Source organism: Magnolia sinica, chromosome 2, assembly GCF_029962835.1.
Source record: "Magnolia sinica isolate HGM2019 chromosome 2, MsV1, whole genome shotgun sequence".
Taxonomy (NCBI): Eukaryota; Viridiplantae; Streptophyta; class Magnoliopsida; order Magnoliales; family Magnoliaceae; genus Magnolia; species Magnolia sinica.
The window spans coordinates 119,907,745-119,979,833 of NC_080574.1; the positions used below are offsets into that span (position 1 = coordinate 119,907,745).

Genomic DNA, 72,089 nt, shown 5'->3' on the forward strand with positions numbered 1-72,089 from the left:
AATGTCCAACCACAACACTTTCAATGGTGTGGATCTAATTTCACAACTAAGTGGGACCCACATATTTCACCAACTAAAAACAACACACAATCTCAAACATAAAGGATAACATGTTAACATCTTTCATGTCATATATCATATTGGGCCTATTAGCCATATACACAAAAAATGTGAAAAAACCCAATTATCCAGTTTATGCATTGTAAAATAGGTCTCTCTAAGCATGGTCCACTTGACTAGACGTAGTATGAAAGACACGCTGCCCAGTAGGCAATGGGGCTGCCAACGGGCTTAAGGAAGGCTACCATTATAGGCTTCTCACTCCCCAATGATTTATCTTAGTGTTAGGCCCGCTTGGGCCTTAGCATTGCATCATTTAGATAGGCCTAAGGCCACCTATGTCTTAAGAGAACATTTGGACAGTAAGATCTGTCCACTAAATATTTTACAAGTTATACAACACCTATTTACAAAACATGCCAGGTGGACCTCATTATATGAAAGGTAAGGCCCATATAAGATAACCCATATTAAATGGCCCACTTAAGGTTTTTAAGCCCAACAATATCTAAGAGTTATTTTTCAGAGTTTAGATGCTATATTAAATGCTTTGGAAAGGTGATGGACCCCACTGACGTGGCCTTACATAAATTTTACATCAAACAGATTTTTGTATAATGTTGGTTTCTAGCCAAATTCAATTTAGATTAATGATCATGTGGGATGCACATCTAGTGAAAGGAATGATCCATCTGGTAGCTCTATGTGTCACGCCCCGAACTCGGAAACCGGGCTCACAAAATTCCCGATCGCCGAATTCGGCGCCGACAGCCTCCGTAGAACCCCATTCTCGGACCCCGGCACCCATTCACCAGGTTCCGATCCTGGGAGACTACAAGGAGGGTTTCAAATCATCAGTCTGAATCATAATGAGCATAACAAAAAGCATAACCCTCAAACAATAACCACAAGAACACCACCACAAAATCCACTATGATCAAAAACTTTTTAGTACAATGCGACAGAAAGGGAAAAATACAATGTAACAAAAGATAGAAACTCCAAAGCTCGTCTGCACGGTCCAATTACGGTGAGATTATGACTGCGACTGCGTCCTGGCGTCACCTGCACGCATCAATCTTGCATAAGCCTATGGAAAGCTTAGAGGGTGGTGTAAGTGTGTGCGCAATATAAACATACTCAAAATGCAAGGTCAGAGTGATGCGGAATCATGGTGATGAGCACATGAATGCAATTAGCCGTACCAAGGCTATGCGGTGCAAGATATAAATGCTATCGGCCATAACACAGCCATGCGATGCGAGATGCAACTCAAGCATGCCAATCCTCATCATGTATCAGTACAGTTCTCATTCTGGATAGTCACCGGGGTTCAATACACTCCAAATGGCACTGTCGCTCTCCTAGCCGCACAGTCCAAGTGAGCGTAAGAAACCTCACTATCCGCCTGACCAATAGTCTGTCAATACCTATCCGGCATGTCGATAGCGGACCCATTCGCGAGCTGGTCAAACTCAGCCTAGTATTGCCCCCTACCGTCGGGCGAGTAAGGCCACACTCCTTTCCAACCGACCACGACACAGTGGGAGACGCGGCCTCCTGGTATTCGGCCCTCATGCGCTCGTATATCCACTCGGTCTCGACGTTGGAGTCATCCTCTGGTACCATCGGGTTTAGGAATTTTCACCGAGGGACGTCTATGGCGCCCGTATGCTAGAACCAAATATTTCCGGTATCCAACCCAGCCATCCACGATGTGTCTATGGAGGCTATGGCCCTGATGTCGCTAGGGCATACAGTAACTACAATCACACAAATGCAAGTGCATGAGTCGCACTATCAGTCATGCAACAGTCCTGTATATACCATGCACTTATATGAGGCAACTCCGCCTATCAGGGAGCCGAGTTTGTCCAAACTATGCAAAGGTATATGCTATGATCTATCACCCTCACATCAGGCATACATATGGTGCGAATGATCATGAATCATGGATCTATACTAAACATGTATAAAGAGATGGGCTCTAGATATAATGGAGATGGCCCTAGGCGGCCTTCTTACCATAATTTTGGGCCTATCAATGGGCCTTAGGGAGAGTTATAATGCGGACATTTAACCAACATTATCCATTCAATGTGGACATCAATCCAACATTGCTCCCAAGGAATGGCCTTCCATGGATCACATATTGTAATGGGCCTTTTGTACATCTAATTGGGCCTTGACCCAAGGACCCAAATACATCAAATGGGCTACATAACATGAGCCCCATATCTATATCAAGGTGGGCCTCAATGGACCTCATAATATGGGCCTAATACAATCAAGGTGGGCCTCAACAAGGACCACTAATACATGAAGATGGGCCTCCACCATGGGCCTTAAATTATTTCCAAAACAGTTGGACAGTTGGATGAAACACATATATTATGATGGAGCCCACACTAATAGAGGGTGTGGTTTATAATACTTACATAAGTGGGGCCCACCAAAATGCTCATTTTCTACCTAGCCTAAGGCCCAATATAATGTTTATTTTCCACCCAACTTAAGGCCCAACATAATGTTTATTTTCCACCCAACTATTCATAGGGTCATGTGGACCAAGGTAGAGCCCACTGTAGTTTTTATTTATCATCCAATCTATCTATAAGGTCACGTGGGCCTGGATAGGGCCCACTAATATTTATTTTTCATACAAAATGGGCCCACTGATATTTATTTTTTTCATACAAAATGGGCCCACTGTGATTTTTATTTGCAATCCAATCCATTCCTAAGGTCACGTGGACCTTGAGTAAGACCCACTGCTATGTTTGTTTGCCATCCAAACAGTTCACGTGGACCATAGGAGGGTAGGGCCCACAGTGATGTTTGTTGCCATCCAACCTGTCACAGGGTCACGCTGGAACCCTCTTTTTTTTTTTTTTTTTTTTAACCGTTCATCGGGTCATGATTTGGGGGCCCACTGTGATGTGGTCCACTGATCCAGACCACCCATTATGTGTCCCACTGGACTAACGGTCCAGACCAAATTTCAGGAACGTCTAAAACTCAGTGGGGTCCCACCAAAGGATTTTATGTGTCTTAGGCATGTCTTCTCACGTTTCTAGATGGTGTGGCCCGTCCGAGTCCCTTCTACAGCTGATTTTTGGGCTGGATGGCTGGTCTGTGGGGGCCTATCAATTGCACGGTACTGATGAATGAAACGCATCAAAGTGGGGCCCAGAGCTGAGCCGTGAGGGCCCTGCTCGGTCCGTCCGTCAGCAGCCTGCGCCTTCTGTGGTTGCCGCTGCTGCTTCTTTGTTTTTTTTTTTTTTGAAAAGTTATTTTTCTACGGTTTGTCCTAGGCGGGGCCCGCTTTAGTAAGATCCACACCAGCCATTAGTCCCTGTGGCTCGATACAAACCTATAGAGTCCAATATTGAGTAGTTTTCTGATATATAGAAGCATCGGGATAGATTTCAATGGTAAAAAACTTGTTCGCTATGCTATGGCCCACCAAAGTTCAGATCGAGATCATTTTTCGGCTCAACGCCTAAAATGATCTGGGAAATAGGATGGTCGGCTTGGATTACATAAAAACATCAAGGTGGGGCCTGCATGAGTGGCCCACCTCTCCCTTCTCTTTTTTTTTTTTTTTTAAATACACAAAGGGCTCGCCCGTCCAGCGTCCAGTGACGCTGGACGGTGTGGATAAACACGTACCTTGTGGTGGGTCCCACATGGACGTGGCCCACCAAATATATATATATATATACCTATAATATATATATATCATATTATATATATAATACACATTATGTTATATATATTATATAAAATATAACATATATATATATGTATATATATACAAAAAAAAATGCATTGGGCCCATCCAAACAGTGGATGGTGTGGATCATCACCTGTACCAAAGTGGGCCACACCGTCTGATGTAGATGGACGGGGCAGATGTAGCACATATTGGTGGGATCTACACCATTACAAAGGAAGAGAGAGAGAGATAAAGAGAGATATACGGTGAGATAGAGGAACCCCGCCACTATGGGTCCTCTTGATTAAATCACATACATCCAAATGGGTCCCACCAACAAGTGGGCCCTAAAATTTAAAATAATAAATTTCACCCACCTAGTGGGCCTCCTTCAATTTCCCTAGCTTCAAATGCAACACACCTACTCCTAGATAGAGGATGACGGTTAATTAATGGTGTGGATGAGAGATGGGAGGGTGTAGATGGATGATGGAAGGTGGACCACACTTGAGAGGGAGATGGGAGCTTGGATGTATGAGGCTTGGGGTTGAGTTGCTTGGAGATTTGAGAAATGAGAGAGAGAGAGAGAGAGAGAGAGAGAGAGAGAGAGAGAGGAGATATGGATGGGTGAGGTGTGATGGGTGATGGTTTCGGTTGAAAAGTTGAAAAAAGGGTATGATGGATGTTGAAAATGGGAAAAAGAGGAGTGGTGAGTGAAAATAGGGTAGATTTTTTTGAAAAAGGAGGGGATGGGTTAATGTACTTGATATATGGGATGCATTAAAGGTTGATTGATGAGACTTATAGTAGAGATTCCCTCGAAATCCGCAACACGCGGTGTTTCTTCGGAATAAACGCAGATCGGCATCTTCTTGGGCCCACTTAAGGTTTTTAAGCTCAACAATATCTAAGAGTTATTTTTCAGAGTTTAGATGCTATATTAAATGCTTTGGAAAGGTGATGGACCCCACTGACGTGGCCTTACATAAATTTTACATCAAACAGATTTTTGTATAATGTTGGTTTCTAGCCAAATTCAATTTAGATTAATGATCATGTGGGACGCACATCTAGTGAAAGGAATGATCCATCTGGTAGCTCTATGTATGGGCTTTAAAAGGTATAAAGTGATCCTCAATGGTTTTGTGTATACAATTTACGATGATGTCCCAAATATGGGTACTTGGAGGAAATGTGCAGGAAACATAGTGCAAAATTAGTTTTGGCCCAATCTTGAGTACGTCCCATGATCACAGGGGACCACCTTTCAGTGCCCATCAGGTGCCCTTGGTTGTACTATATATGTACTTCAAAAACTATAAGCTGGGACCAACTGGTTATGCACACGTAATATTTGGTATAGGGCTAAACATAGATACTTTGATTTTTTGCACATAATTTTTTACACAGCCATGCCTGACCACATTTTGGGATCCACTCCCTGATCATGTGGGGTCTGATTTAGCCCAAGTAAAATATTATTTATCTATTTATTGGTATAAGTTAAAGGTTCCAAGTGGTGGGCTACTCATATCTTCAGTGTGTGGTCTACTACAGAGGCCCAAAGTTGGTACAAAATACAAATAATCAGACAATTTTCAGCAATGGGGTCTATCACAACTTAGGGCCTAGTTTTCAAACACTTAGGGATCATTCTTGACAAAAAGGTGGGACATACCAGCTCACTTACATAAAGAGTAAACATCCCCTAAAGCGAAACCCTTAACTACAGAGTGTGGGGCTCACTATGAGGTGTCAAAGAGGCCTAAATGCAATACAATCAAGTACTTGAAAAATTTGTAGCAAACTGAAAGTGCAAAGGAAATGAAATAGATTTAATGACAAGTGGGACCCACATGTTAACAAAGCATATATAAGAGACACAAATAAATACACATGGCTCTCCAGATTAAATGAACTAATAAAGTACATAAATCAAAAGTGGTCTCACTACCAATGGGTCCATAATAAGAGGATGAATGTTGTGGTCGACATACATACAACAAACAAGTAACACATGAAATGTCTTGTTCAAATATCTATGATCAACCACTATGTTGGAAAATCCGAGCCAATGGATGGTTTGGGAGTATGTTATTCAGGCTATATATAGGTTTCCAACCATACAGAGCCTGGGATCCATCTGGATCATACAAAATAATTTAAGGTTTATCCTTACGGAAGTATCTATCAGTAAAGAATTTTTAAAATTTTATCATGAAAGAATCTGACATATGGACCATACATTTGATTGTTTACTATCTCAAGTAAGTTAAGAACAAATATCAAATACATCTGACTGTTGCAATCACGAATATGGCCCACATAAGAATGGTCATGACAAGCCCCTAAATACATCTTTCGTATAAGGCTAAGATCTCAGCCGTCCGAACTCCGATTGAGGCTTATTATATACCGTTGAAAAGATGGTTCGATTTTCTACGAATCTAATGGAATATATTTTTTTTTTTTATATTTATTAAAGGAGTCAAAAATGAGTCTGTTTTAGGCAAATCGAAATCCTGTATGTGCTACTTAACAGTAGCCAAGTAAACTTGATGTTACGGATGATTGGACTGTTGGATGGCTACAAAATTTGGTCCACAGTTAGTTTATAATGTGATTCATATTATTCCTAAGTTTCAACTCTGATCTTAGCATGGTCGATTTTATATGATTTTTAGAAAAACTTGCTGTCCATATACAAAAACAGGATTACATGTGAAGGGTGTGGATATGATGTTCATCATGGTGGACCATACATTAGGAAATTAGGTAAGAAATCTTATTCCCACCCCAAAACTAGGGCCTAGATGTCCTTAAACAAATAGAACATCAGTAAACATCATGATGGGGTCCATGGAGGACGGCCCTATCATGGATACATGTATGCAAGTCATGGTGGGCCATTGACCACACCTAGGGTCTAAGATGAGATCCTTACCTTTAATTGGTAGGTCCAACTTGTCCCATGCATGAAAATGAAGAAATCTACCCTAAAGAGCATACACGTCTATCTCCTTCTTGGCTTCTAGGGTTCCTTAGCTTCCAAGCTCCTTAAATGGTGGATGATGGGGTTTTAATGGTTGGATGGGTGAGATCAATGGTAGAGAATGGCTGAGTTTTTTTTTGGAGTTTTTCCTCTCTTTTCTTTCCTTGGACGATTTCACTCTCTTTGGGGTTGCAAGAGAAGATGGGATAGAGAAATGAGGGAGATGTCTAGTAATATGAGATGAGAAAGCATGCTTGTAGTGTAATCATGATGTGTAACACAATGATGGCTGGTGTGATGATGACATGTATGAGGTGTAAGAGGCATGGGGGCTAGAAAGTTAACTTTGGCTAGCATACTTGCTAGCCAATGATGAGAGAGAGGGGCATGTGTGGCCTAGGTCATGATGACCTATAGGATAGGCATGGTGGCTATGTGGACTAAGCAATGATGACTTGGTTAGGGATTTCTCCAAACTGGAATCTTTTCAGATTTCACAATGCGTAGTGTCCCTCAAAATACACGCGGGCCCACAGCTCCTAACCCAGGCATCACATTGGTGCGCAAGATGCAGCGTTGGAACCGCGATGACGGTATGATCGCATTGGTATAGGTTTCGGGTCGAGTCGACTCGGATCTATGGGATGTGACTTAAGGTCGCTCGCAATCACTGTCTATAGGTCGTGAGTCACCAGTATTCGACGGGGAGGATCGCGGTAATGAACAATATGATACTAGGGTACGGGCCTTACACCTTTCCATCACTACTCCCTTTCTTTTCGTTGCCTCATGTGCATTACATGCTTATATCTTTTACATTGAGGACAATGTAGATTTTAGGTTGGGGGTGTGGATTAGGTAAACTAATCAGTGTTTTATTAGTTTTTGAGTAAAAAAAATACATATATTTTTTAAAAATTGTGGAAATTTTTTGAAATTTCTATGAATTAAGTGATTTTAAAGATAATCCATAGAGTAGAATTATAAGATACTTAATGTTGATAAGTTATGACTCTTAGATTTAGTTACTTACCAAATTTCAAAGTTAAGTTCGAATTATTAATCCATGATTAGAAGTTTTAAACATTGATTGAGTCATGATTTCATATATAAATTCTAGCTTACACATTAAGGTTTTAGTTTGATATTGAATTGTTAACTTATTGATTACTAAGCATGAAAGGAACCAACCTGGGGAATTTGTCCATCATGTTCATAAGAAGAATTGAAAAGCAAGAAAAAGAACATACCCAACTAAAAAACAATTGTCATAGAAAAAGGCTATCTATTACAGATCATTGAAAAGATTGAACATAACGTGAAAGTCATCGATGGAAAAATCAAAAGTTGGAAGCATAGAATGCTGAACTGTAAGGCAAGTTTTGGTTTAGGTTTTAGTTATCTTGAGTGCTCTTTTGATTATTAATGTTATCATGAAAATTGAGAATTGAACCTTTGATTGTGATAAGCCTAGGCTTCACAATGCACCCATGGAACTCAATGTTTAGGATTGTTCTGATTGGAGGATTAATGCTTTGAACTTGACTATGAGATTTATTGTGTGCTAGATTTTAAGAGTAAATACTGCTTAATATTAATATATCCTAGATTTCTATGAAATGGATTGTCTTTAGAACCACTTGAGCTTATAGAAATTATCCTGTGATTCTTCAAAATATCTTTCATATGTTTTGCTCAGGACTAGCAAAATGCTGGTTAGGGTGCGTATTGAGACTCAAATATTGCATATTTTCCTCCATTTATATCTTGGTTTTATGAACATAATATTGCTTAATATTATATTTTATGCACGTTCGTGTTGCAAGGTGAATCTGAGAGCTTAAATCGAAAAGAATGCTAAAAGCATGGATTTAGTGCTCAAGAATCACTTAGGCAAATGAGGGATCTTAGAAGACCTAGAACCAAGAATTCTTATACCAAAGATCCAAGGAAATCAAGTACGAAGGATAGAGAAAAGATTGACAAAAGCATAATTTAAACAGCAGAAAAATAGGATAGTTCGGTGACACTTACTGCAATTTCGATGCCATCGAAAGTGCATAAAACAGTCCAGCAAGAAAACAGCTTAATTCGGTGCCACCTAAGCTTAATTCGGTCCACCCAATGCCATTTTGGTGCCACCTAAGTACTCTGCACTTTCAGATGTGATAAAATTCAGATATGATTTCGGTGCCATCGAAATCGCGTAGAGTTTTAACACGGGGCCGACGTGGATTGCGAAATTTGAGGCGCTTTGCGAAAATTCCAAGTCAGTGAGAAAGGTGGAGCTTCACAACTATAAATAGGAGTCCTAAGGACGTTCCTAGGCATCTTTTAGGGTTCAAGGAGTGAAACAAAAGGGTGGATCCGCCATTCAAGAGCTTTCTTCTTCTTCATTAGTTGGTTTTTTATGCTTTATTTGAGAGACTTTAGTTCGATAATGTCTATGATTGGCTAAACCTCTTAGCTAGGGCTAAGAGGTGAAGCTTGTAGTGTGATTGAGATGTTTGCTTTTCGTTGATTCATGTTTTTATTGAACCTTATGGATTCTAGTTCTTTATTAAGGAATATTTTTAGTTTTTAATGATTTGTTGTGACAAATTACAATAGATCTGTAATCGCTTTGAATATCTTCTTTTCCTGATTTGATATTGTAAAATTAGTGAGTCTCATTATTCACCATCGTCCCTTGGGCATGGTAGGATTATGAAATCCTTCCTAATCTTCACAATTCTCCTATGATGGGTTGTGGGATTGGTATATCCAATTGTTTGCCACTATCTCCTGGGCATGGTTGGGTGATGGAATCACTTCCTATCCTCACAACTCTCATCTGTTAAGACTAGATTCATGAGAAGTTCAAAAATTTGACCGTCTCTTCTTCCAACTGGATAAGGACTCTGATTTCAGTTGTGTCCTTGAATCAAGCATAATAGCATCCTTAGAAGCTACAAGTGGATCTATGGAACCCCTAGATCCCACTTTCAATTGATTGTTTAAACCTTATTCACATTTACTCCTTTAAATTTAGATTTCTGCTTTAGTTCTTCTAGTTCTAGTTCTAGTTAAATTCAGAAGGCACACAAGTTCAGTCCCTGTGGATTCGACCTCGGTCTCACCGAGATTATTATTACATCGAGACCCTACACTTGGGGATGTGAACAGTGGGTCACAAACACTTTCATGGATGAGATGGACTAGAGAAGGCCCGATCGGAGGCAGAAGTCATCAAGACCATCGGAACCTTAAAACAGGCATATCTCACAAACCGAAATGAGTTCCTTAATATACCATTTGTGATTTTGGGGTAGGATGAGCTACTTTAACAAACCGATTCCATCAGATCAACGGTCAAATTCCCTGTCTATTTTCACTTTTACTATTTTTAATAAGTTTTGGTTTGATTATAACTCTTCATCCGATGGGCTTTAGGAGTTGTGTCCAACATGAAAAGTGCTTAAAATAATTAGTAGAATAGTGTGGTAAAGTGTAATAACGAACTAGATCCAAGTTAATTAGACTGAGTGTAATTACGAACCCAAAAGGTATATACACCTAGCTTGAATAGATTTAGAAAAGCAATACATTACTAGTCCTTAATCTTAGCCCGAGATTGACCTTGATCATGTAACTCGTATACTAAGATAACCTAAATTGGAGAGACTTGTCAATTTTGCTAGACTTGGGACACGACAACATAAATCTAACAACATTTTGAAGAAACCAAGTTTCAAAGGTGAGGGAGTCCTTTAAGCTTATAATAAATTAAGTTAATATACTTTATCTTACCTTTTACATGTTATGCTTTTACGTTACTATGATGCTCTTCCTACAGTTGTTAATTTACTACCAACAATTATTTATCCTTTGGGAATTATGGTATGATGTTAATTACAAGTGATCTTTATTATTTTATATGGGGCGATGGATACAAGCCTTGCCCTTGCCAATTTTGTTAAGTTAGCCCTTGCTACTCTCTTTTTTGTTGAGTTGGCCATTGCTACTCTCCTCTTTATTTAGTTAACCATTGCCACTCTCCTCTTGTTAAGTTAAACATTGCTACTCTCCTCCTTATTTCATTAGCCTTGTGCTATCTACTTTTATGGCTTGGGTTTGTGTCTTGGAATTCCAAAGCTCACATGATTCAATTGATTTCCTCTTTAGTGCAAGTACTATGTTGGAAATCCCACTTATAGCGATTAAGTAAATATCGTGGACGTAATGCGGTCCAGGTAGCGGCCCCTAGGTCGACATATAATTCTATGAACTTTGGGTAGTAGTGCACAAATCGATGTAAGTAATTCATAATACGTGTTACATCACTTTCGAGATTGGATGTGGCAAATAGTCACTCCATAAACAAATCGTGTCATGTAATTCATCCAAGTCATGCGTTGTATCGTCTTGAGATAATCGCGTAAATCCACGTTAACATGGGATACGCCGACGAATCTCCGTAGAATGGGATGTGGGGCGAGCCTGATAACTTTAAATCATTTTCTACATTGTGGCGATCGATAAGTGTGATGAACCATATATACTTTACTAGGCATGCATCTTATGTAGTTTGCTTGTGCATATTGATACCTCTCGTAGTAGTGGAGTACATGACGTATCAGAACTCTTACATTACTTTTTTGAATCTCTTGAATTACCATTAATCTTAAATGATAACCATCACTATGAGTAGGGCATTGACACTCTCCAACCGTATAGATAATGTATGTTTATGTAGATTGCAGACCTAGAGGACCATCTCCCTATGGAAGATTATACTAAATGAATAAGAAGATAGCTTTATATTTAGTTTTATTTATTTTTGCTGTGAACTTTGATTATGTAATAAGCTCTCATTGAGAGGACATTTGATAATTAGTTGAATTCTTTTACTCTAATAGAATGAAAAATACAGTTGACTTTACTCTCATGAATGATTACCTTCATGAATATGTCTAGATGTGATCTAAAAATAAAATAAAATATAGGGTGCGATTCTAAAGCATCCAATTTATTCAATTATTAACACCCGTTTTTTCGGGCAAGAGTATAAACTCTAGCTATGAAATTTTGGGATGTTACAACTATCGACCAATTTAGGAGCAAAAGAGGTATTGGTTATGGTGATTCTTTATTAGTAATAAAGCAATTAATTAGCTTATTTAACTGTACAAGTATAGCTTTACAGTCATATCATCTTTTGACGATGTAGTTGCTAAGTAGATTTGATGAGGTCAACTTAAAACATATAACCCGAGGAAATAATATTGATGCAAATGAAATGCCACACTTAGCATCAGGGCTTCAAATTTCCTAAGGATTTGAAAAGAGAATGATGATCGTTTAAAGGAAGTCATTACCTTCAATTTTTCAAAGGGAGTTGACCGACAAGATTTGCCAAGTTAAGGTGAGCAATGGCGATTAGAGAACTCCAATCATAGAATATCTTCAGTCTTCATAGATAAAGGTTGGCCGAGACATTAGAAGAACAACTATAAACTATGTGTTGATCTATGAGGAGCTATATCGAAAAGGGGCCGATGGAGTGTTGTTATGATGTTTAAGTAAAAAGGAGCCTATGCTAGCTATAGGTGAAGTTCATTAAGGAATTTATAGAGTACACCATATTGGAAGAAAAATGAGACTCACACTTCGATGCTGTGGATGTTTTTAGCCGAACATGTTTATTGATTGTAACTAATATACTAAAGGGTGTGAAGCATGTTTCTTTTTTTTTATTTTTTTTTTGTTTTTTTGTTTTTGTTTTTTTTTTTTTTTTTTGTGAAGCATGTTAAAAAACATGGAAAAATACAACATGTGCCCACGATCGAATTACATCCCATTCTCAAACCTTGGCCATTTCGAGCATGAGCTAGGAAAAATTTATCATTTGTCATCTAAGGGTAATAGTTTTATTATTGTGACGACCTATTACTTCCCCGAATGGGTAGAAGCAAAGCCTATGTTGGGAATAGATCATCAAAAAATTATTGAATTCGTTGAGACTCATATAATTCATCGATTTGGAATTCCTAAATCAATTACGATGGACCAATGAGCAGCATTTTCATTTAAGTAGGCCGGGGCAATAGCAGATCAGTATAAAATCAAACTGATACATTCAACACCTTACCATGCTCAGTCCAACAGTTAGGTCGAGGTTAGTAACAAGGTTATCGAGAATGTTTTATGAAAAATGATTAATGGGAATCCTAGATAATGGCATGTTAAGTTATCAAAAGTTCTATAGGCTTATCGTAATTCATTTCGAACAAGTACAAGGATGAGTCCATTTAGACGGGTAGCCTATTGGGCTAACTTGACCACGACCGATTTCAGAGAGGCTATGTTGGTTGAACTCGATGACGTAGACAAAATTCAACTAATGGCCTTAAATTCCTCAAGACAAACAAGTTGAAAGTCGCTCGAGCATATAATAAAAAAGCAAAAAGAAAGCTTTTCGTGAAGGCGATATGGTTTAGAAAGTGATTTTAACCAATGCCGATGGTTGTGTAGTGCTTTCCTGGACGGCTTTTAGCCATTGGCGAATCATAATAAGCCGTCAGCAAAAGCAATCGGTTATTACACCTTAGTTGCGGGTGCACTATAAAAAAATGGTTTATGAGGCCCACCACAATGTGTTTTATATAAGCTGTCCATGAATTTTGACAGCTCAATTTAAGGCATGAGCCAAAAAAGAAGGCAGATCAAAGGCCCATGTGGACCACACCATAGGAAATAATTGAGATTATTCGTCTACCATTGATACGTGATGTGTTCCACTTGAAGCTTCGATCTACCTCCTTTTTGGTATCGTGCCCTAAAATGAGCCGTAGAAATGGATGGATGGAGTTGATGAACAACATACATCATGGTGGGCCGTATAAGCCCTTGACTAGACCGTCAGTCTCTTACTCATAGAGACACCGCCACGCGAACTCCATTGGCTGGTGTACCACACATCAGCAACACAGTTGTGTGTTGACATGACCTACTTTTGTGGATGCCATCATGAGGTATGAGTTATATCTAAACCATCCGTCCACTTACTGATTTGGTCGTAAGGCTTGAGCAGAAAAATAAGACAGATCAAAAAATCAACTGGACCACACTTTAAAAAGCAGTGGAGGATTGAACGCCTGCCATTGAAACCCTTTAAAGGGTTATAGAAATTTTGGATCAATATGACATTTGTTTTTTTTTCTTCATCCATGTCTTTGTGACCTTATGAACAGATTGGATGGACAGTAAATGTTACGGTGGGCCACTTAAGAGTCGGTTTACCGGTTTAACAGTGAGAATCATTGTCCCACTGCTAGTGTGGTCCACTTAATAACTGTAAATTACTTATGTTTGGGATTAAGATCTAAAATGATCTCTCCAAATTGATGAATGGTGCAGATATGATAAATACATCATTGTGAGGCCCATTTAACCTTGATCTCCTTTAAACTGTTCATACAACTCGGAGCTCGAGGAGCGTCAGCGCTCTCTCGCTTTTGGAAACTGATTGGCTACTCCCCCTGCCACCAGCCCTGTCGCTCGTGGTCGGTGCTCTATACACCCCACCATGATGTATGTGTTTCATCCATTCCAGTCATCCATTTTTACTGATCATTTTAGGGTTTGATTTAAAAAATGAGAGGAATATAAATCTCAGGTGGACCACACCACATGAAAACAATAGTGATTGGATATCCACCATTAAAATCATCCTAAGGGCCACTGTACTTTTTATTTGACATCCAATCTGTTGATTAGGTCATATAGGCTCAGATTAGGGCCTGTTTGGCCCGACAGGCTGGATTGGATTAGATTGTATTAGAAGGGATTGGAAGGAGTAATCCCGGGATTGGCCGGGCGTGCCAAACAAGCACGATGAAAATCTGGCTGGATTGGAGCAATCCCATGGGATTGCCAGCAATCCACTGACATCACCTTGATCCAAAACTTCTATGGCCCCCAAAATATTTTTAATGGTCGATGCTCAATAGTGTTTTATGATTGTGCGGTCCACCCAAGATTTATTCAGGTTCGTTTCTTGGGATCATACACAAAATGATGTCATGAAATGGATGGACAGCGTGGATGAAACAAATCGATCATGGTGGGGCCTATAGAGCGATACCAGGTCTAAAGGTCAAGTTAACGTTTTCAACCTATGATTTTTTCATTGTGAGTTTTGTATTTGATGTAAAATGGTGGTGACTCATCCATAACAATAGTGTGTAAGATGTAGAGTTATCCAGACCATCCAAATAATCAGTCTAGTGTAAATAGTAAATATTTATAATTTTATTATGTAAAAAATTCTTAACTATCCAGAAAATGGTCCCATGCATGTACGACCATTAATAGAGTTTCTGTTATAAATAATGTAAAACTCACAATATACGGATTTCAAAATATTATCTTATTTAAAAGAGGAAAATTCATCCAATGCCCGTTCCTTTTTTCCTCTTTTCCCACTTTCCTTCATTTTCCATCGAGAAATCCTCCTAGGGTCGTTTGCGCGCAATCTTCCATCGAGCGTCATCTTCAAATAGGTGAGCTTTTCTTTCTCCACACCACTATATATTATGTTTAGATCTCCACTTTCTATTGAATTAATGTCTGTCCACCATTGAAACAATCGGGGCCTGTGGATGTCTCTCTGATGTCTGAGGCTTTGGAAATGTGGTTTTGGATGGGTATATATATATATATGGAAGTGCAACCTATGGAGAGTAATAACGTGTGTGGAAGAAGGGCAGATTGGGTATAAAGGAAGGCATGAGGGTGCAATGGGCCCACGAGCTGGGACGATCTAGGGGCGAATGGGTTATCGTTCTACAAAGGAGATCAGAGCCGTCAGATATGAATGAGTGGATGGACGTGAGATTCATGTAACGTCTGTGGAATGTATGTAGAGAAGAAGTTGGTTTATTGTCTTTGCCTTTTATGGGTGTGCTTGAGGAGGTGCACTCCACTGGTACTGGGTCGATGTGGGGCCCATGTGGTGTATGCATCACTTCAAAACTGTCCATCGGATAACCCCTGGCTTGAAAATCAGCTTGATCTGAGACCCTCTTAGGCCACAGTACAGGGAGCATGGTGGGAGGGGACTCACACCCTTTGATTCTCACCGCGCCCTCTTGAGCTACAGAAAAGCCTGAATTTTACCGTGACCCTCTTCATCTAGGGCAGATGAGGGGTCTCGATGGTCTAGATTCAAATATACAATAAATGGTGGACCACTATAAAAATCAAGGGTAAGATCCCCACTAAACTTTTCCGTTGTGCTGTGGCCCACCTGAGTTTCTTTTGGGCCAATTTGTGAGCCCAATAAATAATATGAGACAAGCCATCTTATAGATAGATTGGATGTTGTGAATACATCACATGGGCTTCCTTATATGGAAATGCATCAGTGGGGATGACAATGGGCTTGCCGACCTAACACTGTAGACATGAGCTTGGGTCCCAAACGTGGCCCAGGGTCCGGCCTAGGCTTCAAATGAGGATGTCCAAACCACATCCTCATGGACCTATAAACGAACATGAAGGTTTCAATGCGTGGTTATCAGCTTTCATTTTTAGTGTAGCCCGCCTAGCCTGATTTTAGGCTCATGGCCTACCATGGAAGGGTACATTTGATCCATGGACTGGATGTCCAACATAGATCATGGTGGGACTCACAGAGCCTGATCTCATAGGAAGCACCCATAAGATCATCACCCATGGTATCTCGAATTCTTTTAATCCAAAAGGTCTCTAGGTGTGTGTTTGTTATGATTGATGCTTTATTATTATTATTATTATTATTATGACTGAAACAGATTTAGTTAGGAGCTTTTTTAAAAGTTTTTATATTATTAATTAAAAATGTTAAATAAGTTTGATGTGAAATATACCATGGAATGGATTTAACACTCACTTTAAATTACACCCACATATATGGAATGGAACGGATTTAACACCCACATTTATACATGGATATATTTGGTTAGCATGCGATCAGCTCCGACGATAAGTTTTTATGTAGTTCTGCTGTAAGTTCTTCCACGACTGCTGTTGGTTCTGCAGGTGTACAAAAATTACACCTCAAACAGAGTACATTCTGCTGTAAGTTCCTTCAAGGGTAAATGGTTTTACCCTGGCTGTCTGAAAATCATGTAAATAGCAAGATGCTGATGCCAGAGGTACTCTTATTTGCAGGATCTGGTTTTGGGTGTTGCAAATCTTCATACTCCAGAAGCTGTGGCAGGTGCTGAAGCTACACTGGCTGGTTCTCACCCTAGAGGTACTCTTACATTTCAATATGCTCTGACGATACATGCTCACCAAAGAAAATTCAGACTCTTTGAGTTCTTTTTTAGCCGAAAACACTCAAAAGTTTTCAAGTCCACATGGTCCTCTACTAAAAATCAGTCTGATTCAGCATGTTTGTGATGCCTTGATTGCTAAGTACACATTTGGGACTGATCTGGTTTCCGTTCTTGCAGGTTGGTGTAGGTGACACTTCAGGGGGAGTTAACCAGATATGTTTTTATTTTTCTTTCTGGTAGCATTTGGGTGTCTAATTACCTGCTTGCCCCCCCCCCCCCCCCCCCCTTTCTTTCTTTTAATTGTAATTCTCTTTGACTGTTTTAGATCAACAAGGGACGTCCCCATATTCAAGCAAGGCTACATTCCCGTATTCAATGGGCAATTTGTGGATTCAACATCAGGTCTGTCCTTCAAATCATGGAATTACTTGAGCTTAATCTAGATGTTCCTTTGTTATCTGCAACTATGAATCTAACCCATGCTCTAATCTCACCACTTTTAGCACACACATAAAATTGCAACTTTGGTACCTTACTTGACCTAATATTTGACAGATCAAGCATTGAGCCAAATTTTCATGAGCTGTACTTGAAGTTCTTGGAGAAAGTTAATTCAAGATTGCTGAATAAGGAGATTGTCAAAGCTACTTATGAGAATTGCAAGGTGCCTTGGCAAATTTTTTTTGTTACCCTTGGTTGTCATTGTCACCGTACACATTTTCCAATCTCCCATAGACATGGATGAATGAGGTCTAGCCAGAGATTCTACAAGGAACCTTCAAGTGCTTGGAATGCAGTTTTGTCATCAGGAACGTCGAACAACAATTCAAATACACTGAGGTGCGTTCGACTCCATTCCTCGAAAATTGCATTTTACTGATTTCTACCCTTCAATATGTTAGGATGAGATGTTTTATTGTGATTTGCGTTTTGTGCATTAGGACTGTTGTTCTTGCAAATTGCCATGTACATGGTCCACAGTTCTAAAGGTTTGATTTGAATTACTAGTACTATATTAATGTTCAAATGTTTGCCAAGCCCACAAACATGCATGAGGCATCCCACCTATTTGCACATGTATCAGTGGCCAGGTGTGATAGTCGATCTGTTCATCAGGTGGATCCCACTATGTAGGTACCCTGGCCTAAAAATAGGCTGCTCCACTCATCATGTGGGCTGCAATTTTAGAAACAAATGGAAAACTTTGAAAAACTTATACAAGTTATTTCTATTATGTCCATTTTTGCCTAACATTGTGTTCCTACCTGATCGATGTACCTGCTTGATTTTTGGGGGTAGATTATCTTCATAATGGGATCCATTTCTGAGTTGTCTTATCACAACCTTATATATATATATATATATATTGTTAAATAGAATTAATCATTAAGAACTAAAATCTACACTTGTGTCACTTGTAAATTGATGTAGGCAAATTTTGGAGTCCTATTCTATAAAAGAGTTAAGATATCTCTCTTATCAATGCCTTACTGTGGACAGTGAACAGCAACTGTTGCGGTTAAATCCTGCTAAAGTGTATGATGTTATAGCTGCAGTTTGCTCAGAGACCTCTTCACTACATGCGAATCTTATGACAATGTCATCCAGATTAACTAACCGCAGTGGAAAGCCTTTCGTGGATGTTGCAGTCAATGTCCTTATCAAGCTTGTAATTGACATGTATGTTGATCAGATTTATGGCTTATTAAGATTATCTTCTTCCATTAGTAATTACTTCCTAGAGTTCTCTCTGTTGCATAATCTTTCCCCATATATATGCTGGTTTGGCATAATGTATTTGTGTATAGAAGCCCTTTGTTTGTTTGTTTGGCTTTTTTTTTTTTTTTTTTTTTCAACTTGTGTTCATGCAGTGCAGTTTTATACTAAAATACATGTCATGTCAGAGTACAGAACTGACAAACATGTCCATGTCCAAGTCTCATTGGTCTGTTGCAACTCAAATTTGTTCCTGAAGCATCCACATTGTGTCTCTTACAGCTTGATTGGCAAAGCTATCTCTTGGATGCTTAATCATGGATTCTGCAGGTATTGATTTTGTGCAGGGACCTATACTCTAGTTATCTTCTCAAAAAATCTCAAAAGATGAAAGATCTCTCTCTCTCTCTCTCTCTCTCTCTCTCTCTCTCTCTCATTGCATATACACTCAATTTCATAACCCACATATGTAGTTGGTTTTGTTTAAATTTTTTCTCCCTTGTTCAAATCCCTACTATACTTATTTGTTCTTTTCTGTAATAGTTGCAACGGACAGTTAGGATGGTTGTAGCATATTTGTTGGTCCCTATGTAAGATGAATTTGTCTTTTGTAGCCTTGGCCCGGCCTTGATCGTGGTATAAAAAGATCCATATAGAGATTAAATCTGCCGGCCAAACCCAAGCACACGCTCTAAGGCATGACTATCCACTGCCAAACACCCAGGCCGTAAACACTTAATAAAAAGTTTTGTCTATTGTCAAACACCTAAGAATCTTTGTTCAGTCGTTAATTTATTTATTTTTGTATATTTGCATATGTCCTTATTCTGTCACGATTTGATTTGTTTTTACAACTAATTGATGACATTACCTTCTTAATTAGGCATAAATCTATGTTTGTGTGTAGGTCAATGGCATTGAGTACAAAGTATAACTCTCTCCCAAACGAATCTTCCCAACCATTTGAGACTATGATCGAGATGAATTTGTGTAAGCTATCACTCCTCATATCTCTCTCCCTTTGTTTCATTTAACATGATTTTTTGATTCATATGTAGTTTTTCTCATAGTATTCCTGAAATTAAAAGGTTTTTCTAGTGCTTTAGGTTGAATGATATTCCTCCTGAAATTAAAACTATTCCTCCAAAATTTTGGTACAATAATCATTTCATGGTGAATGAAACTTCATGAATAAGTAGACTGCTATCAATTGATCCAGATTTCCTTTTTCCAAAGGCTGCTTGGTGCAATGGTAGATTTTTTTCATCATTTCCAACATTTATTGTTGTTGTATACCCTCATAGCATTTGGCATTCCCATGGAAAGCCTATTCTAATTGCAAAGAGATGGCCTAATCAGGGAATCTATGATGTGGTGTCTTCTACTTGGATCTCCTTTTTGGTCCGGTCCATTTGAAAACACGAATATCTTTCAAACTTCTAATAAAGGATGTGTATTTCTGATAGTTGAAATTAAGAAAACCCAAACTAATTGGAATGTTTTATAAATTACTTTGCAGGGAATTGATTATTTGAAGTATGATAACTGCTGGAATGGTGGTACTAGGCCAACAATTCGGTAAGCTTACCATGCTCGCTAAATAAACTACTTTTGGATTTGTAAGAAGCCTGCTTGTTTTAGACTTTTACCTGGATACTTTGAATGGGTATTGTAGTGATGTTTGACACTAAATAATTTTAAGTGTTTTCTGTTTCTTTTTTCTTTCTTTCTTTCTTTCTTTTTTTGTCATAAAGGGAATGATCTGGGAGAAAGTGGTGTCCCACTTTGTTTGGTTTCAGGCGATTTCGATCAAGGTGACCCATTTATCATCACCTTGGTGTGATAATAACTTTCAACAGACGCCGACTCTTTTGGAAGTTCTGAAAATAGTAACAAGGACTATAGTTTGTGTTTTGCATTAAGTCTCCACTGCACATCAGACCCTTATCCAATCTTCATGGCTAACCCAGTTGTGATCACCTTCGATGGGTGACAGTGCAAAAATCACATGGATCAGAATCTGTCCCTTTTTTTTTTCCACAGCAGAGGGAAGCAAGTACAAGAAATAAAGAGAGCAAAGACACACATCTAAATGGGAGATGGATGTGCAGATGGTGGCATGGGAGAGCTCGAGCTATGGATCACACATATGCATCCAAGAACAATCATATTGCATGCTTCCTTGTATGTTATGCATTCCTTACATTCTATTAAATCTCACAAAGAATTGGATGGAGGGGGGAATAAATAAATATTAGTTTGATCCAAAACTTATTTGGCTTGCAATATGTTTTTAGCGGTTAATCACCACTGTTTTCTATGGTAAGATTTCAATCGGCTTCATTTTTGGGTTCACACACAAAATGAGCTGGTAAAACAAATGGGCAGCATGGATATACAATATACATATCAAGGTGGGCCCCATGATCAGGATTGCACCATGTTGGCCGAGGCAGGGGCTGCACCTAATCAACTTGGTCTCCCATTACCTTTAATTACCTCATGATGGTATATTGTATGGTACAACATTCCTACCATCCATTGTGCATTGGCCAGCTTTTTGTAGCTATCAGCTTGTTTTGCGCATTGTGGCCCACCTGATGAACTGACCACCCTGATTCTTGGGTTAGGACATCTACATGAGGGCCATCTGATGGATGGCTTGGATCTTACCAACATTGCCACATCGACACATGTGGAGGCGTGTGAGTTGAGTCAGCTGGCAGACAAATTCCCATTGCCTTCCTGGAGCAGGTTAAGGATGATTTCAACAAGAAGTATGGAGGAGGAAGAGCTGCCACTGCTGTTGCTAACAGCCTCAACAAGGAGTCTGGGTAATTCTTTTTGCTTTTGACCAACACAGAAAACATGAGATTTATGTTGATATCATTATTGCATTATGATATCACCCTTTAACATTTCAGGTCCAAACTGAAAGAGCACATGCAGTATTGTGTGGACCATCCAGAGGAGACCAGGTGAAAGCTCAGGTTTCAGAAAAAGGAGTTATGATGGAAAATTTCTCTTGTACTTGCCAAGATTAGTGTCCTCCATGCAGACCCGTCTTTTGAAGCCCCCGAATTATTTAAATCTTGTGATGTGCAGAACAACATAAACCCGTTGTAATCTCTCTTTGTACAGGTTCAGGCACTCTTATCAATTGATGATATAGCTGCCCTTCAGGTATATTTGTTTTCCTGTTCAAAGGTTCCATGATCCTAATGCATCACATAACTCTCCTGTGGAATGCCAGAACAAAGTTTCTCAGTTCTACTTCAGCGTTGTTAATAGCATGCTGGGTGCTAATATTATTGTTTCTGTGGTTGCTTATCTGCATTGGTTAATGACCAATTTTCTTTTGGTCTCCGTACTAGCTTTCTTTTGGTTATGTGATTCAGGTTACATTTCTTGTCATTTGGTTTTTAGTACTCTAGCGTTGTATTGTGGCTCTGCCAGTAAGCAATAAAAGATGTTTCCACTTACTGTTTAAAAGTTATTACATTATTACATTGGATTCTCTTAAAATGTGGATCATTCACTTTGAGAGAGTGGCAACCCACATTCTTATTATGTTAACTTTCTGCTCAAATGTATGGTGCAATTTGAAATCAATCGCCTTGGATTAAATTGCTTGTCTAGCTCCGGTAAAGGGAAATGTCGGTGGTTTTGGGAGCCTTCACAGGCGGTTTTGACTGCCGGTAAAAGGCCATTTTCTTGCAGTGTTATTGGCGCTACAAACAGGTCAGGTCAATCTTCTGCGGTCAATCTTCTGCTCTTGAGTTGCTACTACAATGTCATCTTCCCAGTATTTATATCAGCTCTTGGTATCCATGGGTAGACTGAAGTGATGGACCGTGTTGTCCTCCGACCAGGCAAATTTGGGAAGCTTCTATTTGTCCCTATACCCGATGACAATGGACGTGGATTGATTCTAAAAGCCCATGCTCGGAAGAAGCCTCTTGTTGCTGATGTGGATTTGGATGCCATTGGAAGGATCAAGGCATGTGAAAATCTAAGTGGGGCTGATCTTGCCGCTTTAATATGACTATATAAAATTTCTACAAGGCTTTCTAGATATCCAAAGCTTCTATATCTCTATCTTTTTTTTAATTTTTATTTTTATTTTTTAAGCATATATCCAAAATAATTGGAATTTGGATGATATATTTGATTTTGATTTCTTCCTTTTCTATTGTGTAGACTTGCCTTCTCAAATAGGTTGGTTTGTTTAGGGCTTTAGAGAAATGGATATATATAGTTTTGGATGTCTTGATTAATTAACGCACACATCCAAAACTAGATATACCCATTCTCCAAAGCCCTAAATGAATCAACTTATTTGAGAAGGCAAGTTTATATGATAGAAAAGGAAGAAATCAAATATATCATCTAAATTCAATTAATTTTCATTTTTTTTGTTTAAATTAATGAGAATCGCTGATGGCTAAAATTGTCGAAATCATTGACGGTTTTGATTGTCACAGACCGAAAACACTAAAGATTTTGACTGTCGCCCTTAACGTCGAAGTCCGTCGAAAACTTCAGCGATGTTAAGATCTTTATCAACGGACTTTGCGACGGCTAAAAGCCGTCGGGGAAGTCATTGCGGATAGTTCTTAGCCACGTTTCAAGACTAATGATGTTGAATTTCATAAATGGTCGACCACATGAGATGGGTCATATACAGTGATAAAGGTCCTACATGAAGGAGCTTATATCCTTCGTCATATCGATGGAAAGATAACATAAAATTAAGGCAGGAGATGGTTAAAATAACTACAAATGACATGCAAAAGACTAAATTTAGTTGATAAATGGAAGTAGAAATATAAATATTGTATTATAAGGTCAAGACTAGCAAAATGCAGCCGACAGACCAATTACATCTTTATAAAAAGAATGAGAAAAAAGAGATAATGGCTCTACTAGAGTGCCCACTAGGCATAAGTATCCTTCATCTCATCAAATTCTTTGGTAGCATGTTCCTTGATAAGTTGAGTTGTTTGCCTTGAGCCGTGAGCGATACGACTATAAATTGTAGAGGGAGACTGAAGGACTCCACAGGTATGTTATTACCTCCTCTTGAGCTTTACCTTCTGTTTGATTATCTGATCAACGGATGTTGCTAATGGTCTCTTCCGAGTTAGAAACTTCAAGTCTCTCTACAAGAGACTGAACAACGTCGACAAAAGTGTCTAAAATAGTTACCCCAACTTGAGAAGCTGGTACAAAGACTAACTTTTTGGAGGTCGAGAGTTCTCCGGTTACTGTAAAAAGAAAAAAGAAAGTAAGGAGGCTTCTAAGAAATTTAGAAAAAGAAAAAGAACAAAATATTAAAATAACATCCACCTAAATCTGACTGAAAAGCAACAATCGTAAATTGATCGATCACTAGTGAAATCTTGGTGGGATTGACGACCAAATCCAGAGATCGGTTTGAACGAGGGAAATGAGTAGGATGATATGACTTGAGAAATTGGTCAAAAGGAAGATTAGGATCATTTAATCTTCATTTTCGTTCTGCCATTTATTAAAGGCCATATTGAAGTGAGCATCTTTATCTCTTATACGCTTCTTTTATCTCCCAAGAATATTTTACAGGTGGAATACCTAGTTAGAATTTGATTTTATAATATGTTTCAAAGTTTGTAATAGCTTTGTCCGGAGAAGAAATACCTAGATTAGATCGACTGGAAGCTACAAAGAGTGTAGGGCGAAGAGCTGAGAGAGGCTCAAGATAAAAAATCCTTAAAATGGTTGAAGGAGCTGTAGGCATTGGGATTAACGTAGTAGTTGGAACCACTTTAGCTGGACCTACCACTGTGGTCTTCTAATGCTTCAAGTCAGGTTGAGCTAGCTTGACCGTTTTTATTAATATGAAAGAAGGCTTAACCGTCTTTATTAGCGTTAGGGTGGGACGCTCGATGTGACCGAGGTCGTCATCCTTGATCGTGTCTTCCTCCGGGAAATGGACACTGCGGATTGAAGAGATTGATTTCTTGGTGCCTTCTTTATTCATCTTTTTATTCTTGGCCATATGTATCTTTACCTCAGATGAAGAAGAAAGCTAACTGATGATCAATTCATAAGATCCTCTAATCAAAGTCCCATGGTAGTTTTTCCACCAGGAGTGGAATGAATCTAGTTTTTGTAGATAATTGGTAAAGAGTTGGGAGTGAAAGAAAAGCTAATGGAATCAAACCCTCCGTGGAGAGTCTAAAATATAATGACCGAATTTGCAACTAGTCGATAAGTAGGAAGCTGGTTGCAAGTTTAGTGGATGAATGGAAAGGAGATGCCTTGAGCCAAGCCAAATTGATGAGAAAGAAGATTGGGGTAGTATTGTTTGATGATGGCCTTGACATTAATACATGTATCTATTATGTTGCCATATGAAAAGTCTTTACATATCAAAAATCATTTCCAAGCCGCATCCCTAAGGCTTGCCATCTCGTTGTTGGTCGACTCATAGTCTTTAGTGAACTATGTTGGATCAAACTTTTTATCTGTAAATAGGTAAAAAGAATGGTTGGACTTCTCAAGGGTGAAAGAAAGGAAAAATCTCATATATTGAACAAAAGAATATTTTATTTTGGGATAGAGGATGTTGTGGTGATCGAATGAGGTAAAATCTACATTTGTTGGAACAAATTTAAAATATTAATAGAAGCATAACTAGACAAGTTAGATAGGCTCACCAAAGTGGTAAAATCCCTTAATAGTTTTTTCAAACATGTTGCGGTAAAGGTGGCCGAGCACGAAAGGGGTGAAAGTAAGTTGACGTCCTTAAACAAGCACCATGACAAGATGAATATATTCCCTGGGGATTTACGGGGCACTCATACACATTAGAAATCGACAAATTCACTTGATAAGAAAAGCCCTGTATTCTTCATCCACTTCATCTTAAGATTTGTGTTATAGAGCCATGAAGGTGGAATAGGCCTTGGTGGTCTTGTCTGAAAGGGAAAAGGGATGTGGATTCTTCAAAGCGAAGCTTGGATAGATAGGCTCCCTAAAGGGCATTTAGTAGATGAATGCACGTACATCAATAATCGTTGGACTCATGGGGTCGCATCTAAAGTGGAATGTATTGGTCAACCGACTCCACAAAATTGATACCGGTATAAGGAGGAAGGTATTAGCTAGATATTCGTACAAGGAGAGTTTGATGCATTCATAAATTCCCGCCTACCTCCATGTGTCACTATGTTGTGTTTTAATGTGAGTGAAACATTTGGCCCAACCATTCATTAGTTCTTCCCATGCTAATGGAGATTTAAATGCATTTATAATCTGGAAGATTGTCGTATTAGACAAGAACAACTTCGTTAGGACACTGCAAAAAGTTGGGTTTGATCTCATTAAGTTGTTCGTGAGTGGCAGTAGGATGGAAGGTTGGATCGAGTGTAAATAATGTATTGTCTAATTTCCTTGGAGTATTGAACAATTGGTCATTGACTATTCCTGACGACGGAACCTCTAGATATTTAATGAATGATTCTAGATGAAAAGTTGTTGTGGAATAAGAGGAAGACAACCATGATAATTAAAATGAGAAAAATGAAAAAAGAGGTTTAACATAAGAGAGAAGAAGCAAATGGTGAAGGAAGAAGCTCCGACTTAAAGTTTGTTTATGTATTGACCGTGATATATGCGCATTAATGAAAGGATAATCATGACCCTCATATGATATAATTATATACGACATGTCACATGAATAAACTAGAAGAATAAGGCAAAGGAAATCTTTCGGTATGGCCTGGGTCGGGTAGAATCAATGAAAAAATAACACATGGACCAACGATTTATCGATTTATTGCATCGGGCAACTTTTACCTTTTTCTCAAAGGCGAAGCAATGTGAGGGGCAATGTTGTACCCTATTTTTGGTCATTTTGGGTTAAGCCAATTGGATGGTGACATGTAAGTATTACATAAGAAATATGAGGTGGATAAAAATATCTTCAAGATACTTGGAACACTTTTTGCGGAATCATATCTAGTGTAAATCTAGTTTTACACATCAGTGGATGGTCGATGGAGTGATGTGGTCGATTTACTCAAAAGTCTAACGAGCAAAAATAGAAACATGGTCGAGCAATTTAAGTTACAAAAGGTGACCGAGAGGAACAAAGTTTGGTCGACAAAAGAGGAAAAATCACAAAAAATAAAAAAAAACATACTAAGAGAATGATCTAGAAAGGCTTTTCGACTATTGTAACTATTGCAATAATGGAAGAAGTATATGGAAGAATAAGTTGTATGAGAAAAATTATAAATAGGAGAAGAAATCTATAGAGCAAGGACACCAATCAATCTACAATCCAACATGATCCAATAAAAAACAACCAATCTATTAATTTATCTTTTATCTCAGCGTATCCTAAGAGTATAGCGGTAATTTTTAGCTATAATTTTTACTTGTAATTTAAACCTATGCTCATACATTGTATTTGTTTTCTATCCATAGTGAGTTTTTTCTTTTACTTGATTGCATTGATAATTTGAAGAGTCCTTTGGTGAAGAAGGCACGAAGCAACCCATTTTTAGATGAAGAACCTCATATTTTAATTATCGCCTAATTATTATAGATAAGCAACTAATATTCTCATAATATGGTTATATACATTCTTCGAATATAGGTTCATATTGTTCATAATATATGTATCTACTTATTTTGGTGTTTGGGGTCAAAGTTCATCAGTTTGGATCCAGCCGCTCTATCCATTCTGGCAAGCAGGTGCACACTGCACACCGCACCTATTTGGCTGGACGGATCCCATGGGATTAGGAGGGATGGGATAGATTTTAAGGTAATGATGGTGGTGTCAGTGGATTGGTTTAAGATCCATGGGATTGCTATATCTCGGGACAAGTTCACCGAGTTTGTTTGGCATGCCCAGCATATCCCAGGATTTTACCTTCCAATCCCTTCTAATTTGTCCAACCAAACACGCCCAGGCACAATTGAACAGGATTAGTAGAGATGGGATCAATTTTAAGGTAACGATGGTGATGTCAGTGGACTGATTTAAAATCCATGATTTTTGCTATATCCGGGACGAGTTCATTGGGTCTGTTCGGCTCGTTTGGCATATCCCCGAATTTTACCATCCCATCCCTCCTAATCCCTTTTAATCCGCCTGGCCAAACAGGCCCTTAGTTGGCTATCTTTGCATGGGCCAAGGATAAAATTCCATAGGTTGGATACCACACGCACCACAGTGGGGCCCACTGACAACCCCTTGTGGATAAGCTTATCCTGGAAGGTAGGCGTATTGGCCTTGTGATTTAAAAAGTGTAAATCGTACTATAGAGAGACAGGTCAAGAATCTCTGATACAAGATTCGATGCTTCCGCCTTTTTTTTTTTCAACTAAATCTACAGAGGAGGTTATGTATATTATCAAAGTAAAAAAAAACATAAGAAATTGAATTTTGGATGCTATATTCACCCACGTGCACACATCGATTGAGAAGCCAGAAATTCATACATGCTCGGTAACAATGACTGATACTCAGCAATATTCTTTACAACGCACATGCATGGTAGATTCATCCTGTGGGACCCGCCATGAGTTTTCCCGGATAGCAATTTGGGCTACAAGCTCTGCAAAATGCGGACCACCGGACACACACACACACACACATATATATTTGGCCATCCGTTTTACTCATGAACACGTGTCCCGTATCATGTGTTGAGAAACTGAATTTTGGGCCAGCCAATGGCTAACGGTGGCCCACCTGATGAACGGCACATATCTGGCATGGATGTGACACATTGGGTAGTAGGTAGAGAGTACAGTTCGAATACCTACTCGGCGTGTACCAATAGCACAGCTCATTCCAAGGTTATTATGAAGAGTGCGGATCCTCCGCCTTGGCCGACGTCACCATAAGTGCCACGTCATTAAATTTTTTAAATATATTAAAAAAAATACATTTAATAAGAAGTATAACGGAGACGTTAAACAGAAGCGGTTTTTGTGCCGAGTAAATCAGTAGGGCAAGCGTACTGAGGAAAGTCCGTGGAGCCGACAGTCGTCATTCGTGCATTGTATCAACTCCATCCATCTCTTTTATCATCTACTTTTATGGTTTTATAACAAAAATTAATCATATCCAAAGATCAAGTGGACCACACCACCTGAAACAGTGTGAATTGAATTCCACTGTTGAAAAGTTGTTGGGGGCCCACAGAAGTTTTATATCAAGATGGTATTTGTTTTTTCCATTCATCCATGTCTTTGTGATCTTATGAACAGTTTGGATGAAAAATAAACATCATTGGGAGCTTAGAAACATTTCAATGGTGAAAATCAATACTTCCACTGTATCCTTTGGTATGGTCTACTTAAGCTTTTGATATACTTCAGTTTTGGGCTCAACCCCTAAAATGATCTGAAAAAATGGATGGACGGCGTGGATAAATGACATGAATTCACAGTGGGCTCAACCTCGTCACTTTGTCTACTGAATTCTGTCACTTTGTACTGCAACATCGTCACTTTGTCTATTGTACCCCATCACTTTATGCTACAACCTCGTCACTTTGTCTACTATACCCCGTCACTTTGTGCCGCAACCTTGTCACTTTGTCTAGTGAACCCCGTCACTTTGTACTGCAACCCCGTCACTTTGTCTATTGAACCCCGTCATTTTGTACTGCAACCCCGTCACTTTGTCTACTGAACCCCGTCACTTTGTACTGCAACTCTGTCACTTTGTCTACTGAATCCCGTCACTTTGTACTGCAACATCATCACTTTGTCTACTGCAGTACAAAGTGACGGGGTTCAGCAGACAAAGTGACGGGGTTACAGTACAAAGTGACGGGGTTCAGTAGACAAAGTGACGGGGTTGTAGTACAAAGTGACGAGGTTCAGTAGACAAAGTGACAGGGTTGTAGTACAAAGTGACGGAGTACAATAGACAAAGTGACGGGGTTGCAGTACAAAGTGACGGGGTTCAGTAGACAAAGTGATGGGGTTGCAGTACAAAGTGACGGGGTTCACTAGACAAAGTGACGAGGTTGAGGCACAAAGTGACGGGGGTATAGTAGACAAAGTAACGAGGTTATAACACAAAGTGATGGGGTACAGTAGACAAAGTGACGATGTTGCAGTACAAAGTGACGGAGTTCAGTAGACAAAGTAACGGGGTTGCAGTATAAAATGACGGGGTTCAGTAAACAAAGTGACGGGGTTGCAGTACAAAGTGACGGGGTTCACTAAACAAAGTGACGAGGTTGCAACACTAAATGATAGGGTTCAATAGATAAAGTGACGGGGTTGCAATACAAAGTGACGATGTTGCAGTACAAAGTGACGGGGTTCAGTAGACAAAGTGACGAGGTTTAGATTGGATTCAGTCGTAATAAATGGTGGGCGTGACTCTCTCCACTATTTTCTGTGGTGGGGTCCACTAGAGTTTTGGATCTGATTCATTCTTTGGCTCATGCCCTAAAATGATCTCTCCAAATGGATGGACGGTGTGGATACAAAACATATATCATAGTGGGATGCATATAAATAGGTGACATCACTTCAGTAGCGAGTCTCACTGCTCAATGTGACACTGAATCCCAAATGGAAATGAAAGCGGATTAGTTACTCCCCCCACTACCAGCCCGGTGGTGGTCGTGGTCAGTACTCTGTGGACCCCACTATGATTTATGTATTTCATCCATTCCATTAATCTATTTTTACATATAATTTTAGGGGTTGATCCCAAAAATGAGAGGGATATAATCTCATATGGACCACACCACAGGAAAACAATGTTGATTGGATATCCATCATTAAAGTCCTCCTAAAGCCCCCCATACTGTTTATTTGACATCCAATCTGTTGGTTTGGTCATAAAGACCCAGATGAAGGGAAAAGCTTGATCCAAAACTTTTATGGCCCCCCAAAAGTTTTTAATGGTCAACGTTCATTCAACACTATTTCATGTAATGTGGTCCACTTGAGATTGGGTTATACCTCATTTTTGGTCTCAGACCATAAAATGATCTAGAAAAATAAATGGACGGCATGGATGAAACACATACATCATGGTGGGCCCACATAGTACCGAGTGGCAGGGGAGTAGCCAGTATGTTTCCAATGGAAACCGTGGACACGGATTCACCGGGGAAAGCCTTTTGTATGAAGTTCCAGCATTGGGATGTATGGTGGGGTCCACCATGATGTTTATAGGAATTTAATGCATTCATCCATTTTTTGAGCTCATTTTAAGACATGTAACCAAAAATTAAGATGATAAAAAACTCAACTGGGCCATACAAGATGAAACAGTGGAGAAAGAAATTCCTATAGTTGAAGCCTTCCTAGGTGTCTTGATGTTTATATGCCATCCAAACTGTTTATAAGGTCATTTTTACTGTTTCCTCTCGTGTGGCCCATTTGAGTTTTGTATACACCTTAGTTTTGGTATTATGTCCTAAAATGATATCTAAAAATGGATGAACGGGTTGAATTTATCACAAACGTCACAGTGGGCCCATCCGGAATCCTTGCGCAGGATCTTACTGCAAAAGGCTTTGGCAGGAAATCCGCGTCTAGACATGTGAAATCGGATTGCGTACGAGTCTTATCGTACTGAGTAAACTCTGTTGGGCCCACTGTGAATTCATGTGGTTTATCCACGCCGTCCATCCATTTTTTCAGATCATTTTAGGGGTTGAGCCCAAAACTGAAGTATATCAAAAGCTCAAGTAGGCCATACCAAATGAAACAGTGGAAGTATTGATTTTCACCATTGAAATGTTTCTAAGCCCCCAATGATGTTTATTTTTCATCCAAACTGTTCATAAGATCACAAAGACATGGATGAATGGAAAAAACAAATATCATCTTGATATAAAACTTCTATGGGCCCCCAACAACTTTTCAACGGTAGAATTCAATTCACACTGTTTCAGGTGGTGTGGTCCACTTGATCTTTGAATATGATTAATTTTTGTTGTAAAACCCTGAAATTAGATGATAAAAGAGATGGATGGAGTTGATACAATGCACGAATGACGACGGTGGGCTCCACAGACTTTACTCAGTGTGCTTACCCTGCTGAGTTACTCGGCACGCAAACCGCTTCCGTTAACGTCTCCGTTATACTTCTTATTAAATGTACTTTTTTTAATATATTTAAAAAATTTAATGACGTGGCACTTATGGTGACGTTGGCCAATGAAAACGCTGGAGGCAGGGAGTTCCTGCCTCCGGGAGGCAGAGGATCCGCACTCTATTATGAAACTGGCTTGCCACAAAAATCATTAAATTGCTAAATCGATCAATTCCATAAACAGTTCAAGAAGTGGATATGGATGGCTCACAAATATCTCCTCTGCTAAGTGGTCTCGATGATCATCAATATGAAGTGGACCAAGCGGTGGAAAGCCGGCCCACTGGAGGATGGAGATCTGCCATTTACATAATCGGTAATGTAAACCTTCTCCATTGTGGATCCTTTGATCAGTATATGTGGAATTTGCTGCCAAAACCATAATCGCTGGTAGATCAGATTGCAGATCCACACTGTTCACCTTGTAGGCCCCATCCATGGATGGCCATTGGATGAAGATCGTGCGTAGCCGTCCATCCCAGACACATGAAGGGTGGCCTCCCATAATTATAGTCCTTGACTGACTAATCTGAAATTCTTCCATTCATATTGCAGGGGTCGAAGTTGCTGAGAGATTCGCATTCAATGGCATCTCAGGAAATCTGATCATGTATCTCACCGTTGTCCTGAACGAGTCGACTGTGTCTGCAGCGAAGAATGTGAACATTTGGAGCGGTGTATCAACCCTACTTCCGTTGCTTGGAGCGTTCATCGCCGACTCCTATTTGGGCCGCTACCGGACCATACTCATTTCGTCGCTGATTTATCTCCTGGTCAGCTTCTCTCTCTACCACATCATTTGTTTGCTCAGTTTAAAAATCATGAAAAAGCTCGTCTCCACTCCGAACAGATTTCTTCAATGCTCTAAAAGGAAAGGAGTCAAGACCCGGTTATGAATCATTGGATACTCAGTTCAAATCAATTGATTCGACTCGGCTTGTCAAAATCGGAAAAAAAACAAGTAAAAAATTCAACTTGACTCACCAATACCTTGCAATTGTTATAATACTGCAAATTCAAGAAAACCCACGGAACAACTTCACAGGGGTGTTTTCAACATTTCTTTGATTATCAAGTCCTTGCTTTCACAGAAACCATGTTTGGTTCAGACTATTTTGTTGGTTATTTATATTAGTCAATTATTTCATTAGCAAGCTTTTCCTATGGGCTGTATGATTTTCGATTTACCATGGAAAATACAAGAAGATAGGTAATAATTACTTTTTCTATATGCTTGTATGAGGTGGAAATTGAGGAGGATTTTCACCTTGAAATTTGGTTTGAAAATAACCTTGTTAATACTAATATAAATTTGTGGGTCCCACCGTGATGTATGTAACTTATCTAGACTGTCCATCTGTTGTATTAGCATGTTATATAGCATGAGCCTAAAATAAGGCAGATCTAAAGCTCAAATGAACCACACCTCAGGCAATAGTGGTCCTAAAGGCGCCTTTCCTCCCTATGAGTGATGTTTATCTGCTCTCGAATTTGTTCATAAGGTCACACACTCATTGATAAGGGGAAATATATATATATATATATATATATATATATATATATATATATATATATATATATATATATATATATATATATATATATATCAGCTTGATCGAGCTTGTGAGCCCCCAAGTAGTTTTCAACGGTAGGCTATCAATTCTCATGGTTTCTGTGGTGTAATCCTCTTGAACTTTGGATTTGGATCTACCTCCTTTATGGGCTCATGCCCTAAAATAATCTGATGGGACTGGATGGACAATGCCCATCAGACAAACATTGTGATGGGCCCCACAATTTTAAAGTTTTTTTTTTTTTTTTTTTTTTTTTTGTTTAATCAAAAGTTTTCAAAGATGGTGCCATCAACATCACCTTGGTAAGCAGGCGACAATTTCAACTGAAAATTATTATTTATCTACCCTTGATTACAAGTGGAATTAGAAAAATCAAATAACCCCTGAAAGAATAATAATAAAACCTAACTTTTAGCTTGGGAATAGAAAATTTCGAGAATTTAAATAAAACTTTAGTCTTTTCTGAATTTCACCGGAAAATCTTGTATATCCACTAAACAAATTTAATAATTCTCCTGAAAATATTAGACCAACTCCACATTTTCGAGCCAACATAAAAACCATGGAATGGATTTCCAATAGACTTTCAATCCAGCTAAGTTTTAGAACCAGGGTTTACCAGATTGAACCGGTTTGGATAGGGCTGTCAACGGGCTGGACCTGGGTTTGGCTTCAACCCGTATCGTGAACGGTTCACACGAGCCCGACAGACTGGGCCTATTCAAAAATCCACTTTTGCCTGGACCATTGACAACCCTATATGTGGACTGGATCGCCCACAAAAAACTGTGGCTATCTGATCTAATAGGAATGGTGCCCTAAAAGCAGCATTGTAAACGTTCCTGACCCAATTCGATGGATCTTGACCATTGAAATTTGGATTTACCACTTGTCTCTCATCATTCAAAAATGTTGTGGGATTCAATCACGACTTGGCTGCCGGATCCTTTCTCTTGCTCCAGTGGTAGACTCTTCGGAGTTTCAACACCTGGTCAAGGGTTTGAGCACCCATAGGTGGTGAAATCCCACTAAGGCCTGAGTGTGTGGTCGTGTGTTTGTGCGTGTGTTAAAAATTAAAAAAATAAAAAAATAAAAAAATCACGACTTGGCTGCGACCCTGGAACGAGCTACATGGGTGGGACCATGACCGTAATGCCCACCTCGATGCATGCATTGTGTATCCACTATGTCCATCTATTTTTTTCAGTTTATTATAGATCAACTTCCTGAAAATGAAACAGATTCGAATTTTGGTGAACCACACCACGGTAAAAAGTGGTTATTAATCATTAAAAACCTTTTGCAGGCCACGAAAGTTTTGGATCAAACTGATATTTGTTTTTTCCTTTCATCCAGGTCTGTATGAGCTTATCAACAGGTTGGATGGTCAGCAAACATTACAATCGACTCCAGGAATTTTTTAACAGCATGACCACTGTTTCCTATGGGGTGGTTCATCAGATATTTGAATATGTTTCATTTTAGGGACAATGACTTAAAATACACTCAAAAAACGGCTGGACAGCGTGGATACACATTGCATGCTTCGACCTTGGCCTATAGTCAGGGCCCTGTTCGGGTTGCACCCAAGTCCCCGTCGCGGGAACCATTAAGCGCACCGTGGAACCAGCAATGTGGGTGGTCCCCTGACCGTGGGTCACACCTCGATATATTTTTTATATATCTATTCCATCCATACATTTTTCCAGCTCATTTTATAATATAAGTCAAAAAATGAAGCAGATAAAAATCTCAACTGGACCACATGACCACAAGATACAGTAGTCATTGAAATCCCGCTGTTAAAAAATTCATGGGGCTACTGTAATGTTTATTTTCCATTCAACCTATTGACCAGGTAAACGGCAAAAACAAAAAATATAACTTCGTGGCACACCAAAAGTTTTTAATAGTCATTCGCCACTCTTTCCTTTGGTGTGATCCACCTGAGATACTTATCTGCTTCATTTTTGGGTTCGTGCAGTAAAATAAGTGGACAAAATTGATGGGTAGTGTAGATATATGAAAAATTTATCATTGATGTGTAAGAATTCTATAAGGTAGGCCTTATTGATCAATGGTCTGGATTGTCCTAAAGGTTGGATAATGTGATCGGGTGCACCAGTGGACCCGACTAAGTTGTGATGCGTCCAAAAAATGGTGTAAGACGTGGGATGCTAGAACTATAATACATAGTATCGAAGTGAGATTGGGATTACCTAATTCGTGTAGAGCCTTTTAAGGAGAGGAGTTTTGATGGGCTTAAACTCCTTTGCCCTCTTTAACTATAAAATAGGGTTGTGTCTCCAATCCAACACGATCGATAGAAGCAAAAATCTCATTAAAACTTATCTAAGGGTGTAAGAAGAGGAAGACTGAGGCATCAAGCCTACAGTGATGCCGTCCCAACAAGGTACGCCCTATAGTTCTTCGGATTTCCATATCTGATGCATAGCACGGTCCTTGCAATTATGCATGTATATTACACGATATGGCCCCTACATTAAGGGGACCACCCACATCAGTACTTCCGGGGCAGTAGCTAAGTCACATTGATTAAAATGGTGGGATGCATTGGCTACAATGGGTCTCCATGCTCATTGTGGGCATTTTGTGGGGCGAAAACTTCTAATATAAATTTTGTATTTGTTTATGTTTAAGTTGTTTGGTTGTAGCAAATTTCTTAAAATTATTAAAACATCTCTCATTTTCATGACCAAATTTTCCATTCAAAATGAGTTGGTGTAGATTGCGACATAAAAGCTTCTCTAAGTCATAAATCATCTATGAGGTGAGGTGCCACGTCTATTACCTATCATGCACCCTAGCTGGACATGAGCTCCTTATCTAGGCTCTGTATCATGCGAGTCTCACCATGAGGATAGCCTAAGTCCATCCTGGCAGGGCATGAGCTCGTTATCTAGGAAGGGGATTGCGTGGTCCGCCACATACCATAGACCTCAGTGGTGTGTTGACATCATCAAATTCCGTGGCCCCACCATGATGTATGTGTTATATTTATACTTTCTGTTTATTCAGAAATCCGGTTAACTCTCCTTGGTCTTCGTGAACCTACAACAAGGATAAACGAGGAAGACCCTGGCTCGTGCAGGAGACCCTTCGATGCGTAAGTCAGGACAAGAATCTGGGTCTAGTTGAATATTAGGGCTTATGGCTAGAGATTGTGCGTACCTTTCACCTTTGGGGCTTTCTTATTTATAGGTGAGAAGAGGCGGTGTTGTGGAGGGCACCAGTTCCTATTTTGTAAGAACTGATTAGAGTAGGATTCGAATTCCTTGCATGGTGGATCTTTCTAGATCCTTGGCTAGAATCTCGAGGCGAACAGCTAGGGGTCGGTTTCCACGACCTTTGGCCGAGGACATGGACCGACCTGATTGAGGTCAGGTCGAATCCCACAGAGGGCGGGTTCAACTGTCCCAAAGTGGCCCGACCTGATTCACAACTAAGGTCGACGGGTATTGCCGACCTGAGGTGGGTTAGTTCACTCCCTTTAGATGACTGTCTCGAAGTCGCGTCTTGAGGTTGAGCTCGACCTTCCTTTGCACTCAGTCGAACAAGTCGAGCTTGGCCTTTCCCCATGCTCGGTCAAAGGGGTCGGACCTCTTAGTTGCACCAGTTGTTGTTCGAATTGTTGACCTTGCCTGTTAATAGTAGGTCAGTCTATTTTTCCCATAATAGTAAGCCCCCTACTTACTAGGTTGCGTAGCGGGCTTGATAAGTATGAACTTGGCCAGGTTAGGCAATCTTTGAATCGTCCCTGAAATTGAATCAAGCTATATTGCTGAGCAGGTCGGGAGGCCGAGGACGAACTGTCATTTTGCCAGCATGGATGATAGGGGCAGTGGATGCGGAGCTCGAGGTATGAGTAATGATGATGGTGTCTCTTTGGATAACGACGTCGCTCTCAAGCGCTAGCTATCTGTGGCTCAGCGCTCGAGGTTGCTACATGCCATGTGCCCTGCAAAGAGGGCATTCTTGTGCGATGTTGCATCTCCTCATGCGCAAGTATTGATTGGGCCTCATTAATGCATTGGGCTGGATGTTTGTAAGAGGGGGTGGGATGCTCAGAGCTCCTCACTTCTCCTCTTTTCCATATGCTCTTTAACGGATTAGGCGATTTCCGATAAGTCAGAAATCCTCTCTATTTCCCTCTTTCCGACAGTTTTCCTTTTCTCCGGCTTGCTTTTTTCCTTTTTTCTTTCCTTATTTAGCCAAGATGTTAGACTAGTCTAGGGTTAGGTCAGTGTTGGGAGCTTTTCACAACAACTCGTACGATTCCCTTAAGGATTCTATACCGAATAGAGTTATCCCCTCTTCTTCGAACATGGGGGATGAAGAGGTCGGATTCTAGGGTTTGAGCGATGAGGGAGTCCGGCTAGGACCAGGTGGTCCTAATGCCGAAGTTATAAAGGTCGGTACTTTTGGCTCCACCATGACTGAGGTCGACCTAATTCGGGTCTGGGGAGATTATCATATCCTTGAGTCGATTGTACTCAGAGCTCCGGAGCCTAGGGAGGTGTCTGGCTAGCCTCACGCGGTCGAGTTGGCCATCTATGTTATGGCTCTGCAGTATAGTCTTTTTTTACCCCTGCACTCCACAATCTAGAAGGTCCTTGCTTACGTGAGGTTGGCCCCTTGCCAGTAGATCCCAAATGCTTGGAGGGCCTTACTTGGGACTTGTGTACTTTGGTAGTAGCTTGGCTTTCTTGAGTTGTTAGTAGCTGAAATTTTGTATTTGTACAAATTTAAGGTCAATCCTTTGAACTTGGGATAGTACTATTTCTCCACCCGGGCCAATCAAGGTAAGGCGCTCATCACCGGCAACCCTTCATCTAATGAGAGGTGGAAAGATAAGTGGTTCTTTATGTCTGGGGAGTGGGCATACCTAACGATCAGAGTTCTCGCTGAGTTCATGACTCTAGGTCAGGAATCATTGAGTCGTAGTTAAGTTGAGTTTGGATTTGTTATTGATCTTTTTCCTTTTGTGCAGTGGGCTCTTCTCGCGTTCAATTTGAGCTCTCCCCTTCTCGGCTTCAACGTGTTGCCTGTGCACGATTGGTGAAGCGTCCTAAGCGAAGTTGGAAGGTGCCGATCACCCCTCTGACTTTGTTCTAGGCCCGAATTGCCGAAGTCACTCCTAGACCAAGTGAGTAGAATCTCCTCTATCTTTGTTGACTGCTTCCCGCCCTTTTAAGAAGTTGAAGCTTCCTCTTGTTGCTGAGGTAGATCGGCTCAAGAAGAGGATGAAGGAGGGCATAGTCCCTCGCAGGACCAAGGGGCTAGCCCTTGTGACAGTTCAGCCTCCGCCCGGGGTTCCTCCTCTGGCTGGTTGGCCTAAGGAAGAAGTTTCCTCCGCTGCTGCGGCAGCTCTAGAGCTAGAGGGTGTGTTGGACGAAGCCCCTACTCAGAGGCCTGAGGGGGTGATTCCAGTTCCCCCCGAAGAGGGGCTTGCTATGCTCCTGACGCTGGAGCTCCGGTCTTTAGGGCGAAGGAAGGAGCCCAGTCTGTTCCTGGGGCTAGGGTTCCTGCTGAGGCGAAGGGTAGTGGCTCGACTTCTGAGCCAGGTCCTTTGGCAAAGCTCACCAGGTTTACTTCTCGTCATGTGGACGAGCAGGAGATCCTCGCTGCATCTGTCCTTCATCCGATGGATATTCTGCGGGAGGCGGCTATTGGCCTTCTGAAGGTATGTCTCAAGAGTGTTTGCCGAGCTCTGTTCGCTTATTTTTTTCTCACTTTTCTGACTTCATTTTCATTTTTTTAGATCACCCCAACTCTCCTAAGAGCCTGACTAGTCTTCAAAGAGATCGACTTTGATTGTGAGAAGCTGGAGGCTGATCTCCAAGGAAAGACCGCCGAGCTCCAAATCGTGGCGAGCGACAGGGACGCCGCCATGGCCCAGGCTGAGGTCCCGCAGGGAGCTTTGTGCGTGCTTGGGGAGGACCGGAGGGTCTTAAGGGCTTAACTTGATGACACCCTCCTTGAAAGTGTCTCGAAGCAGTCTGCTCTGGAGGCCCTGATAGCCAAGAAGCTGTGGTCAGATGCGGTCCTTGAAGCTGAGAGGCAGAGGTCGGAGGGGCCCTAGAGGCCGAGAGGCAGAGATTGGATGCGGCCTTGGAGGCCGAGAGGAAGTTGGAGGCTACTCTAACGGAGGTGGTTTCCAAGTCCGTGGAGGCCTCAGCTTGACTGACCGAGGTCGAAGCCTTTATCCTTGGCATCAGGTCGAGGGTGGTGGAAGCCTTTAAAGCTTCCGATGAGCACACCGATTGTCACGCCCCAAACTCGAAAATCGGGCTCACAAAATTTTCGATCGCAGAATCTGGTGCCGACAGCCTCCGTAGTACCCCATTCTCGGCTCCCAGCGTCCATACGCCAGATTCCGATACTAGGATCCTATAAGGAGGATTTCCCAATGTACATTTAACTCGTAATAAGCATAACCACAAGTTTACCTAAATAAAAAAGGCAACATCATCATCACATATCCACTAATATAATCATTTGAATATAATGCTGAAAGGAAAATACATATATCAAAATCAAAGCTCCAAGAGTTCGCTGCACGTTCTATGCTCAACGCTGCTGCAACCTAATGCCACCTACACGCATCTATCGTGTATAAGCTTATAGAAAGCTTAGAGGGTGGTGAAAGTGTGTGCGTAAGATAAGTGCCAAGCACACAAATACCACACCATAATCATACAATGTCAAAAATACTAGCAAGATCATAAATCATACAATATCAGAGTAAGCAAAAATACTGTAAGTCTATAAATCATTCAATATCAAAATATGCAATGCGGATAGACTATGCAAATGCGAAAATCATAGAGAGCTAAATATCAGATGTCGATGATGCCATGCAATATGCAAATCCTTAAGAGTCATGAATACCATCAACCTCATCTAGGTTATACATCAAACCTGTGCATATCGTGAGATCATGCGGGGATAACTTCATCTCACAAGGAGTCTCATAAACATCTCAGCCCAATGACATCTACTTTAATCAATCACCCATCACAACATGCATACGAATGATGGGGGTCCATAGAAGGATGTCGGATCTAGTCCAAATATCAAAATAGGCTCATTGATTTAAAACATGTCACGGTAATTATAGAAAGAATCTAACTTATAGCCACCACAACATCGGATGATGCTCCCGATGTGGGGATAAAGTTCTGGCTTCACTGTGTGCACAGTAGCATACCAATCACTGGTAGCTCGCTCAGATCCTCATGCCCCACCCACTCAGTGTCTACGCACGTACGCTCTCCCATATATAATCATAGTGATGGAGCGTCACAATATCCCCCACCGAGGGCAGATCCGAGTCTAAGTGCAATAAGTGGGCTTCCTTACCCTCTCTATCCCGCAATAAACTGGACTTCCTTATGGGGCCTAATATATACACAAGGTAGGCTCCAAGGTGTAGGTATCATAATGCCATGCTGTCACAAACTCATAATCAGTATCGATAACTAGCCTCAATAATCAGCCTCGACAATTGGCCTCGATAATTGCCCTCGACAACCATCCTCGATAATCGGCCTCGATATTTGGCCTTGACATTCGGCCTCGATAATCAGCATCAATAATCAGAATCGGCCTCAACAATCAGAATCGGCCTCGGCAATCGGAATCGGCCTCAGGAATCGAAATCGGCAATCGGAATTGGCATTAATAATCGGCCTCGGCAATTGGAATTGGCCTCGACAATTGGAATCGGCCTTAATAATCGGAATCAGCCTTGACAATCGGAATCGACTTTGGCAATCGGAATCTGCCTCGATAATCATAATTGGCCTCGACAATCGGAATCGACCTTGGCAATTGGAATCAGCTGAACAAGGCCTAAGGGAAGGTCATAGTGTGGACATCTAACTATCATTGCCCATCAATGTGGATATTTAACCAACATTGCTCCGAAGGAGTAGCCCACATAGAGTCAAATATCGTGGGCCCATGGCTTTAGACACAGAGGTTTAATATACAATGCAATGGGCCTCATCATATGGGTCGAATATATCACAATGGGCCTAATCATATGGGCTAGAAATACATCTTAATGAGCCTTACCAAATGGGTCAGAAATACGTTACAATGGGCCTCATCATATGGGCCTGAGATACATCATAATGGGCCATGTCCCATGGGCCTAATACACATCACAATAGGCCGTATCACATGGGCATATATATACACATCAAGTGGGCCGCATCACATGGGCCTCGTACTTGGGCATCATGTAATCAAAGTGGGCCGCATCCCATGGGCCATACATACATCACATGGGCCTTAGTACATGGGCTTCATCTTCAACACGATGAGCCGCTCAATGGGCCGCACCAATGAGCCAATACCACACCAATGGGCCAATATACATCAAGTGGGTCGCAACATATGGGCTGCACCAATGAGCCAATATACATTAAGTTGGCTGCAACACATAGGCCGCACCAATGGGCGAATATACATACAGGTGGGCCCACATACTCAGCAAATGGGCCCCCACCATATGGGTAACGTGGGTACAACATACATCGCGGTGGAGCCCACAACACCATCTAAACATTGTCCAGCACCGTCCAGCACTATCTGAACGGTGTGGATGAAACAAATACATAATGGTGTGGCATCCCACTGTCCCAGTCAAGAGGACTGTGGGGATATAGAATACATAATTTAAGGTGGCCTCGCTGCGACCCATGGATGCACGAAGTGGATACAACACTACATCAGGGTGGGTCCCACCATAAATGGACAGATGGTGTGAATATAGTACATACATCATGGTGGAGTCCATGGTCTGGACAGCCCATCAAGGTAGGCCTCATACAATCAGAGGGCGTCCATCTACTGTGATGGACATTGGATATAAAGTAAATACAATCAATGTGGGATCCACTGCACAGATGGTGTAGATGGACATTGGATATAAAGTAAATACAATCAATGTGGGATTTGCAGATGGTGTAGATAAAACACTTACATCACGGTTGGCCCACATAGCAAATGGACAATCTAGATATCACATTCCCCATATCAGACCCACATAGCCAGCTGACGTCAATCACAGCACCTATGTAGCTGATGTGAGATACACCATCCAATCTACTCTCACGTATGTGGGTCCCATGAGGGTCCACCATAATATATATATATGTTAATATATATTATATAATATATATACGATCAGGTGGGTGACACCGTAAGAGACTGGACGGTGTGGAGAACAACACATCATGGTGGGTATCCATGTCCCTCATCAGGGACGGTGTGAATATGTAATACATATATCTAGTGCGTCCCACCGTCCTAACTAAACGGTGGAGATGCAATACGTACATCAAGATAAGGTGGATCCCACCGTCCACTGCTACTGGACGATGGAGATCAATACATCAGGGTGAGGTCCACGCACGTGGCCTACTAGAGATTTGAATCTGCTTCATTTGGAGTGGATGGTGTGGATCAAAACACCCATCACGATCAGGGCCCACAGAACTTGCATGCGCTAAGACAGCAGCAAAATAGCTAGTTGCTGGCCAGCGTACACCAGCCAATCTGCTTCCATCAGGTGGGTCCCACGTGGGGCCACCATAATATTATAATATTATTTAGTATATGTATGTATATATAATATATAATAATATTATTTTATTTATTTATTATTTTTTTTTGGTGCTGTTTAAACGTCCACGCCCTGGACATCTATTGACAAACGGCTTGGAAATAGCTAGTACAGCTGGCCCTACAGCACCGGACTGTATAGATACAGGATATACACATCAAGGTGGGCCCCACACCCCACACGTGCAGCATGTGTCGGGTGGGTCCCATGCAAGAATAGATGGATGGCGTGAGAGTAGAACACATGCATCTAAGGTAGGCTCCACCGTCCAGACCCCTGGACGGTGGATGGCACGGAATGAAACATATACATTAATGTGGGGTACACTGTACGGACGGTCTGGATAAAACCCTCACATCACACGTGGGTCCCACACACACGTGGCCCACCGTGTTTAGATCAAGGTGATATTTGTGTTTTGCCTATGGTCCGGGCCACCCTAAACGGACAACAATGGTGGTCCCCGGTCATGGCAGTAAGGTGGGCCCCGCTTTGGGACAGTGGTGTGGTCCTCTAAATGGACATCATGGATAAACACCTACATCATCATGGTGGGCCATGAACAAAGAAAGAGAGAGAGAGAGAGAGAGAGAGAGAGAGAGAGAGAGAATCGGTGTAGGGGAGGGACCCTACCACCATGGGCCCCTCTTAATTTCAACACATACATCAAAGTAGGTCCCATCACAAGTGGGCCATCAAATTGATAATCAACGGTAGATCACCCACCGATTGGCCTTCTTCTTAGCTCCTATGGCTTCCTTTGCTCCTTGGCTTCCTTTTGATGGTTGAAGATGAAATTTGAGTACCTAGGATGAGAGGAATAGGAAGTGGGCCACACATAGCCTGGCTCTCCTTTGGGGTTGCGTGGGAGTAATGAGAGAGAGATGAGAGAGAGAGTGATGTAAGAGATGTGATGGGAGAGAAGGATGGTGAGTGATGAATGGGTGTACTTAATTGTAAGAGAGAGAGTTGACTTTGGGAAGGGGTGGTTGTACTTGGGGATGGGAGTTGTACTTGACATTTAATTGATGGATTGATGTGATGTGTCGTAGAGGTTCCCTCGGTATTTGCAACGCGAGTCGTTTTTCTCAAACTGAACGCGGGTCCACAACTCCTGGCCCGGGTATGACCTCGGCGCGTAAGATATGACATCGGAACCGTAACGATGGCACGGTTGTAAGGGTACAAGTTTTGAGTCAGGCCGACTTTGAAATGCAGGACTCGGCTTAGGATCGCGCGCAAATATCGGATACAGGTTGAGGGTTTCTAAAATTCGACCGGGAGGACCGCGGAAGCCTATAGAATGGTACGATCTAGGATACGGGCCTTACACTGATGAGATCGAAGACTATTTTAGTATGGGCTTTACTCGGTATGAGGAGTTGGTCAGGCAAAGGCATCCTGGCATAGATTTGGATGGTTTGATCGAGGCTGCTTTTGAGGCCTCCACTCCTGTCGAGGTCTCTCCTCTTGCTGAAGTTTCTGCCTCTGCGGAGCCCAGAACTGGCGATTCTCTTTGAGCATCATTTATCTCTTTTCATAATTTTTGTATATGTACTTTTACTTTCTTGTAATTTCTAGAGTATATTGATGAAAAGAAAGTTTTTTGTTGCAATGGCTTGTCAAGTGAATTTTTTAAGTACGTTCCTTGATTCGAGTTATCTTTTTTTGGACTATGCTTTTCCAAGTAGTGATGATAGTAGAATGTCCGACCTCTTCTTTGGGGTCAGATCGTTGATGACGACATTTCTTCCCTTGTTCAAAGGGAACCCCTTAGTAGGGTTTTGGTAGGCCAAGCCACTTAGTAAAAGGGAGAGTAGAATGAAAAATTCCCTTAATTGAATTTCTTAAAGGAGTAGATTTCGACATCACAGATTCAGTGCAATAGGAAACTATGAACTTTGAGCTTGAGCTCGGTCGATCATACATGGTAGATTTTTAGGTGCTCGGTGTTCCATGGATGTGGCAGAGGCCGTCCCTCCAAGTCTTCGAGTCGGTAAGTTCCTAGTCAGCTTGTACTTGTTACTGCATAAGGGTCTTCCCAGTTCGGACCCAGAGTTCCTGAGACGGGTTCTTTGGTATTTTGGAAGGTTCTGCGGAGGACAAGGTCCCCCGTTCGGAATCTCATCATCCTTAATTTGGAGTTGTAGAAATGAGCTACCTACTGTTGTCAAGCTGCAACTCTGAGTTGGGCTTATTCCCTTCTCTCCTCGACTAAGTCCAGTTCTAACGTCATCTGCTCGATGTTCTGTTCTTCGTCATGGGAGCGGGTCTGAGCAGTGGGGAGTCTGATCTCGACTAGGACAATGACTTCTGTACCGAAGGCCAAGGAGAATGAGGTTTCCCTTGTGTCTGTTTGGGCAGTAGTTTGGGTGTTGTTGGAGGGCCTCACATTGTATATAGATAGTGGCTACTAAAAAATTGTTTTGGAAAGTGACTTGCATTGTATATAGATAGGTGGCTACTAAAAAATTGTTGTGGAAAGCGACGTGAAATCTGTGGTTGATATGTTCAGTAAGGATTTTGTTCCTAATTGGAACATGTGGTACTGGAGGGCTCGTTTTTATGATCTTAAAAGAAGAGGAAAGATTAGGTGACTTACTCCCCGTGTGAAGCTAATGGGATAGATTGGATGGGCCTCGCAGTCCCTAGTCAGTCACCTTCTTCCGCAGTTAGTTCTCGACCATGTCTCAGAAGATGGTACATTCACTTCTACCTCCCCCAATAGATGCATCTGGTCCGGCTCCACGTTGAGCGAATTTTCTGCGGGCCTAGCTTGGAATACCATCTGTCCTCGTGGTGACACGAAGCCTTGGTCGAAATGGGCATGGCACACCAAGCTCCCTCCCAAACTCTCTCTTTTCACATGGTAAATAATTCACAAGGCCATCTTGGTCGATGCTAGAATTCAGAGGAAAGGAGATAACATCATGTTAATGTGCACCTGCTATGCTCCATTTAATGACCGACCACATCTTTGCCTCTGGTGTCACGGCGTCATAGGTGTGGGAGCACTTTGGTAGCCTCTTTAGCATCCACGCCCATTCCCCCTCTTCAGCAATTGGTAGGGCCACACATTGGTGGGCCACCCCTTCCTCGTTGAGTTCGTTGCTCCTCTTGAGGGGTATTATCCCAGCATTCATATTCTAAGAGTTGTGGAAGGCGAGGAATGCAGCCCGGTTCGACGGCTCCGTGACCAGAAGTGACAGAGTCATCTTCAACATCCTCTACAGGATCAGCCGTATCGCCCCTTCCCTCCCGATGCCCAACTCTCCTAATTTGTCCACATCGTTAACCCTCAACACCTTGGGGATTGCCACTCATGCACCCTCCATGACCAGGCTTCAAGTGGTCAAGTGGATCAAGCCCCAACCTGGTTGGATCAAAATTAACGTTGATGGGTCAGCGTTGGGCAATCCAAGCCCATCAGGAGGTGGTGGAGTTGGTAGGAATTCATCCGGCGAGTTCCTTTTTATTTTCTCTTCTGCCTACGGGTTCGAATCCAATACGAGGGCGGAGATTAAAGCTATCATGAATGGCCTTAAGAGTGTGTGAGGCTGGGTTTCTCAAAGGTGGAGGTGGCAAGCGGCTTAAAATCTATGGTCTCCACCATCTTAAATTATGATTTGTGCTCATGGCCCATGTGGTACTGGAAGACGAGGATTCGCGCTCTCATGAGCAATATGGACATTTGTTGGGGATTTGTGTTGTGTAATCACGCAGATCTAGATCGAGGATAGCAATCCAATGGCGCCAAGCAAACACAAGAGAACACAGATTTAACGTGGAAAATCTTTGCGGGAAAAAACCACAGCACAAAGCGACAGATCTCCACTATGAAAATAGAAATTAAAAAGAGAGAGGACTTACCTGATTCGAACAACCTCGAATCTCACCCTTGCTACACCCTTTAGAAATCCTAAAACCCTTTTAGGCACCCTTGGAAAACTTTTAGAAAGCTTTTGAATCCTTTAGAATAGCCCTAGGGACCCCTATTTATAGTTTAGGAAACTCCATTTATGCACCTCCTTTGGAAAAGTCCGGAAACCACCTCAAATTTACGCAGTCCGGGCAGGATCTACATAACCTTGACTAGTCGAAGGAGGGCCTCGGCTGGTTGAGCAACCCGCTCGACCGGTCGAGCCTGACCCTCGACTGGGCGAGCATCATGGACACCCAAAAAACGAGCTCGCTGGACTTTGAGTCAAGCGGGCCTCGAGTAGTCGAGCGGCTCAAAATCCTGTCAGATTTAAGGCATCTGACAACAACATTCACATCACGCACACCCTTCGGGAGACTAACGCGGTGGTGGATGCCCTCGCCAGATTGGGGAGTGACGGTCCAGGGGACAGGCTCTTCCGACCATTGGGAGATCTCCCCACGCACATTCAAGGACTGTTGTTCCTTGATAGAGTGGGCCTAGGCAACCTGAGGGAAGCCTAACTTCCACTGTTCTATTTTTCTTTTTGCTTCTTTCTGTCTTACGATAGGTGTGCCCTCTCCATTTTGTCGGTGGGCCTGCCCAAAAATGTTCATGTTGTAAAGTGTTCAGCTTCTCCTTGATGAAAAATTAAAAATTAAAAAATAAAAAATAATAAAATAAAAGCTAATGGGATAGTGAATGGATTGGCGCAATTGGGTAGCGACTATCAGGTGAATTGGACGCTGGAGCGAGTGTCGGGTCTCCCTCTACTCATCCGAGGTAACATTGTCCTAAATATATAGAACAGGTCTTGGAACAATTAGGATGGGCTGATAGGTGAGGAGCTTCTTTCCATTGTATAGAGTCACAAGATAGGCGATGGGCGGGTCCCTTTCTTTTTGTCATGTTGGCTGCCCCAATGGGTTTTCCCCCCGTATCTTCTGGTGATGCTTCTTTTATGAATATATTTTTCCTTGAAGGGAAAAAAAAAAAGAACCAAGTTGTATTCATGAGTGATTTTCTTAGCGACTTGGCTTTAAATCCCATTTTGGTCGCTAAGTTCTGGAACTATGGTTTGGCCCAATTTAGATGTATACGGACCTAATGATTGGATTAACCTATTAGACAGGCTAGATGGCAGACACACATGGCTTAGGCCAGCGACAACTCCATGTGATGATTCACACTGTTTTAATTATAAGTACAAATATAAGGTAGATTATTATTAGAAACTTTCTAAAAAATCCATGGCGTGATCAACATTCATAATTATTTGAGTACAAATTCTTGCAGGGACTTTCCTTGATAACTATATCAGTGGCGAGGGTGATTCCTCCTGAATTTCGAGAAATGCTCTTTTTCGTTTCACTGTATATGGTTGGCATGGGACTAGGAGGACATAAACCATGCCTGCAAGCATTCGGAGCTGATCAATTCGATAAAGATAGCGCAGAAGGGAGACGGGCCAAGAATTCGTTCTTCAATTGGTGGTATTTTGGGATAAGCAGCGGTGCTAGTGTGGCAATGCTTACTGTAATTTATATTCAAGACAATCTGGGATGGGCCATTGGCTTCGGGATTCCCACCATTGCTATGGCGTTTGCACTTTTACTCTTTCTCTTTGGATCGAACACATACACCTATCTAATACCAAGCGGACAGAGCCCATTGACTCAAGTTGCCAAGGTCATTGTTGCCGCAGCTCGTAAGTGGCATCTTCCATCAAGAAAAGATTATCGAGATGGTGGCCGATGTGTTCCTGTGGCTAAGGAAGTTAGTCCTGGGACCAATCAATTCAAGTAAGTGAATCCTACCCATTCAAGCTTGTTTAGAGAATGAATATTTCCTACAAAAACCTAAAATCTCAATCATTCATCTAGTGGGCCCGATAATTATACCAACTAAATGTTGCATTTACCCCATGATAGTTATCCATTCAATCCCGTGGCCATATCGAGTGGTGTTTAATCGTCCTACCTTAAGAAACAAGCTGCATTGTACATTGGTTTACTGCAGTAGCTCCCTACCTCAAGAAACAAGCTGCATTGTACATTGGTTTATTGTCCTGCTCTCGTAGGAAAAAAATAAGATCATGAAAATAGAGGCATTGATCAGCCTCAATAAATGGACATCAACATGAATCTAGGCCTATAAACTGATAAGCAATTAAAGGCCAAGAGAAAGAATAGGAAGTGTCACCAACCTCAAGATAGCACCCTCAATTGTAAAGATAGCACCACGGATCAAAGTCATCCTAAATGACCCAGCGATGCTCCCTTGAGGAATCTGAAAGAGTTTCCTGGCAGCTCGCACATTCTCCCTTGAAATAGGAGAAACTAATACAGCCATCAAAGCCAACAATTTTCAAATAAAAGCACCATGGGGGGGATAAGTTGCTCTCCCATCCTTCCAAGCCACAACTAATTGACCTCTACGGCTCAAGGGTGGGTCCCAAAAGAATATGAAAAACTGGTAATGATATGGCCAGCATGGTTAGAAAATTAAAGAAATGATCCATGGTGCAATCTTTTATTTTTTATTTTTTATTTTTATTTTTTAAGAAAGGTGGGAGCACATCACCTGTAACTTTGTTAAATAAAAGAAAGGCTTTAGGTGTGCACCAAAAAAAAAAAAAAAAAAAAAACACACAGACATCACCTATCATATAAAACAGCCTTATCAGGCCTACATGAGAACTAGCCCAACTACAACTATACCCAACAAAAGGAGCCAGCCGGGCCAAGAATCAATGCCAATAAACTCCAAAATACCTCCACTGGCTCAACAAATGCCCACACCAAACCTCAGACAACTTCAGCAATACACAAACTTCAACAGGGACCGAAACCCATAAGAACTTGAGAGGAATCCAAAAGGGGAGAGGAAGAGCTGGGCCTCCACAAACTGCTCAAATCTGTTCTAACAAGGACCGACCATACGGATACAGCACAATGCAAGCAGCAACAATCCACCACATCCACTAGCCCCATTACTAATAAAATGGGTTGGCAGACACTATCCCCGGTAAAATGAGCACAACCATCTAGATCAGGCGCTAGGGAGAAAATTAGTTCCAGTGCTTCTCCTAAGCCACACCTTCTCTACCTCTGAAGAATTGTGATTATTTACGAGCTCATTTTATGAAATGCATGATAATATTCCCACCCAACAATGGTAAGGTTGTGTGCTGGCCAACTCTCAGTACTCACTCTACACAGACTTTTCACCGATGATAATGGTGGCACATAAATGTGGTTAGCATTCTCAACTAATTACCAATTTGAAAATTGCAGATTCTTGGACAAGGCTGCCATTGTAGATGACTTGGATTCATCTTGTTGTCCAAATAGCTGGAGGTTATGTACCCCAGCACAAGTCGAAGAAGTGAAACATATCATGCGCCTAGTCCCCATCTGGTCTTGTTGCTTGATGTTCGCAGCTGTGTATGCACAACCTGGCACATTTTTCACCAAACAGTGTAGCACCACAAACAGGAAGATCTTCTCATCCTTTGAGGTGTCTCCTGCATCCCTAGTAGTTTTTATAAACCTAACAGCTATTGCATTTGTCCCTGTCTACGATGGAATCCTAGTGCCAATCGCAAGAAGACTTACTGGAATCCCCTCCGGCATAACGATGCTCCAAAGGATTGGAATCGGGATGCTTTTCTCAGTGACTTCCATGGTTGTAGCAGCATTGGTAGAGATGAGAAGACTTGGAATTGCTAGAGAATACGCGCCATTCGATCACCCAAATGCGACCATTCCTATGAGCTTTTGGTGGTTGCTACCACAGTACATTATTTGCGGACTCGCGGACCTGTTTACGGTGGTGGGCTTGCAGGAATTTTTCTATGATCAGATGCCGCATGGGATGCGGAGCATCGGAGCTGCAGCTTTTCTTAGCATCTTTGGCATCGGAAATTTCCTGAGCAGTTTTATCATTTCGTTGGTCCAAGGTCTAAGACCAGAGTGGTTAACCAACGATCTTAACAATTCACATTTACATTACTACTATTGGCTTCTTGCAGGTTTGAGTGTTTTTTGTTTATGTTTTTATATTTGTTCAGCCAAGAGCTTTGTTTACAGGCAAACCTACCATGGCCTTCCATAGCGTGCATTGATTGGATGGGTATAGTTTGTTTTTCTATTTACCTTATATATTAATGAAATGACTCCTTAATGAAATGACTCCCAAGCATAGTGAGAAATCTTCACATTCCAAATTCATCTTCGAGGTGCAAATCTTTTTTGAGCCGGGCTCTCAACGTTACTTATAGAATAAGCTGATTTTATTAGTTTTGCTCGTGGGGCGTCTGTCCATCAAGGTCACCTCAACATGATGTTGGACAACCTAAAAATCAGTCCAATCCAACAATCATGTGATTCACCATATTATTATTATTATTTTTGGAAAGTGAGACTGAGCACTAGTATTCATTCATCTAAAACATGTACAGGCTTTCGGGAGGGTCCGAACAAAAAGAAAACGGACCACTCCTATCATGTAAACCGTTAAAGACAAGACACAGAGGGATAGCAAGCAGCCTGCAGTTAGGTAAATACAGCCCATTTACAGCTAGGTTAGTGTCTACGCAAGGATCCTAGACCTGATTTGTCCAGAACTAAGATCCTTCTGATGATCGGTGGAAGGTCGGATGGGTGCAAATATGTTCTATCGGGGCAACCTTCGCTGGTTGACCTGGCTAACGTGTCCGCCACCGCGTTACCTTCGCGAAATATATGAGAGAAGGAGAGATTGAGGGGCTGCCGTTTGGAATGAATTTCGCCCATGGTGTACCAGATGGTCCAAGGACAAGAAGCAGATGGATCTTTAGCTGTATTCACAGCTATTTCAGAATCTGATTCAACAATAATCTTGGACAGGCCTAGGTTTGAACAGATGGTTAAACCCTCTAGCATTGCCTTGGTTTCAGCCACCGTGTTGGAGATCACCCCAAGTTATCGTTTGAAAGCAAAAATCAGTCTGCCATTGTGATCTCTGCATACACCGCCTCCTCCACTAATACCCGGGTTGTTTCTGGAAGAACCATCAGTGTTTAAGTTCAGCCAGCCCACAGGAGGCATGGGGGTGGCCCTCGAACCGGGCAGTGTTTCTGCTAATCCAAATTTCCCATAAAATTAAGCTAGGGAGGAGAGCAATAAGAATGGAAAAACTTGATTGATTGCTGGCCGCTACGATCCACTGCTTGAGATGGGGGAGGATGGGTTGGTTGGGGATGAAAGGAAAGGCAAATATGTTGTGAAAATGGTTCCAAACCTTCTTAGCAATCATTCCCTGACTGAATAGGTGGTCTAAGGACTCCTCTACTCCTCCTGATTGGGCAGTGGGCTGGGTGTTAAGCTGCTGGGACTGGTGGGGGCCGAAAGCAAAGGAGTCGTCGGGAGGAGGCCCAGCGCGACGAGGCAATACCATAGGAGGAGGTGGAAAGTGGATGACTGGGAGGAGGAACTCTACAACATTCACAACGAGAAGCAATGGAGATGCTGAATCTCCGCACCGCCAAATTGACTGGGATAGCTCTATGCAAAACTTTCCAAGCAAAGATTGAAATTTTTGGAGGAAGCAGCTTGTGGCATATCCATTTGGACCATGGAGCTTCAGCACGGTGGGTCCTGACAGCGCCCCAAGTTGATTGCAGAGTGAAACGACCTGACACGGAAAGTCCTAGATGAGGCGATCAGGACGGTTTGAGATGGCTATCTGAGAGCCAGAAAGAGATTGCGCTGCTGATGGAGAAATGAAGTCATGGATGTCCGTGAGCTTCCATCTGCCAACACTAGGATTAAAGTCGCCGATTGTTGCTGCAAGAAGAGGAGGAGGAACCAATCTCTTAATTGCGCCAGCTAACAGGCCACATCCTGACCAATTGTGTGTCCAGATATTAATTTTTCCTTCACCAATAAGCCATCTGGAATGAAGAAGAGCGGTGGGAAGAGCTTTGAGGAGGTCGATTCAGCCTGTGGAGGAGACCGAACTGATTGCTTCTCTTTTGAAGATTAGCTTCCAGAAGAACTTTGCTGAGATGAAAGTTGCCCAGAGACAATTGCACTGCAGCAGGTTCCAGCACATCTTGATTCTGAAGGCGGACATGACATCTTCAATGCGCCTAATTCCCAGACCACCTTCACGAACTGGGGAGCATAATAGCGACCATTTAGACCAATGTCTCTTGTTCCCCTTCTCAGAGTTGCCCCAGAAAAAATTTGCAAAGGCTCGATTAAGGGAATTTATGGTGGACTTCAGAATGTTGACTGCAGAGAGGGGATGAACATGGATGATTAGTAAAACATGCTTCTTCTTTTTTTTTTTTTTTTTTTTTTATAAAAAAAAAAACCCAAAAAAATCCATTCCACCAAATGAAATTTACAGCCAACCAGGAGTGCCCCAACAAAAAGGGCGGATCACTCCCACCAAAAACCCCAAATTGTACGAGAGCTGCCTGAGAAAGGAAAGGAAGAAAGAAATCCAAGAAGCAAGGATAAACCCCCCACTACTGACGCCTAATGTTCCCAATGCCGATCATATCAGTGAGTAAAAAACCACGCACAAGTCTTGGAAGGGCAGCGCGAGTCTTGTTAAAACATGCTTGATAAGCGTCAGTTTGGCAGCCGAGTTCAGAAACTTAGCCTTCCATCCCTCAATTCTTGAGGAAATCTTTTGGGTGATAGGCAGTAGCATGGCGGTCCTGACTCTTCCTTTAGATAAGGAACGCCCAGGTAAGTGATGGGGGGGGGGAATGCTCGATCGAACCCTGAGAGATTGGACAGCCACTGAACCTTTCGACTGGAGGTTTTCTTTGGGGCAATGAAGACCGTCTTGGAAGTATTTACCTTTTGGTCCGAAGAGGCTTCGTACTCTCGAAGAAATTGAAGGATTTTTTGAACATTGGATAACTTGCCATTAAGGAAAAGTATATAACATCATCAGCATAGAAAAGATGGGTAATGGTGGGGCAAGGATGGGGGAGGCGATATGGTTGACAGGCCCCGAACGAGAAGAGGTTGGAGAAGCCGCGGCTGAGAACTTCTGCTGTAATGATGAAAATAGATGGAGATAAAGGATTGCCTTGCCTTATCCCTCTGCTGGCTTTGAAGAATTCGAAGCTCCTACCATTAATAAGAACGGAGAACCAAACCTCTTTCCAGCATCGTTCTAACTGAAAGATCCAATGCGGATGAAAGCCAAAGTTTTGGAGGACCTATGTGATAAAGTTCCATTCCAACCGGTCATAAGCCTTTTCCATGTCGAGCTTAATGATGAAGTTACCCCCGAAAGTTTTTCGATCAATCTCTTAAACCATCTCACGGGCTAATGATATGTTTTCAGATATTAGTCGCCCTTTGACAAAAGCCCCTTGTTCTTGGGATATTATTTTCGGGAGGGTATGAGACAACCTAGAAGTCATGATTTTAGACAGGATCTTCATGATGTAGTTGCATAGGCTGATGGGCCGGAAGTCTATGATGGTAGCTGGGTTCTTCTTCTTGGGAATGAGGCAGATTAGAGTGCACTGGAAGGCTCTGGGAATAGGGCCTCCATTGAGGAAGTCCTTCGCAGCTTCAAAAAGATCCAAACTTATGATATCCTAGCAAGAAGAGAAGAAAGCTGCGCTGAAGCCATCAGGTCCCGGGGCGCTATCAATTGGGATTGAGAGGGCCGCAAGCTTTACCTCCTCCTGAGAAAGAGGTCTCAAAAGAAAAGAATTCATGTGGTCCTTAACCAACTTCGGAATAGAGCTGAGGATCTACTGATTGGAGGAGTTGCCTTGAGCTGAAAAAATGTGATTGAAGTACTTTTCTACTTTCGCTCCTATTTCTTCGGTACTCTTAATTTCCTCACCTGTGATAGTCTTCAACTTTGAGATGGCCAACTTTCTGCGCTTAACTTGGAGGGAATTATAAAAGAATCTTGTGTTTCTATCACCCTCTTTAAGCTACATGTTCCTAGACTTCTGCTTCCAGAAAATCTCCTCTTGTAGCTGAGCATTTTTTAGGTTGGCTAGAGCTTTGTGGAGCATGATTTGGTTGGCATCTGACTGAGTAGAGAGGAGGTCAGATTTTGCTCTGTTTACTTCCTGCTCAGCTTCTAGGACTTTTTTTGTGACATCTCCAAAAACTTCTGAATTTCAAATTTTCAACTTAGACTTGAGGATCTTCATTTTGATATAGAATTTATACATTGGGGTGGCAGTTACATCGGTGTTCTAGCAATCTGAGATAACATTGATGAAATCTTCATGAATAGTCCACATTCGCTGAAATCTAAAGGGATGGGGTAGCTTTACCGTATCTTGTTGGAGCGAAAGGAGCAAAGGGGAGTGGTCGGAGTGGGCACGAGTGAGGTGATTTACTATTGAGGCTGGGAAGGCGCGTTGCCAATCTGTATTGGAGAACATTCGATCTAGCCTAGCCCACCGCCGGCTTCTACCAGCTCTGTTGTTACACCAGGTGAATTGAGACCCAGAAAAACCCATATCAATGAGGCCAGTATCGTTAACCATGTCTTGAAACTCATTCATTCTGCCTGTCATCTGAGATGGACCACCTAATCTATCTTCTGGAGATAAGGTGATGTTAAAATCCCCACTAGCATGAATGCCTTTCAGTTCATTCCAACGATCCAATTGCAGAGCTCTCAAGCAGCTGGCGTAGATAGTGGAGATGGTGATAGGCAAAAGAAGACTGTTAGAGGAGAAATGAACAGTGAATCATTGACTAGTAGACCGCACAGTATGTATGTGGATGTTTTCAGAGGCCAAGATCCATATTTTGTTGCTCTCATCGTCACCAGAAACTTGCTTAGAGAACCCCAGTCTGGTAGCCAGTACAGCTTTCTTGAAATCCCTCAGCATCGGCTCTTGAAGAAGCAGAATTTGAGGATTAAATTTTCGAACTATACTTTTCAGATGATGGGATTTGGGGTGTTTCCAACCCCTCTCACATTCTAGGAGAGAATGCTAATCATCAGTTAACCACCCTCTCATCCCAGCCCTTTTTTGCTTACTCTTCAGTCTCTGACTTTTCCTCTTAATTAGACTTAGTTTCTGTTTAAGCTTACTTCTTGATTTACCTTTGTTATTGCCTGGAAGTCCTCCTTCGGTATCACTACTTGTTGCTGATTTGGACGGGTTCCTAGTGTTAGAGCCACCTTGAATGTCCACCCAAAGAGTTAGAGGTTCCTTGGACATTTTCTTAGACTTCGGTTGGATCATCAGTTCATTGTCAATCTCTTCAAAATACAGGTGTGTCTGGACTGCTGCATTGCCCAATGAGCCATGGTATTAATTAAATGTGGGGGAAAGATTTTTAGAATGTCTCTGGATCTGATGTCTGAAGGTTTCTCCCCGCTGGCGAGGTGTTGCTGAACTGCCTCACCGAAGTTTCCCTGAATAGATCTTTAACTACTAATAACCAATTTTCCCATGCCTGCATAACATCAGGAGATGGGTGAGGCCATGTGTTAGGGGTTAGATGCTGAGCTTGGTGGGTGGAAGGAGGTCATGGGTTGATGGGCTTGGTGGAATTTAATTGGGTCGGGGAATTGGTCGGGGAATGGGGTGGGGAGAGGTGTGGAGGTTGAGGGAGGTGGTGGGATAAATAGTCAATTAGCTGAGCTTCTTGTTGGGTGAATCGAATAGGCTGATTGTCTATTACAGGTAAGGTCGGTTGTGGCAACATATCTAGAGTTTGGTGGTCGGGAGGGAGAGAGGACCGATGAATGGGAGAAGGAGGATGATAGTTCAACAGTGTTTCCATTGAAGGGGCCAGCACAGTTGCTAACTGCTGGCTCTGGGGGTCAACCTGACAAACAAGTGGGGGACAATTCTACTAGTTGGCAATACCTTCAACTTCCTGGTTTTCTTTCTCATGGGAGAGCTCTTCATCATTCTAATTTTCATGTTGTTGGTTATCAAAGGACCTAATAACCCACTATTTGGTAGTTTCCTTAGTTGTAGGCTTGAGGATTTCTGCTATTCATAGGATTGCTTCTGGATGGGTACATGTTTCAACATAGACTGAGATTGAAGGTGCCCTGGTTTGTTAACTAGCGTGAGTGTTGAGTCCACTAAATTGAAAAGCTCCATAGGAAGATCAATCACTCATCTGCCTCAACCGGATGTAGGCTCAAACTCGCCACAGGTAAATCTAAGCCTCACATCCCTTGTCCCAAAACATCAGGTAATTAAAATCCTTAAAATCTATTAGAATATCATAGGGTTTTTGGGTTAGAAAACTTTTTTACAAATTCAAAAAATCTCTAAGTTTTCTACCTCTGTCGATTTATCGATAGACTGATCGATATAATCGATAAATGTTGTCAATGTCCTCGGAACTCACTCGATATTATCAAATGAGGACATATGTTGTCTAGCAACCGCATATACTTCTGGACAGAATTATCGATATATCGATAACAGTATCGATATCATCGAAACTTGAAAATCGAGTCTATCGAAGTTGACTCGATAAAATTGACAGCAGAGCTTTTGCGTCTCTGTGTTTCTAAAGAAAATCATGAAGTCCTTCGATATATCAAAGTACTCCTCGATATCCTTGAAATTCAAAAACCGATGATATCAGAAGACTTTCGATGTTATTGATCTTGGACACAGTTTACCAGCAATATTTTCGGTGATTTTTATCTTGGATTGAGGGTCACTCGACAGAATCGATATTCAAATATCGATGATATCGAGGCCTGGTCGATTACATTGAGAAAGGACAAACTATCCAGCAAGCTTAACTGGAAAATCCTTTTGATTTATCGATGCATCGACACGACTATCGATATCATCGACATTCAAATTTCGATGATATCGAGTGTACCTCGATCATATCTATGACCTGAAATATTTCTAAGGCATATCTCTCTCATTTTCAAAAGTTGAGGAATCGATCCTTATATCGATAAAATCGGAGTTCAAAATTCGATGACATCGGCGCATGTTTCGATTCCCTCAACCAGTTAGCAAAATGTTTCAAAAGCGTATGACATCTGAGTTTGTGTCATCGAGCGGCCAGTTGATACAATCGAGAGTATACGCTCGATGATATCGACCCTGCTCGATGATATCGAACTCTGTCATAAATGTGACCATTTTATATCCGTTGGAACTTTTTGCCTATATATAAAGAACTTGTCTTTAGTTACTAGTAGAGAAAGAAGAGAGAGCTTTTGAGTGTTTAACCTTAGATTTTATACCTAAAGCCCTTTCTCTCAAGGGAGTTCATCCTCCAATCCACCCTCATCATTGATATTCAATATAGTGGATTGGGGAATGAACTTTCGCATTCAAGGATCCTCCAGATGCCACCTTAATAGCAAATCATTAAGTTGGGATGCCTTGAATGTATAGATGATTGGAATCACACTATCTCCTTTATAGGAAAATATTTGAGAGTAGGATTCCATCATAACCTTGACCCAACTCGTCGCCATGTATTGGTATATCTTCTGAGTTACGGATCATGGAAGCTGAAGTTCTTCATCAAAGGAGGAGATCTTCAATAAATACGCTGAAAGGGACTCATCTGCTTACCTGTAAGTTATTAGTCCAGAGGACCCTAATGATCATTCCTTTATAGGATTGGGTCTAAGGTGTTTCTCACCCTTTGCAAGTCCTCTAGGAGGCCTCCGGTGGGAGTGTACGTAGTGGGTGCGTTGTTTTGACCCTTGCTCTGTGGAGAGCATAAACAGTTAAAGTCTTGTGGAAGATCCTTAGCTAGTGTGCCTAAAAGTGGGTGTGTTGTGTTGACCCTTGCTCATGAGAGAATAAACAGTGAGGTTCCTTGGGTGGATCCTTGGCCAGTGTGCCTAAAATTGGGTGCTATGCGTTGACCCTTGCTCGTGAGAGCATAAACAGTCAGCCTACGTGTAGGTTGTAAAGGTTAAAGATGAACCTGATTTAAAACCTTGGGTTTGTGGTGAACCATGTGAAACCTCCTTAGTGAAATCCAGTAAACTCAAGGGTTGAGTGCGGTTATCAGGAGTGGAGTAGACAAGTAGTCGAACCACTATAAAAATGACTATGTTTGAGATTGTCATTGTCTTCCATTTGCTCATGTGATTTCCTTAAATACTTTCATATCTGATTATCTGAGATCACACCTCACACACACGCACAGTCATATCCATCATAAACTAGCTTGCATATAGGTCATCTCTCAAATAGTTTGTGATTGGATGCTCTACCAGGCTTAGAAGCCAGTAGAGTTGCTTTTGAGTAATCCTAATATATACTTGTTATATAGATTAAAGTGAAAGGATTTTAAATTGTTATAAAATTATTAAAAATTCCTATTCACCCCCCTCTAGGACATATTGGCATATTCCTACTTTAACTAAAGTGGTCTTTACTACCAATTGGTATCAGAGTGGGTCTCTCTTAAAGGGCTTCACCGCCTAGAGAGTGATCTTGACTAAAGTTTGGAATATGGCCAAATGAGAGGGCTCATCGGTCTTTAGACCTCCAGTATTTGATGGATCAAATTATGCATCCTGGAAGGCTGGAATGCACTACTTTCTGAGATCCTTAGATCATGATGTTTGGGATATAGTTGAAAGAGGATATGTGCCACCATCTGAACAAATAATACTTGAAAACGGCACAACTATCACCAAACTGAAATCTAAAGAGAAGTGGACAACATTCGACAAAGAAAACCAAACTGCTGAGGCTAAAGCCATGAATGCTATCTACTATGCTGTATCTCAACAGATTTTTAATCAAATCAGTATGTGTGGGACAGCCAAAGAAGCATGGGATTTGTTAGAAACAACCCATGAAGGGACAAACACTGTGAAGAGATCCAAACTACAACTTCTACCATCATAGTTCGAAAGTTTCAGAATGGAAGAGCATGAGACCTTTATGGAGTTTTTCACAAAGTTGAATATCATTTGCAACTCCATAGGTGGATTAGGTGAGAAGGTTCCGGTCCCAAAAATCTATAGGAAAATTCTAAGATCATTACCAGAACGGTTCAATCCTAAAGTAACAACCATTGAAGAATGTAGAAACACAGATGAAATGAAAGTAGAAGAACTCGTAGATTCCCTACAAACATTTGAACTACACTTCAAACAAATCCCAAAATTCAAAACTACTATCCTCAAAACTTTAATGAAAACAACAAATGAGGACATTGAAAGTGAAAGAGAAGATGAAGATGAGGAAGTGGCCCTGTTGGCTCAACGATTTAGAAAGTTCTTTCAGAAAAATCGTGGCAGTCCACTTAAAGGAAGAAAGGTAGACAACAGACCTTCTGTAGGTAAATTTGGTAAAAAGACTAAAGAACCACAATGTTATGCCTGTCAGAAGTTTGGACAGCTTTCTACTGAATGCCCAAACAGAAAAACTAAGGGCCAGGCAATGGCTGCCACATGGGATGATAAGGAAGAGTCAAACTCAGAATCTAGCAACTTAGAGAGCGATGGAGACCAGAAATCCTTGAAAATTTTTATGGTCTCCACTACTCCAATCATTCCCAGTGAAGATGAGAACGAGAAAGAACCGCAAGCCACTGAATCATTTTCATCAGATAATGAGGAATCTGAAAAGGAAGAAGAAGAAGAACAGAACAAACTACAAGATGCTTACAATCAACTTTACACCCATAGCATCAACATTGTTAGAAGACTTGGAATATCTGAAAACAAAAAGGAATTGCTGCAAAAGATTTGGATAAAACTTTAGAAATTAATACACATCTAATTAATGATTTACATCAATATCATTCAGATAATGATAAATTGGAAAGAATCAATCTATCCCTAAAAACTGAATCATCAAGGCTTACTAGACAAATTGAATTATTAGAAGATAAAAATGAGCATCTCCAGAATGAGAATCACACACTCCGTTCTGACTAAGAAAAATCCAAAAAATTTGCTAAAATAAACTATAAATTTTCCCAGAGTGGTGAAAAGCTAGAAAAATTGTTAGGGATGGGAAGATGAGGAAAAGACGAGAGTGGCCTAGGGTATGATAAAACTAAAATGAGAACTGAAAATGCAGCACCAACATTTGAAAAGTCTGCCGCTTCAGGTAGTAATACAAGAACTACTCCAGTTTGTCATTTATATAGTAGTTTGGGAAATTATGAGTTTGAATGCTTGACACCTAGAAGGTGTCCATATAACCCTGGTCAAAATCATATTGGTAAATTCAAACTGACCAGAGAAATACAAAATGTCAAAAGTCCACCTAGGAGATTAGTTAAAAGAAATGCACATCCATCACCACCTAGAATGAATGACAGAATGAAGGAGTCATTGGATCAAGTGGGTGAGATAAACATGAAAACTAAATCTACCACAGTAAAGAAATCTGTCTCAAAATGGATAGTGAAAGAAAAGTTGAATCGTCTGATAACTAACTCCATTCATATGCCCTGAAATATCAAGCATGAAAAAACAAGTCCAGGTCACGCATCAAGATCTGGATATTTGCTGAAATGATGCTATTTTGCTGAGCTCTTAATGATATATCTGAGGTTCATCACCTCAATCTTTTTGTATATAAACATTCTAATGTTCATAATTTTGACTTGTACAATGCTTGTACAAAATTTTGCTGTGTATACTATTGATACATAGATATACTAAAAGTATACATGAAGGGTTGTCTGAATGCTGAAAATTGAAAACATTCACCTTTGATATGTCAGTCGATAAGTCATGAACATTTTCGATCAAATCGATCAACAGTCGATATCATTGACATCTCTTCAGAATTTGGAAAGCCACATGATTGAGACTGTTATTGAAGCTATTGTCGATAACATCGGGTAAGGGTATCTCGATATCATCGAAACACTAGTCAATGATATCGAAGATTGCCGCCTGATAAAAGGCAGTCGAGCGGAAATTTTTTTTATTTCTTGTCAAAAGGGCATTTCACTTTTTCCTTGCTCATTCCCTCAGCCGGAAGTACATCGGTGGGTCCCGGAAGCTCCTCAAAATCGGTATTACCCCTTCCATTCCTTCTTTTCACGATTTCATCTTGCCTTTGGTTTAGGTATTTTTAGGTTTCTAAAAAGAAACTTTGTTCAATTTTCCTCAAAACTTTCAAATCATTCTTTGTTAAAATGGGAAAGGACAAAGGACAGGTGTCCGATCTGGGAGAGTCCTTTAGAGCCACTTGACAAAAAGTTCTTGCCTCAAAAGGAAGAGCAAGGGCTTCTGAACGCAGGACCCCCACACGCCAACGCACCAGGGGATCACGTGGCGGGTCCCAATTTGAGGCACCGGCACCTCCTCCAGTTAGAGTGAATCTAATTTTGGCTAAGTACACTGGTAGGTTGACAGAGACTGTTTAATACCGTACAATCTGGAACCCCTTTTTACTGCAATAGATTGGTTGCCTGTTCTTCACTTTGGTGGGCCATGTCAACTTAAGCGAATGTACAACTTTTTTGCTTCCTGTCATTCTCCTATGTCTGATCCACCTTCCATTACTGTGTCTGTTGATGGTGATGATGTGGAGTTCACCCCTGCGACTATTGCTGGAATTTTTGGTCTCACCTTATCACCTGATGGTCTTCCGGAGATGGATCTTGAAAATCCTGAAACTCAATCTATGGTCACCAAGTTCCTTTGCCATGGTCGTGACATTCCTTGGTACCAAGGAAATGTACTAAAATCTAAGTTCATGGAACCACCATTTCGGGTCTTGCATGATATATTCGCTTCAAACATCTATCATAGAGGTACCAACTGTTCCGATCTCACTGGGTTCATGACTATGATAGTTTACTCCATAGCCAAAGGAATCAAGGTCTGCCTCCCTACTCTTATTGTGCACCAGTTAGTCTATGCCATTCATACTTCTGGGGATCTTCAGTTGCCCTATCCCTGGATTATACACACGGTGTGCAATGCCATCGGTTTTCCATCTACCAGCGATCCGGAACTTCCCCTTCAAGTCTTTAACAAAAACAACATTCGAAGAATGGATTTGAAGTTCCATAAGTATCCTGAGGATCTAGAGGAAGGCATTCACAAAGAAGCAGTAGGAAAAGGAGGCGATGCTCCCACTGAAGAGGTTGGAATGACTGAGGAAGAAGCTCCTGGGTCCCATCAAGCACCGCCCGCATCTGCACCCGGGCATGTGAAAAGATTTAAGCTCCATCAAGATAGGATTGGAGCAATTTAGCGAGATGTCTCCCAGCTCAGGGAATAGGTGAATGAAAGGTTTACTATTTTGGAACGCCTAAACGGAGTGCAGTAGGCCGTGCAACAGTTGGTTGTTCTGTTCACATGCCGTCGAGATGACACGACACCTTCTTCTTCGGCTCCATAGTGCTGGTCTCTGGATGTTGTCACATTCACCTTAATTGTATTTCCGCATAGAAGCATTAGTATCTTTTTGGATGCTCTACGCTCCCATGAGTGTATGTGATAACTCTCTAATCTGCACAGTCTGATAGTTTTTTTTGTTGTATATGCCCATGGATGGGCTAGATACTGATGGTTGACTTTTGGGTACCCATGGATGGGTTTGGTAATTTAGTTTGGATGACTGATATACTACTTTCAAACTAGGGCAGTACATACATTTTGAATACTTTTGAAATGGCTGATTATAATTCCCAAAAATTTACTGCCATGTTTTACAACCCTTGCTCTCTCTCTGGTGTATGATGCATGTGATATTTTGATCTACATATTGTCAATGCATACATAGTTGCTGAAATGTGATGTTTACATCTATTTTCTGCATGCTCTATTTGGTCTGCTATGCATACATAGTTTCTGAAAATGATGTCTGATTAATCAATTGTTTTGATCATTTTACATCTATCTGTTCTATGCATATCCCCTCTGAATGATGGTTCTCTCATATTATCTAACCTTCGGTCAATATCAACTGCTATATTTATCTTTGTCAATGACTGACAAATAGGGGGAGAACAATTTCAAATACCCCGACAAAAAAATTGTGTATCTACTTGAGAATGATGATGCAGGTGTTAGGGGGAGCAGCTGCACCAAGAAAGGGGGAGAATGCTGTAAGGAGGAGCAACTACTGATTGTGTGTATGGTTTCACTAGACATTGTAAAAATTGTGTAAATTACATGTACACACAATTTATGATGTGTTTGTCTAGATGCTGCTCTAGGGTGTTTTGGTATTATGTCACGTAATTGACCAAGGGGGAGATTGAAAGTTCCCTGGTTTGTCAATTAGTGTGAGTGTTGAGTCCACTAGACAGAGAAGCTCCATAGGAAGATCAATCACTCATCTGCTTCAACCGGATGTGAGCTCGAACTTGCCACAGGTAAATCTAAGCCTCACATCCCTTGTCCCAAAACACCAGGTATTTAAAACCCTTAAAATCTATTAGAATATCATAGGATTTTGGGTTAGAAAACTTTTTTACAAATTCAGAAAATCTCTAAGTTTTCTATCTCTGTCGATTTATCGATAGACTGATCGATATAATCGATAAATGTTGTTGATATCCTCAGAACTCACTCAATATTATCGAATAAGGACATATGTTCTCCAGCAACCGCATATCTTCTGGACAAAATTATCGATATATCGATAGCAGTATCGATATCATCGAAACTTGAAAATCGAGTCTATCGAAGTTGACCCGATAAAATCGACAGCAGAGCTTTTGTGTCTCTATTTTACTAAAGAAAATCATGAAGTCCTTCGATATATCGAAGTACTCCTCGATATCCTTAAAATTCAAAAATCGATGATATCGGAAGACCTTCGATGTTATCGATCTTGGACACAGTTTACCAGCAATATTTTCAGGTGGTTTTTATCTTGGATCGAGGGTCACTCGACAGAATCGATATTCAAATATCGATGATATCGAGGCCTGGTTGTAAAGACCTCATCCATTTCGTACCATTTTTCATGTATATGTGCATGATGATCGATGCCCTTAGCTAGACCTGGATTGGCTGTTCATAGCACATACCTGACTGACCGGAACCCCAAGATCTCGAAACCTATCTCATATCGACCGCCCCATCTCTGCGATCGTGGAGGTACCACTCGTGCGTCGGTATGATACTCCGTTAGTGAGATACGCTGTGAAGAATAATAAGTGTATCATGTGCGCATCGCGCCATGTATTTCATTCCACACATGTGCACAACACATGTGATACACACATGTACATGCCACACATGGGTGAGAGAATCTCTACCCATGTGTGTGATGTCACACGCCCATACCCCTCCCTCTCTCATGCACACCTCAAGTCAACTCTCCTCCATGTCATACCTCATGTATGACATCATCACACCATGCCATCTCATGTCCCTTTAATCCACCATTAATTATAAAGCATATATTAATTACCATAATCCTAGCCTAAGCTAACTTAACTAAAAATTTATCCATTTCTTTATAAATACCGCTCTATCCCTTAACATTTCACCATTTTCCATGGAGAGAGAGAGAGAGAGAGAGAGAGAGAGAGAGAGAGAGAGAGCGAGAGAGAGAGAGGAGTGATTTTGGTGGGCCATTAACACCATCAATCCCATCCCTTCCATCCATCTCAACCATCAATTCCATCCCTTCCATCCATCTCAACAATCCATGTAATTCATCAAGGTGAGTACACCCTCTCCACTTATATTTAATTTTATTTTCATTGTGTTTATGGATGGTGAAGATGACACTCTAATGTTAGGAATGATATGGATGATGAACATAACATAAGTGATGGTGGAGATAATTATAATGATGATGATGATGCTATTAATGGTGTGAATGCATAGGAGAAAATATATTAAAAAAAAAGAAGAAGAAGAAGAAGAAGAAAAATCAAATTATTCAGACTTCTTGTGGGACCCATTGATAGTGGGCCCCACTAAAATGTTTATATGACATCCGAATCATCCAAGGATTGGCCTTGGGGTGGCCAAACTCACACATGCACACCATAAACACACGTGCACATATCAAATATATATATATATATATAAAATAAAATAAGAGAGATGGAGAGACGCTGCTGCCCAGCGTACAGGGATGCTGCTTGCCTGCTGCATGAATTGGAAAGGAGGGGCTGTGGGCCCACAACAGGTCCCACCCTTGATGTATGTATCTAATCCACACCGTCCATCATATTTCCCAGTTCATTTTAGGCCTTGAGCCGAAAAATTAAGCCAATCCAAATCTTTGGTAGGCAACACCATCAACAAAATTATTTTAAAGGTAATAAATTGTTAGGGCCCGCTGTGATGTTCTGTATGCCGAAAAATAATGAATATTGGATGTGTTACATTTGTCCCGGGCCATAGAACCCAGCTGACGGACTGGATTGTCCTATTGTGGGCCCCATACTTGAAAAACTATGATTTCAAAAAAAAAAATGGCAGCACCTGATGCTATTGCTGTCAGTGTCAAAATGATGCTGCAGCAGGTAGCGTCTATTGCTGGACGCTGGAAGAATGTGGGCCCCACCACAGGCCCCACCTTGATGTATCTTGAACATCAGCACCGTATATTTAATGGGTTCCGTTTAAAAATGGGTCACCCCCAAATTTTAGCCATACACGGAACTCAGGTGGCCCACACCATCAAAAATCATGTAAAGACATGTAAAACATATAGAAGTACTTGATGGGGCCCACCTGAAACTTTGATGCATCTGAAACTTGGACTGACCCCTCCACCAAGTGGGACACACACAATGGATGGACTAAATCTCTCAAGTGACCCACATTGATGAGAAAATATATAAATAATAATAATAATAATAATACCAAAATAAAATAATGGTGTGGGGTAAAATTTTGTGGGCCGATCATGGCCACACCATGATGTATGTGCTAAATCCACACCATTCATCCATCTTACTAGCACCATTTATTGTATGGTCCCAAAAATCAGGCCGATTAGAAGTTCATGTAGGCCATGCCACTTGGACAGTGGAAATTGTACACAAAATACTTAAATTTTTCTAGGGCCCACCTTGGTGATGAAAGGTATATCTGGGCCATTCATTCACTCCTTCAGACCATTTTAAGTCATGAGTAAAAGAATGAGGCAGATCCACAACTTAGGTGGACCACACTATAAGAAACAGTGGGAATAAAATTTCCTACTATTAAATCATTTGAGTTCTATTGTGATGTGTGACTGCCACCAAAGTTGGGTCAGCCATTCGATCGTGTAACCAACTCGTTACATGTATTTTACATCCTAGTCGTCCATCATTTAGACCATCCATGTGTTATAAGTCCCACTCGACGTATGTACCTTATATCCATGTCATTTATCTAGTAGGTGGTATCAGCTATGATGTTGTTTGTTATATGAATTGTTCATGGGGTGAACCCCACCATGTCAATGGGACCTACAATTATACAAAATATAATAATAATAATAATAATAAGGAAAGGGAGTTGCATGCTTACCATTGAAAGCTTTCCTGGACATAATGTGATGCATGTGAAGCCCACCTAGGTGCATGTGTTGTATACCCACACTGCCTATATATTTTTCAGTCACTTAGGAAGTGAGCCCACCTCCTGCCCATGGACACAAGATGAAGTAGAACTCAATTTTAGGTGGGCCAGGCTATGCTACAATTAGAAACAGTGTAATAACCATTGGAAATTCTTAGGCTCTAGTATGTCCTTATATGCTGCGATGCTTACTTGACCATGGACTCCAGTTTGTAGTATGAAGTAGATCTATGCCTTTCATCAGTTTATCCTCATCATTTTAGGGTATGGTTCCATAGACTAGTCAGATCCAAATCTCATACCACGGGAGCAATATTGATCACTTGTCCACCGTTAAATATTTCCTAGAGTTATAGTAATGTTTGTGAGAAATCCATCCATCTATTCCTTTTAACCGATCATGGACCACCTAATATACATGTTTTATCAGCCATTCATCTATTTTGATTAGATCATTTTAGAGTGTGGGGCTGCTTATATATTTATGGCAATCTAAGTGGTTTTCATGGTGCCTATTGTAATAGTTATTCCTCATTTAGTCTGCCAGTTGGTAGGAATCATGTGGATCACTACACTATAGGAATTTGGGATCTTGGGTGGCCCAACTAGTAGTGTGGATTGGTGGAAGTTGTGTGGACCACCACATGTGAGTTCTTGATTTTTATAGCCCGCCTAACTCTATGAAAATTGGGCCAATCGTGTGATTACTTGTCTAAGTAGATTTATGATTGTTGTGGCCATTAACCATATGATCACTGACGGGATGAGTGATAAGTAGATTCGACAAAATGGTGCTAAATATGTAGCTCATGAATCTTGTGATCATGCGTGACGTGGATAGCCGTAAATCACGTGGGTATGTGGGGAATATGTAGCCCAACCATATGATCAAGTAGCACTTTGGTGACTACTAAACTATGTGAAATTGTGGTACTGGCTGCCCGGCTACGTGAAAATTTAGTAAAGCGGTTGCCCCATTATGCGAAATATGGTATAATAATAATAATAATAAGTAACCATCTCACCTTAAGTCCCTTATTATGACAAGTAGAGTGACATTTGTGTGGCCACTCAACCATACAGATTTCTGATAATGGAGTGGCCATAAGACCATGTGGGCATATGGGAAATTGTGTGATTACTTAGACTCATGGACTATGCCGATGGTGTAACTTCCTGGGTACATGAACTTAGGACTTGTGATAGATTGATCATAGGCCCATTGAGATATATTTTCGGCCCATATGATGAGGCTCATTGTGATGTATTTCCTACCCATGTGATGTGGCCCATAGTGATGTGTATTAGGCCCGGGTATGTGGCCTACCTGTGAAATAGATTTAAGGCCACTTGCAATGTATTCGAGGCCCATGGGCGAGGCCTAATGTGATGTATTTGAGACCCATGGGCGTGGCTCATTGAGATGTATTTTATGCCCATGGGTTGTGGCTCATTGTGATGTATTTGAGGCCCATGTGTAGGGCCCACCTCTTGTGTATTTGAAGCCCATGGGTCGTGAAGCCTGATGTGGTGTATTCATGGCCCATGAGCAGAGGCCCATTGCGATGTGTAGTGCACATATGATATGGTCCAATGTGATGTATATATGGCCCATGAGTGAGGCCCAATGCGATGAATGTGTAGCCATGATGTATCTGAGGACCGATGTGATGTGTGATTTCACCATGATGTATGTATTGATGTTTATGTGGGCCATTCGTTGGGGGTAATGTTGGTTAAATGTCTACATTGTCGAAGCCGATTGTTGAGGCCGGTTATTGATACCGATTATGAGTATGTGACAGCATAGCATCATCATACATGCCCATACGCATCATCTGCATGTTTGTTATGAGATGTGGTTGACCATTGCATATGTCATTGGGGCAGATTGTCATAAGACTCCCTGATAAAAGAAGGTTATCTCACATGAGTGCACGGTATGTACATGATTGATACATGACTGGATTGTATGACTCATGCATCTTGCATTGTGATTATTGTACGCCCTAACGACATCAGGGCCGTAACCTCCACAGGCATATCGTGGATGGCCAGATGGGACACCGAAAATCTGTTCTAGCATCGTGCTGCCACAGATGGCCCTGGGTGAAAATTCCTAAACCCTCTTGGTACTAGAGGACGCCCCAATGTCGAGACTAAGTGGATATATGAGCGCCCGAGTATCGAATACCAGGAGGCCGCGTCTCCTACTATGTCATGGTCGGTTGGGAGGGGGTGTGGCTTTACCCGCCCGAGCGTAGGGGGCAATACTAGGCTGAGTTTGACCAGCTCATGAATGGGTCTGCTATCGACGTGCCGGATAGGTATTGGCAGACTATTGGCCAGGCGGATAGTGAGGTTTCTTACACTCACTTGGATTGTACGGCTGGGAAAGCGGCAGTACCATTTGGAGTGTACTAAACCCCGGTGATGATCCCAGAGATGAACTGTACTGATATGTGGACTTATTGAGCAGGAGTTGCATACTCATTCATTCATTCACTATCCACTCAGGCTGATAGTGCGCAACTATTTATCACGTGTACCTTCGCAAGGCCAGGATTTCGGTTGGGGCGCGCGATTAACCTAAGATCAGGAGTCTACCACATTGAGTCTAACTATCCAAATTAGGTATGGGACTGGTTTGGATGGAAGTCCCTTGTGATGGACCCCGTGGCCTGTGATACTATGTACTATCATACTGACTTCACACTCTAGCATGGTCATTCCATTCACACTGCATATTGCACTACATCCATGGCATACGGTATTTTGGGTTACCGTGCTTTTGCATTTAGATACGGCTGACGGTATGTGTGAACTCATCAGGAATGGTATATTGCATTGCATCCTCGGCATCTGATATTTAACTCTTTATGACCCTCATTTGCATAGCTGATCTGTATTGTGTACTCTGATATTGTATGATTATGGCATAACAATATGATGATGATGATGTGATTATGGATGTGTGTAATACGGTTATGGCCGTGGTATAGGAGAAATGAAAATATGACTTGGTGATGTTGGTAGCATTAACTCGGAGTATTATTATGATGCATATGCATTACATTAACATTGATATCATACCTTATGTGCTACATGCCTTTCACATATATGATTTCCTTGTAATATATTTATCTTGCTTGCATGCAGGACACATTGCACACACGTGTGTACTCACTAGGCTTTTTGCCTAAACTTCCTATTTCCTAATTTTTTAGGGTTGGAGTAGCTTGGAAGACTTAGCTTTCTCAATGCATTGCATCTATCTTTCGATTTGGCAATGATGACGTTATGTACCTTTTGAAAAGCTTCGTACTTATAGCCATCAGTACTTATAATGGAGAGTGTTGCTTGGTAATTTGATCATGGATCTTCATTCTCAGGTATTATTATATATAGATATATATACATAAAAAAAATTCAGTCAAAAATCTTCCTTGTGGTGCGCCGAACTCGGGACTTGGTGTATGGAAGTCGAGTGCCGGATTCGGGGCATCACGGAAGCTGTCCGTTCCCGGGTTTGGGGCGTGACACTGGTTGATTGCATCGAGAAAGGACATAAACTATCCAGTAAGCTTAATTGGAAAATCCTTTTGCTTTATTGATGTATCGACACGACTATCGATATCATCGACATTCAAATTCCGATGATATCGAGTGTACCTCGATCATATCTTTGACCTGAAATATTTCTAAGGCATGTCTCTCTCATTTTCAAAAGTCGAGGAATCGATCCTCGTATCGATGAAATTAGAGTTCGAAATCCGATGACATCGATGCGTGTTTCGATTCCCTCGACCAGTTGGAAAAATGTTTCAAAAGCGTACGACATCCGAGTTTGTGTCATCGAGCGGCCAATCGATACAATCGAGAGTATACGCTCGATGATATCGACCCTGCTCAATGATATTGAACTCTGTCATAAATGTGACCATTTTATATCTGTTGGAACTTTTTGCCTATATATAGAGAACTTGTCTTTAGTTGCTGGTAGAGAAAGAAGAGAGTGCTTTTGAGTGTTTAACCTTAGATCTTATACCCAAAGCCCTTTCTCTCAAGGGAGTTCGTCCTCCAATCCACCATCATCATTGATATTCAATAGAGTGGATTGGGGAATGAACTTTCGCATTCAAGAATCCTTCAGCTACCACCTTAATGGCAAATCATTAAGTTGGGATGCCTTGAATGCATAGATTATTAGAATCACTTTATCTCTTTTATAGGAAAATATTTGAGAGTAGGATTCCATCATAACCTTGACCCAACTCGTCGCCATGTATTGGTATATCTTCTGAGTTGCGGATCATGAAAGCTGAAGTTCTTCATCAAAGGAGGAGATCTTCAATAAATGCGCTGAAAGGGACTCATCTGCTTATTTGTAAGTTATTAGTCCAGAAGACCCTTGTGATCATTCCTTTATAGGATTGGGTCTAAGGTGTTTCTCACCCTTTGCAAGTCCTCTAGGAGGCCTCCGATGGGAGTGCACGTAGTGGGTGCATTGTGTTGACCCTTGTTCTGTGGAGAGCATAAACAGTTAGGGT

General features: G+C 41.3%; 2 protein-coding genes and 1 long non-coding RNA gene across 13 annotated transcripts; all 3 read left to right on the forward strand.

Moving 5' to 3' along the window:
* Window positions 1–15,247: 15,247 nt before the first annotated feature.
* On the forward strand, window positions 15,248–17,342 carry LOC131237481 (uncharacterized). Its single transcript, XR_009167260.1, has 4 exons — window positions 15,248–15,313; window positions 16,833–16,871; window positions 16,965–17,049; window positions 17,252–17,342. It is a non-coding gene; the product is annotated as an uncharacterized LOC131237481 (long non-coding RNA).
* Window positions 17,343–17,358: 16 nt separating this feature from the next.
* LOC131237482 (uncharacterized) lies at window positions 17,359–21,768 on the forward strand. 11 transcript variants are annotated; one of them, XM_058235273.1, is made up of 9 exons: window positions 17,359–17,476; window positions 17,630–17,738; window positions 17,810–17,914; window positions 18,575–18,754; window positions 19,073–19,120; window positions 19,698–19,780; window positions 20,310–20,368; window positions 21,421–21,624; window positions 21,715–21,768. In XM_058235273.1, the coding sequence occupies exons 3-7, from the start codon at window positions 17,820–17,822 to the stop codon at window positions 20,315–20,317; spliced, it is 414 nt and encodes a 137-aa protein (XP_058091256.1). In that variant the 5' UTR covers window positions 17,359–17,476; window positions 17,630–17,738; window positions 17,810–17,819; the 3' UTR covers window positions 20,318–20,368; window positions 21,421–21,624; window positions 21,715–21,768. The 11 variants fall into 11 exon arrangements, 2 of the variants coding, with proteins under 2 accessions (XP_058091256.1, XP_058091257.1); XR_009167266.1 differs by lacking the exon at window positions 18,575–18,754; XR_009167262.1 differs by lacking the exon at window positions 18,575–18,754 and having other exon boundaries at window positions 17,810–17,918; window positions 18,946–19,780.
* A 10,290-nt stretch (window positions 21,769–32,058) lies between these two features.
* LOC131237484 (protein NRT1/ PTR FAMILY 5.10-like) lies at window positions 32,059–51,242 on the forward strand. The gene is made up of 4 exons (XM_058235277.1): window positions 32,059–32,235; window positions 32,475–32,692; window positions 48,364–48,869; window positions 50,364–51,242. Exons 1-4 carry the CDS (start codon window positions 32,118–32,120, stop codon window positions 51,181–51,183), a joined length of 1,662 nt encoding a protein of 553 aa, XP_058091260.1. The 5' UTR covers window positions 32,059–32,117; the 3' UTR covers window positions 51,184–51,242.
* Window positions 51,243–72,089: the final 20,847 nt, after the last annotated feature.

Coding starts and splice junctions, on each gene's coding strand:
- LOC131237482 (XM_058235273.1), top strand. CDS start 17,820: ATGAGGTCTAGCCAGAGATTCTACAAGGAACCTTCAAGTGCTTGGAAT. Junction 17,915..18,574: donor AACAATTCAAATACACTGAG/GTGCGTTCGACT, acceptor TACTGTGGACAG/TGAACAGCAACTGTTGCGGT. Junction 19,121..19,697: donor CTTAATCATGGATTCTGCAG/GTATTGATTTTG, acceptor GTTTGTGTGTAG/GTCAATGGCATTGAGTACAA.
- LOC131237484 (XM_058235277.1), top strand. CDS start 32,118: ATGGATGGCTCACAAATATCTCCTCTGCTAAGTGGTCTCGATGATCAT. Junction 32,236..32,474: donor ATCTGCCATTTACATAATCG/GTAATGTAAACC, acceptor TTCATATTGCAG/GGGTCGAAGTTGCTGAGAGA. Junction 32,693..48,363: donor CGTCGCTGATTTATCTCCTG/GTCAGCTTCTCT, acceptor AAATTCTTGCAG/GGACTTTCCTTGATAACTAT.